General features: G+C 36.0%; 3 protein-coding genes across 3 annotated transcripts; 1 reads left to right on the top strand and 2 right to left on the bottom strand.

Moving 5' to 3' along the window:
• Positions 1–22,097: 22,097 nt before the first annotated feature.
• Positions 22,098–36,241, bottom strand: LOC106661580 (laccase-5-like). The gene is made up of 11 exons (XM_014385092.2): positions 36,159–36,241; positions 32,360–32,534; positions 32,181–32,301; positions 28,918–29,128; positions 28,649–28,863; positions 28,373–28,589; positions 28,120–28,313; positions 24,673–24,859; positions 24,396–24,605; positions 23,353–23,565; positions 22,098–22,324 (listed from the first exon to the last, which is right to left on the bottom strand). The coding sequence occupies exons 1-11, from the start codon at positions 36,208–36,210 to the stop codon at positions 22,179–22,181; spliced, it is 1,941 nt and encodes a 646-aa protein (XP_014240578.1). The 5' UTR covers positions 36,211–36,241; the 3' UTR covers positions 22,098–22,178.
• A 3,572-nt stretch (positions 36,242–39,813) lies between these two features.
• Positions 39,814–58,616, bottom strand: LOC106661581 (laccase-4-like). The gene is made up of 11 exons (XM_014385093.2): positions 58,219–58,616; positions 53,448–53,625; positions 53,264–53,384; positions 52,995–53,205; positions 51,537–51,751; positions 51,266–51,479; positions 49,987–50,162; positions 40,613–40,796; positions 40,335–40,547; positions 40,044–40,268; positions 39,814–39,953 (listed from the first exon to the last, which is right to left on the bottom strand). Exons 1-11 carry the CDS (start codon positions 58,271–58,273, stop codon positions 39,814–39,816), a joined length of 1,932 nt encoding a protein of 643 aa, XP_014240579.1. The 5' UTR covers positions 58,274–58,616.
• On the top strand, positions 44,597–45,389 carry LOC106661582 (zinc finger HIT domain-containing protein 1). Its single transcript, XM_014385095.2, has one exon. The coding sequence runs from the start codon at positions 44,654–44,656 to the stop codon at positions 45,128–45,130; it is 477 nt and encodes a 158-aa protein (XP_014240581.1). The 5' UTR covers positions 44,597–44,653; the 3' UTR covers positions 45,131–45,389.
• Positions 58,617–61,930: the final 3,314 nt, after the last annotated feature.

Consider the following 61,930-nt stretch of genomic DNA (forward strand, 5'->3'; position numbering starts at 1 on the left):
AGCGTACATCAAATAAATCACAATGAAAAGTTAGGTAGTAATAAAATAAACTGAGTCGCATATTTTCATCGCTTTTCGAAAAAATATGGAATCATGATCATGTAATCTCATACGATGGATATTTAAACCTCCTAATTCTGTCCCTAACAGAGCCTAGCCTAAATTTTAACACTAGACATATAATCAAACCTAGCCCGCCCCTATACCTAATCCGAATTCTAACCAACCGTCACTTAGCCGTAACATAACCTCACCCGTTTTTCTTTAATCATTTGTAAGTGGATCTCAGATGTGGAACAACCTTACATTTACATTTTGGACCAAATGCGAGCTTAAGTAAACAAGCATTATGCAAGCAGACAGGTGGCCGCCAAATGAGAAACTATTGATCACCAAATAACAGCAAATATTTGTCAGGCTTTTAGAAACATTAACTACCTGTGGCGAGTGTATTTTAAAATTCTTATTCATTTAATATAAATTCCAATAATATGTTGGATGGATATTATAACACGACTATACGTCCCTTCTCGTCTTATTAGTTATTATTCTTTCCTTTTTCCATCAACAGGGGCGTCGTAGTACGGACATTACGACCCGCCGCCTACATGTATTTAAAATGAACATTTGTAATAACTACAATTAAAATTTGTGTTTGTAGTCTTAAAAGAGAGCAGAATAAAAAGACTTACAAAAAACTCCTATCCCTAATCCTAACTCGCCCTTATCATATATTACTAACTTTAACTCCAAACGTAAACTAACCTCAACCGTCTAACCCTATTTTTCACCGTAACCCGTCTAATTGATAAAACGAAATCGATGACACAAAAAGTGGTTTTTGTATCCAGCTCAAAAACATGTCTACATTAAAACAGATTTTTCTTACAGCTTTAAATTAGAATTAATTGTATACGATCATGACTATATTAAAGATTTTATTATATTAGAACTAAGACTATATTAGAACGAAATTTAATATAAATATAGTTGAGCTGATTTAAACGAAGATTAAATTTGTAATTCTTTAAACCAATAATCATATAAAGAAATTCATTTCAATATAATAAAACTCATGAATAAAACTATCATTGTATGGTGTTAATCAGTTAATAATTTTTAAAATACTTTATAAGCCTATATAAATATATTATTAAGCCAACCGACTTTTTTCTCACGTTTGACTATTATGAGTTTTTCCAGCTTGGTATTACAGTTAATTGTATTCGATATTCAATTAATTAACTTTATTTAATGTTGAATGTTAGTAATTAATTAAAAGATAATTAATAATTTTCTGAACTTTAGTTGATTAAAAAACAATTTAACAAAAAGAATGGCATTAATCCGCAGCTTGTTCTATTATTTTTGTTAATACATTTTTAGTTTGAAAAAAATTAACACATTTCATTTTAATGTTAAAACTATCATAATAAGATTTAAATAAATTAATTATTAATATATAAAAATCCACTTAAAATAATATATAAATCCAGTTATGACGCTTAAATATCATATTGTGTTGTGTCCAAGACCGAAAATTGATCATTAGTGGTGTTGAATCTGTAGCTGGTTTTTTTTTTTTTTAATATAAATTGGTATACCAATTTTGTTGATTGATTATTTTTAAAACAAATATGTCACACTTTCCACGACGACCTCTAAAACGCCCTTGAAGGAAATGAAGGTATCGTTTTGTATCGAACGTATTCTCTTTTTTCCCCCTTTGCTTCTCCCCTTTTACTTTTTAAACGTTCTACATTATCAAGAGGAACCTTGGCCATGGACTTTGGGGGTTACTTTCACCGACGAAAAAGAATTTAAATAATCGCCTTAATCTTGTTAACCTCTTAGATATTAAGCCGGCACGTACGACAGCCACTCGTAACAGAGCCGGAACCATTCATTTCGTGAATTAACGCTCAATATTGGACGAAAGAAAAAAAAATAAAGGGTATTAGCTTGCCATTACCACGAAGGATTGATTTATACACTGCCCTAATTAAGGATATTTCGAAAGATAAAATCGTTTATCGCCTATACAATTTCTTAATCTTGTGAAATAAGATAAACTACAGCCTACTAAGTTTTCTCTTCTAGTGTTGTATTTGTACAGTTCAGTTTGTCTGAAATTATTTTACTAGAATAAAAATTTATAGACAGCAGTTTTGTCAAAATTAACAATAATAGGTAGCACACATTCGCTGTTGCCTTTATAAACGCTGACCCCATTATGCAAGCATATAGTTGTAATATTAGCATAGTAATTAATTTTTATTTATTAGATTCTCTTTAGATTTATATGTTATGCTTGTGTTTTTATTAAAATTTAAATTAAAATCTTGTAAAGTTAAAGTTAAGGTGCGACTACTGTTTGATGATCTGTAAATCTGAACCATTTGCGACAATTATCCTCCTAAATGGTGTTGATATTTCTGGTTCCGGTTCAAGTTCACCGACGGTGATGGTGTCAGGCTTAATTGGCATCTTGTCATCATACCGAAAGAGATTTATCAAAGACTTAAAGATCTAGGTCGAAATAAATCCAGTTTATACGTGAGAAAATTCTTTACATTGAGATTTCTTCATTCCGTTCTGCCTGAAAGTGTTCGAATGTCTGCAGTTAGATCCTGTTGAACGATCCTAGTTACAAAAACGTGGGAGGTTCGAATCGGCTTTTCGCAAAAAAAGGTCTTGTCGGAAGTATTTAGTCAGCTTCAAAGTGAATATTACATTCAAAGTAATTTATGACTGTATCTTTTTTTTCTCTTACAATTAATGATCAATTTGTGGCCCGATAACTGACATAACAACTTGTTCTGTGTTTACTCTCTATTAACAAGAGGGGTATTAGTTCTCTACGGATAATGGCCGCTTTGTCCTTTTTCTAAAGGAGTGTCTTTTGATATGCAACCTTGGAGTATTGATTTAATTGCCTATCTATGGTTAAACATTTGTGAAGGGAGGATAACAGACTTTCTATGATGATTTAAATTAATAGAATTTGTCATTTATATTCATACATATTACTATTAGCATACAAAGATTTGATGAATCACCAAATTCGCTTGAAATTGAACATATAATACCACTTTTTTTCTTTCTTGGGTCTTTAATTATATGAGGTCCTGGTAGTAAATGTGAAGTCTTTCTTATCCTTCGAAGAACAACTAGTAAAGTGACTTTTCTCCACAGGCTCGCAGTCACATCGCCTATCAGCAGAGTCACTCCTAATCTGATCATAATGACGTCTCTATTTATCTCTCTCCGTCCTGCGAAAAATAGGCAAAAATTCCTTACGAAAAAGATATCCTGGCGATGAAACATTTTACGCCGAGTGCCAAATAGGTTGAAGATGTAAGAAGGATTCTGAGCATAGGTTTTGAAAGAAATTCTAAAAACTCAAAAAGATCCCATTTGTCAGCCATGTCCGGGTTGGAAGAGAGCGAGGAAAAAGGTAAATCGCCTCAAACTGCGTATTTTGAAGCTGTTAAAAGCGAATCGAACCGATTCAACTTAAATACTATAATTCAGGAATAATCTCCAACAGAATATTTCAAGGTGCAATGTCAAAAGGAGAAAGCGATGACATTAACTTCAATTCAATCCCGCGTAAATAACGTCAAATAATTAAACTCCTGTAAAACTTATAGAGTAATAAAACTTTACAAGACTCATTCCGGTCGAAACATAAGCTCAGATATGCTACAGGCTGAAGGACTACTGGAGTAACATAACGGAACTGGCCTTTAAACGTTTTAATTACGTTTAATAGTAGGTTTTGCTGTGCGATAATTCCTCCTTGGCAGCTTAATTGGATTAATTTGTAGAAAATTGGAATATCAGAAAAACAACTGCAAAACGAATGTACGATTTAGCCTGCGATGATAAGTAGTAATTCATTTTAGAGATGATACAGTGTAATTAATAAATCTACGAATCTAAACGAACCGATAAATCTTGGGGACTGAAACCATATATCATATTCGCTATACACGGCAAAATTAGACGTAAGATATTCTATTGGTCATTAATTTGGCCAACAAAAACAAGCTACTCAAATATTAGGCAGTCTGTAAAGTTTGGGCTTCTGTGCCATTAGCAAACCTGCTACCTACTATTAAACATACCTCAATTCAAAACATTGAGGTCCAAACAAGGAGAAGCTAAGAAAAGCTCATACATATAACATACAACAAATAAAATCACTCACCCATAATTATTAATACTTCTATAAATTTGTAACAGACTATAAAAGAGAACAATAACAGAAGAAGATCACATATAAAATCAAAGTTAATATGATAAACACATGGTTTCAAAACCAGTGAAGTAACCGGGCCAAGTATATACGGTGCAAGCCAAAAATAAGAACAATCAAACATACTTCGGGATACTTCCGCAGCAAACCTCGGTCCTTCAAGCTGAAATACGTACGAAAATCGTTTAAAAAAATGTACACTGACAAAACAAAATCCTATAAGGTCATACAACCCAGAAGCCATAAAAGCACTACCATATAAAAAATTCACATTCCAAATAACCATGGAACACCCAAGATCAACCTCGCAAAACACAATCTGAATAGCCAGGATAAAAATAATTTCTTAGTAACGAATAAACATAAAAATAGGCAAAAATCTGCAAGACCATATAAAACCCAAGACTGATAATTCGGATAACAAGAACCCAACTCCTTCTTTTCAAAATGAGCTCTCAAAAAACAAACGGAGAAGTGGACGAACTGCAGAGCTGCCATATACGATAAACTCATGGATAAAGAACCTTCACTAAAACTGGCTAACATATTACTGCAATTAGACAGAGTAACATTCAGGGTAGTAATACATCTGTAATATCGGTTACTCGAATCTGAGAAAACACTTAAATAACATAGACATATTCAATTATCACCCCCAAATGTAGGTTATTCTATGAAGAGGAAAAAACTTCCACATACATCATTTTCTACTGTATGAATCAATTGAACTGAACTAAGGAAATAGAAAATATATAATAACCTGGCTGCAGTGAGTGCATGGGGAATACCGACCCCGATTATCCTCTCATCATCATCATCATCTTACCTATTATTCCCCTCTAAAATGTATTAATATTTCGTTCTTTAACATTTTCTCTTTTGTAAAGTATGCCAGTTTGTAAAATATCGTTGATGAACAGATTTGAGCGGAGTTTCAGGGGCCAGAGAGAGAAGAACTAATTGAAGGAGATAGCATAAAACAAGAAGTACTCAATGAAAATGATGATCAACATCAAATGATGATACTGGCAATTCCTAATGATGAAGTTATGAAGAATCTCGGGGCCCCTTGTAACTTCAAGCTCAACTAGTTCATACTCTGTAAAAGACGATAGACACTAATTTTGGGGAAGGATGAAGACGACTTAGCTAGAGGGGAAGTTGTTTGATTGTTTACGGTTTTGCTATTGAGAAGATTGTACTTCACACAATGAAGAAATCAGAAGGAGACTGGTCCAAATCTCGACATTAAAAAGCTACACTGTACCCACTGGTACTCAGAGATAAAACTCACTAATCGGTTTTATAAAACTTTGTCGAGCTGATCTTTTTTTTGAAAATTCAGTCATTCGATCCTATCAATTCTGGTTGGGGGAACATCACTCAAAAATTCAGCATCGTAACATCCCTTTAGCGGAAGGATTGCTGCTCGGGTGATTTATTGCTAGTTAGGCAAGCCGAGTGTGGCACTCGGGTTGTTTAATAAACTCCAGGGATCTATCTCTTGTAACTTCATCTGAAAATTCTTCTCCTCCATTATCTACTATACGGGAGTACTCACATACCACCATACGTGCAGCCAATCCAGACCTGATACAGACATCATAAACCTCCAGGTTTGAAAGAACAGTTCAAGAAACCTTGAAAGAAGAAAGAGTTAGCATCACCAAAAGACTTACTTTGGAACCCTCACATTCGACTCCAAAGAAAAGAATTGAACACATTATATTAACTACACAAACTTCCTGATGGCAGATCACAGCTCTCACTGCAAAACAAACGCCTCGTCTATAAATCTACAGCTACGACCAATCTGGACCTGCAGAACGATCAAGCATTCCACCATTAAAGAATCCAATCACTCCAGTCGAAAATCCTTCCAACTATTACCCTAGCCCTCTACTTCGGATCGAACCTTACTATCCACACAGATCTCCAGACCTCGAACTGCTTTTTTGTAAACCTACACACGTGTCTACATACTACAAATTGCTTTGTTTGAGCTAAGTCAACGTTTGAGCAACGTCAGTGGCACAAGCAATTTTAATAAAATACACTAAACCTTCTGTACCGTTATGCAATGCGGGTTGCATATACAAAAAATAGAAGGGGCTTTTGACCAAAGACAGCCTATACGTCCGGCTTGTAGAAAAGGTTGGCTCAACGTGCTCAACTTATGTCCTACTTTGGTTCCATATAGAGAGCGTGTAGGAAAGTTTTCCGATATGAGAACTGCGTTTAAGCATGGCAACGAGTATCCCCTGTTCCTTCACTGAGGAACATGGCTACTTATTGTTTATAGTATTGATAGAGATTTTATTGAAAGAGATATATATTGAGATTGAAATTATTAATTTAATTAATAATTATTATTCCAGCGTGGAGTGTACTATTGAACACACGATCGATACTCGATTAGGTTAGCCATGTAGTATTTGTAGGAATATCGTGTACTCCATCATCCTGCTTCAGTGAATTTATGTAACTATTATGTTTCCCACTGGGGTCGCAGTGTCGTTTAACATTGCGGTTCTTTAGCGTGCGCACCTGGCACATAGGTCGACTAACCTCCGCGCACGGAAAATCTGCTTCTTGTCTTCCGTGAGGTTCGGTGTAGAAGCCCACATCATCCTGCAGCTTGCTGCCGACTTCTTCCGCTTGCCCCTTCCGAGGGGGTGGGTTAACATTGTGCACTCAAGCATGTGCCGCGCGTAAATGGATACCCAAAAGGGGTCGAAATGCATCGACCTAGTATCCCACGCACTCCATAGATAGAGAAGACAACTCTCTCGGGTGTAGGGATTCCGCCAGCGTCGAAACCTCCGGATGCGCTCCGGCCGCGGTTTCGATTTTAGTGGAATTTATCCACTCCCTAGAGGATATAATGCTTTCGATAAAGACAGCCGCAACCGAAAAACATCCCCCCATGACACCATTCCTCACGCATTGGAGGGATTCCGTCAGCGTAGTTTTAGCTCCTCGATGGCTGTTCGCTTCGGCAGTCCGATCGCTCCGATTCCAGCGAGGTGGGTGACTGGATGGATAAAACCTTGAACTGTCAAAAACCTAAGTCGGTGAAATCATAAGCTCAATTCTGTAAGGTATATGTGCAGAATTGAGCTTTTATAAAACAGATTTTAGGCTAAATCCATAAAAGTTAAATATTTATTTATACATTTAGCAAAGTGATATTTACAGAAAAATTTTCTTTCAACTAACCGAATTTATAATCGATATAAACTGTTTAGATGGTGAATAAAATTAATCTAAATTTCATAACAGTTAAGGCTGGAGAGAGAGCGGCATTCTTTTTCAATGACATTTCTTAGAATTCTGACCATTACTAAATCGTTTTGTTTCCTCACCTAATTTCCCGTCATTGACCAACAGTTTCTTTAATATGAAAATTAATTAATTAGGTTTTGTAATACTAAATACTAAGTCTACTGGTCTTACTAGTCATACTAACTATTCATTTTGTTCTAAGAAGATTGTAGAATAAATCAGTTTACAAATTTTTATCCAAATCTAACCAGTTCAATGCGAAAATGCCAGTTTGGAGTGGATAATTTACTCGCCAGGTGGAATTATAAAAATGAACGAAATGTAATCTGGCATCGCGAAAATTCCTTACATTTCGCCCGAATTGGGCCAAAAAGCGTTTAGCTGTTAACCCGACCAAGGCTTTGGCCTTCTATCAATCCTCTCCCTCATTACAATTCCGACAAAAAAAATCTTTAGACCTATTTAAGCCGATTGCTTTTCGGGTGTTCCGAAATGTTCTGAAAGGACTCACGCCCACAAATATCTCGCTAAGAATGGACGTGTTGACTATTTTATTGCTAGCCTTAATTAAACCGTTTCAAATAAAAAAAGAACTGTTGTGAAATCAGAATTTATGGAAAATGAAAGTCGCGCTGCCTTCAAAAAGTTTTTTTAGGAAAATATAAAAATCAAGTTGTGAAATTTATACGTTGACCGGATTTGCCTATACGAATAACAAACAAATTACATCGAAGTTTAAACAAAAGAAAGAAAATTGCATTATGAAAGTCACATCAGTGTTGACGTTAATGCGGTTATCGCGAGGCTTACTTTCCAAGAGATATTTTTGTCTTCCACTTTAAAAACGGCGTGTAAATTCTTGTAAACTGTCGTTTTTGAGGATGGCTAACGTTTTACTGCTTTCTAGACTGTTAAACGTGCAAATAGCACTCACCGGAAATTTCCCTTTCTTTGAAAACGCCGTCAACGCGTTTGAAGCCGTATCCGATTCAACTGACACGCTTCTCGCGGTTCATTTTATCGTTATATTCGAGTCTTTAAGTTTAAATCAACAACAACAACAAAAAAATACCCTGCTGGTCAACATGTCAAATATCGAACGTCATTGATTACAACAAAATTCCAACTCTAACCCTAAATAATAGCCGTTATGATATAATCTTATGATATCGTAAATCCGAAAGCAACGAATAAAATTTGTCTAAACATTGTCTTTGATTTTTTGTTTATATCTATCGCATTTATTTCAGTTTGAAAGATAGTTCCATCATAATATGAGACTAGTATTGGAGCGGTCTTGCAAATGAACCTTAAAAGCTGAGAAGAAAAGCATTTTTTTAATATGAGTTTCTGTCTTTATTGTTCATGTACTTCAAGCTTATAACACATATATCAGACGATTTTTTTACGCAGGATAATAAAATAATACGTAAGATTGAGTAAATGAGGTTAGATATAAAAAAAAGTTTCGAAAACGAAAAGGTGTTTTTCGGTCAGTAAAGTAGGCTTATTGTTACTGAAAAAACAAAACAGATTTTCGTTTTTAGCACCGTTTAAACCCCTTAAAAAGAAATATTTATAGAAAAAAATACATTTTTGGATTGGAACAGCCGAAGAAAAAAACATTTTTTTCTCTGACGCCGGCTGTCCCAATTAAAAATTTAAAACTTCTTTAGATTTTATCCAATGAAAACTGTATGTTGTTTCCTCGTTAAGCCGTTATCAACAAATTTTGGCGTTTACACCATTATACGCGAAAAAATTGACAATCTACTCAACAAAATCTCCAAAAACAATTTATTGTATATAACTGGTTCTGATGTATTTGCGGATATCACGTTTGTATCACTACGTGTCGGTCATTGATGATGATGATGATAATGAGAAGATACTAGGAATCGGGGATTGGGTATACCCCAAGCGCAGCAGTGTTTTGGCTTATTGTACTTTTCCTAGTTTGTTAGTTCAGTTCAATTGACTTCATAAGTGTGTGGTAATTAGTGACCGTTAATCGATAGTTATTCAGAAATTGTGAGAGGCGGTCTTGTGTGATGTAGGTTTCAGAAAAAGATTTTCTTTATCGTGCACTCTCAACACGACACGCAAGAATGGCACAATTACACAGAAGACAAACATTTTGAGCCCTGAAGATGATCTCAATAAAGATCGAAACATTGGCACTATAAAGAAAAATTTTCTGAAACCTACATCACACCAGACCGCATCTCACAATTTCTGAATAATGACTTCATAAGTTTTATGTGATAAGTGAGAAAAATTAAATCAACTATATGTTTTATGTAAAATAACAATTCCACTGCTAGATAATAACTATAAAGTACATTCGTAAAGACAGAAATCCATATAAAAAATAAATATTTAAATTACTACAATTAATTAAGGTTTTTAGTTGAGATAAAAAAGTCAATGGCACGAGCGGGATTCGAATTTTTTATTTCAACTAAAAACCTTAATTAATTGTAATATATTAATTGGTCAAGCGGACCAGGAAATTAGTGAATTTATTTAAATTATTTAAAATCCACAAAAAATTCTCAAATATTACACATATTTTATATATCTAGTTACAATGTATCTACGGAACCCATGTTTGTGCCATTAGTCTAAGTTATAAACCTATAAGCTCAAAGTACTCCTGAATATTGGAGGTGCTTCGGTAGGATTTGGGTTGGGAGATAAAATTGCAATATTGTCAACGTGGATTGTAAGGGCTGTATAAATAGTATATAGCTATATAATTACAAAAATTAATAATCAAAAGAGTACAGTCCTAAGTACTTAACTTGTGAACTAGTTTGAATGTTGGTAGTTTTTTGCTGATGACGTGCAGTTCTGTGAAAGTGGTTTATTTAAACGTGAACTTTCTTTTCGGTGTATTTGCCATATTTCAGTTTTATTTTTCACATTTAGCTCAATTCTTTCATCTGTGGAAGATGCCGTTAGATTTGTGAGGTGGCTTGAGTATGAGATACAATTGCGGTATCGGTAGGTCGGCAGTATAAATATTGAATAAGATAGGCTTAATGATGCTCCTTGTGGGACGCCGGGTGGATTAGTCCTGTCATTTGAGAACACATTGCCGCACCTTACATTAAAGCAATAATCAGTTTAGGATTAGCTGCTAATAAGAAATGGGTAAAAACTGGGAGGCAGTTTCTGTCAGAAGCTAGAGCCACATCTGACATCACAGTGCTGAAATCGAATTGAAGAGAGAGAATGGTTTTATGTAAAATTAGTATGGGTTTAGGCGTTTTAAAAGTTTTTAGAAAATTGTACAATATAAGACTTCAAAGAAGACCGATATATCTGTAGAAGATTACGTGGGAGGTTTACAGGTTTTGAGTATAGAAAGTGATTATAGAATATTTTCTTTGTAGATGAAAATGAGAAGTTAGGAGGACTGAATTGTAAATGATAATACAAAAAAGCTACAAAAGGTTACAGAGTATGTGAGGGTTTGGGGCGTCGGTGGCCGCAACAGTTTAGGCGTTGACACGGCGCTCATCACTGTAAGGTAAAGGTCCCGGGTTCGAATCCAGCGGCCCTGCATTCGTACCCAACATACTTACAACCGGTTTTATTTTAAGAAACACGCACCCTGAGGGTTTATTTTACCTCTGCTGTTGCGAACAATCGTTAAAAAGAACGAAAAAAGCGTATGCGGGGATTATAAAATTGGGTCCGAGGATTTACTCCTTGAGGATTAGCGAATATAGGACTTTACTTAACGTCGAAAAATGCACACGAGCACTCTCTTTTCGCCAAAGCAAACGAAAATGTGTCAACAAGTCTGAAGCTGAATCGTAGAAGTACTCAGTCAGAAATAAAATTGATGAGAGGGAAGGTTTTTATGCATATCTAGACTAGGTATAAGGCATTAAAAAAAAGTATTTCGTAAGGCTTTACTGGAGAAGTCGGAGGTCGAATTATTTATTCTACAATCTTAAATAAGAAAAAATACTTTAAACATTACCTCCAATTTTTTAGCCTAAAATTATTGAAGTTTCCACGTTTGCCTGAAAAATTGTCATGTTAGACAATTTTGACAATCTTTTGATTAAAACTATCAAATTCAGTATTCCCTATTAGCAATCAAAATCAAACCAAATTTGTTTTTTTCTATTTTTGTTGTCAAAAGCTCTCAATTATTAGAATATTCTCAATTCTAACGAGTTTACAATAATTCTTTGTACAAGTCGAGTATGAAAGGCATACCACGTGCTGTTTGTTTTAATTAAACAATAGTATAATCTTTATTTCACTTTTTTTCGTTTTTTTTTATGAGTGTTCGCAACAGCAGAGGTTATATCAACCCTCGGGGTGCCGGTGCCCATTTGTAAGTATGTTGGGTTCGAATGCAGAGCCGCTGGATTCGAACCCGGGACCTTTACCTTGCATTGATGAGCGCCGTGTCAACGCCTAAGCCGTTGCGGCCACCGACGCCCCCATTATTTCATTGTTATTTATAAACATGTGGTATTACTCCCACAACAGAACGAGATTTATTATATGTTGTTGCTTACTCGTGCATACTCCAGAAAAGTTTTCTTTACCAACTTACTTCTCAATGATTTACAAAAAGTTATCTCGTTTATACGTTTTCGTTAATATTAAGATAGATATATACAATATGTTGTACAATATGTGATATATATTATGTACAATATTTTGTATAATATGTAGGTACATAATGTGTTGTTTTTTATTAGAAGATGCTTATGTTTCGGATCTGTTTGTAGTAAGCTACAACTCGTGGAACTAATGGAGCAGATGTCGAAGGTTAGGATTTTACCCATGGAGATTTCTCTGGACAGTGTTCCAGAGCACGTTTCGCCCGGGCAAAGTGAAAATAAACCTTGGCCCGAAGTACTAACCGTTTTTATTCATAACCAATCATCAGTTGTGCTGGTGAATGGCCATTGTACTGAATGCGTCTTTATCGGGCCTGTCATGCTCATAGGTGCCAATGAGCAATCTGAACTACACCGCGAAATAATACGGACATTGTTCGCACAGCCCTCGGCCTAATAAAGGCAGATTTTTCCCAGTTGAATTATAAATGAAGCAAGAAGGTCATTGTTAAGAGTTGCTACATATATATTTTTTTTTACCAAATCGAAAATAAATTCATGTATTCGTTTGAGACGAAAGGCCGTTTTAATTTGTATTTTTAAAAGTCACGGACGTTACATAAATAGGGGATTATGAAGAATAAAGCAATCTATGTTTGATTTCAATAACGTACTAAAGTGACCTTTGAATTCAATTCTAGTTAATAAACGCGCCGATACATAATTGCCAGCATTTATAAATAGCTAATAGAGAATAGCGATCTACTGGTCGTACCCAACTTATTCCCCAACAAAAACCTAAAATTTATACTAAAAAAATATCTCGTAGTTTGATAATTTCCTATCGGTTTACGGATTCTCGCGGTTCTCTTCAGATGCCCTTCGCCTTTTCACATCTTCAGTCTGTGTGTTTTCAATTTAATCGAGTCTCACCTTTCACAAATAGAAGCCAAAAGTCCTAACTTTGCTATTTTATTCATATACAAAAATTTCTTTACGTGTTAAAGGACTCAATCAAACAGTCGTTAAACGGTAATGTAATGTATTGTGAGATTTCCTTATGGGGTCTGCGGAGATAAACTTGTGGTTTGGTTATTCCTGATCATTTTTTTACGTATTTCAACTACAAGGTTATCTGAACCTCGGGGTTCCGGAAAGTATGTCTTTTTTTGGAAAGTATGTCGGGTTCGAATGCAGGGCCGCTGTATTCGAACCCAAGACCTTTACCTTACAGTGATGAGCGCCGGGGTCAACGCAACAGTTGCGACCACCGACGGCGCTCCCTTCTGATCATTTTGTTCTCAATGTTTTCGTCTCGAGACAGGTCAAAACAGCGGGAATACGTAGACAAAATGATCTAAAAGTATCATACTATAAAAGGTAATTCTTGGATTATTCGTTAACATTTAAAACAAATTGTAGTTCGTCCCTACCCAGAAACCAGAAGAAAATCCCGAAAAATGTTATTAGGGGTATTCACGATCTTTGTATTAACCCAGTTAAGTCTGTTAGGTCCTGTTAGATCGAGAAAAATTATGACGTAGACTTGTAAGAATCGGCTAGTTAACATTGCTCGATTTAACAGGACGGAGCCAATGTTAGGTGTTAGGTCGAAAAGGTAGTTACTTTGCTATCCGTTAGGGCATAGGTAACCAACATGGCAGCCATGAATTTAACAGCTGGCTTTCCTTTTTACGTAGTTTTATTCTTAAATACGCATTAATTAAATCTGACTAATACATTTCTTTTGTTAATTTCTGACCTGTCCTTATACTCTCAATCATAATAGATACATCCCATATCCTATAAAGCTGTAGGCTGTTAGAGTTCGGATACAAGTTAGGTATGTCGGCACGAATTGAAGCGTGTCATTTGTTTGTACATTTCGAGTGCATAGATAACATTTTGAATGAAAGAGTTGATTAATTTTCCTTTTTTATTAACTTCTGGCATCTTACAATTTTGCTTTAAAAAAAGCCTCCAAAGACTGTTATAGCTTTATTTTTGGTTCTACCAATCGCCGCGCGCAGCATTGCGGAAAAATTAACGTTTAAATTAAAAATAATTTAAAAGTTAATTATACGCAATGCTGCCCGTGGCGATTGGTAGAACCAAAAATACAGCTATAACAGTCCTTTGAGGCTTGTTGTTGGTTTTGGTTTTCTTTTGAGTTAAATCGTAAGATGCCAGAAGTTAGTACAATTACAAAATTAACGTTTAACATGCCAAGAAAATAAGGGGGTTTCACGATTTTACTGGTCATTTTTCTATTCGAGTTAACACAAGTTAACATCTTACAAACATCGTGAAACCCCAATTGTTTTTATCTTTGCTAGAAAACGCATGGCTTTCGTGAAAACCAGTATAATATCGTCCTAACTTTAATAAAGTGTTCCTTCACCTATCCTACTACTTTTCTATTAATGCACGTACGAAATAATAATTGAGCTCTAATGTTTATTCAATTCACTAGTTTTTGTGGTCCGCTTGACGAATCTAATGTTTATGGAAAATATTCTCATTCTAAATAAATATTCATATTCTGTTAATAAAACGATTACCTTTGATAAATAATATCGTCCTAATCAAAAAAGGGATCCTTCACGGACTTCTCACGTTAAGCAAAATGTATGGAATTTCTCACGACACCCAAGTCCCAAAACTGCGGCCTTTTTTACAATATTTTGTAAAATTAAGATAAATGTGTGATGCATTATCCACTGCTCATGTTTACCAAAATATGTGAAGTTTCTCATGGCACAACTCTGAGTCCTACTACCTTTTCAAATAACGCTAAGTAATGCTATAATGTGCTCTAATTTAGCAAATAATATAATACATAAATAATACTTATTATTAATAATAGATAGGTACTAAATATCCAATATTTCTGTTTGCAAAAGAATTATCTTTGATAGGCCTACTATCTTCGCTGGTCTGTCATTAGACTAACAGACAGGCCGAAAATACTCAAAAACAACCAAACTGCAGTTCCTCACACTAAAGAAGAAATTGTACAAAACTATAGTCCTTATTGGTTGAGTCCTTCAAGGTATGACCCTGAGTCCCATTATCTTTTCTATTAATGCATCATTATTACTAAATATTTACATATTCTATTTAAAAAATTCCTTTAACCAAACAAAAGGTTTATCCTCCTCCGATCCCAGAAGCAAATATCACAATAGATAGAGATTCTTGCAGTTGGAAGACAGGCAAGTCAAAACTAGTTATTTGCCTTGTGATACAAATCAAATTTTGAACACGTAAAGAAACTTGTTGACATGAATAAAGTTGCCAAGTTGGGAAGTAATTTTTTACAAATAGTACTTGTACAAAAGTTACTTTGGGTGGAAATCAGTAATAAGTGTGCAAAATGAGCAACGTATTCTACATACGTACATTATTATTGGGTTTTTCTGGTGTCTTCAATTCTGCATATTTGTACATACATTGGCAATACATAATGTACTTATAATTTGGAAGCAAAAAGCATGTTGTTATTTCACTTCTTGACAATACCAGACTTAAAAGATCAATCAAGTAGAGCTTTATTGTTCGACGTCGCAGAATCATTACTGGATAGGGTAATTCACGATATAATTGATACCTCAGGCTACGATTGGGGCATTAAATGCCAATTCAAGCCACAATCATTAGACGATTTGCGTCCGGTACATCACTCCAAGATGAGATTCTCATGATAGGTCACGGATTCCAATCATTCAGTACAAATTTTTTCAAAACCGGAGAGCTACATCAGTATTGGTTAACGGTAATGTTTGATATTTGCTTAAAATTGTATAATCGGTTCGGAAAAAGTATAAGCTTTGAATATAGTGGAATGAAAAGGTTCTGAACTTTAAACTTTTTCCTGATGGCAGGATCACGGAGAAAAGGTCCAACAAGTGAAATAAAACGTCCTATTATGTGCTGATGGAAAAATAATGCTGCAACAGCACAATGCTCGGTATGGCGTTTGGCAAAAGCAATTTCTTCCGAAACTCGAGGACCGTTTTGCCCCTCCCTTCTTATATCCCTCCACAATGATGTTTATCCATCAATGGTAATTTTTAGCAATATACTTTTAAAACTAGAATTGGAGAAATTTTTCCCTAAAATCTAAAATGATGTAACCAAATAAGGATGAAAATGACCAAATTACTTCTTTCAATTAAATTATCTTTTTTATGTAAGATTTTGGTCGAAATGAAAAAATTAGTGCCACGAGCAGGATTCGATCCCACGACCTTCGGCTAAATAGGGCGCTGCTCTACCCGATTTATCGTAACTTGCCATTTTTCAAATGTCGTGAAATCAGGATTGGATCCTCAGCGACTTATGAAGTGCCACGGAAATCTTTTAATGAAATGATACTTCTTTTACTTATTAAATATCGATCCATTTATGTTTTAGTGGTCAATTAACCAAGTTACTTCTTTCAATTAATTATTCTTTTTATGTAAGGAACAGGATAGGTTTGGGGAAGGGTTACGTATGGGTATAGTCAGGGATTGGTTAGATGAGGTTAAGGACAATGTTTTAGTTGGGGGATTGGTTAGGTAAGGTTAATAATAATAATAATAATAAGTTTATTGCACACAAGAAGAAAAAAGAAAAATTACATATAATTCAAACAAGAAAATAAACTTAATACGGCAAGGTAACCGTCTGCCGGGGGGTAAGGTTAGGTTATGTATAGGTTGTTTGAATTACGGACGTGAAAGGTTATGTGAGGAAAGGTTATGTTTAGGCTGTAAGAGCTAGGGACGTGTTAGTTTAAGAGAGAAGGGCTTATGTTTGGGTTAGAGTTAGTGACGGGTTAGGTAAAGTTAGGTTATGTATAGGTAGTTTGAATTACGGACGTGATAGGTTATATGAGGAAAGGTTATGTTTAAGCTGTAAGAGCTGGGGACGTGTTAGTTTAAGAGAGAAGGGCTTATGTTTGGGTTAGAGTTAGTGGCGGGTTAGGTAAAGTTGGGAAGGGTTATGTTTGAGTTAAGAATGGGTAGGTTATATTTGGGTTAGAGCTAAGGTCAGTTAGGCTATGCTAGATAAGTTTAGGAACCGGCTAGGTTACATACCCAAGTGTCGGCGAAACGCGGGTTTTTAAGCACAAAATCAATAATTAACTGTTGACTAACTAATTAACTCCATTATATTTAGTGGTCTATTGACCAACCCACTTCTTTCAATTAATTAATCTTTTTTATGTAAGGTTTTGGTCGAAATGAAAAAGTTAGCGCCAAGAGCGGGATTCGAACCCACGACCTTCTGCTAAATCCGCCGCTGCTCTACCACTTGAGCTATCGTGACATCGATCCAGTCGGACACTAACTTCCCATCTCAACCCCACCTTTTGAATTTTCCCTCCTTTTTGCAATTTTGCGCTGTTGGTGAAGTTATACTTCGTTTTACTTATTAAATCCATTATATTTAGTGGTCTATTGACCAAATTGCTTCTTTCAATTAATTTATCTTTTTTATATAAGGTTTTGGTAGAAATGAAAAAGTTTGTGCCACGAGCGGGATTCGAAGTCATGATAGTTCGGGATGGATTTTTTTTTTAATATATCTACATAAATGTATCTTTATAGACAAATAATTTTCGTAACAACCTAGTGTATATAACGTATAATTACTTTAAATAATCGTTATAAATTGTATTCACTTAATGCATCGCTCTGTCTTCAGATATCAAACTGACCCTTATCAAATGTTTCAAATTGTTCAAAAATCATACGGTTTTAAAACTCGTTTATAAGTCTCGAAAACACATTGGCATTCATTGTTGTTGTTCTTTGATTGCCTTGTTTTGCAAAAATTGTTCCTCGTCTTTCGAAAAATAATCAACACTTTCATGAATAAATCCAATTAGCTTTAACCTATGATGAAAGATACAAGAGATACCAGCACTTCATTCACTTCATTAAAACGCGTTTCAAAGACACATTGTGCCTCGTGATTAAAACTTCGAAAAGACGCGAACACGCAACGTTTTTAAAGAAACAATCGGGGAAATAAATTCAATTCAAAAGCGGCTAAGGCAGAGTGGGTTGTGCAAGCGGTTTTAGGAAAGAACGCCCGTCTGATTTCTTTTCCGTCCTTGTCACAAGGTCAGTAAGTGAATAAGATTTTTCTTAAAGCTTAGAATTAGAAGGATTAATAGCTGATTCCTTTTATTCTCAAAAAGGCAAGTGATTGGTAAGAAAATAAAAGGTGTTAAAGGACCGTCATCAACCGGTTTCAAACCACTGGAAAGTCACTATCTAATGAAATGGAGCAAGGAGGCCAAGAGATAATACACTATAAACATTTTATTGAGCCTAAGAGTATATCATTGCCTCGATTTTGCTCATGGTGTGATAAGTAACTGACTGTATAATGCTGCTATTTTCCTTCTCCTGCCGTATATTCAAAACGCTTATAAAAAATATATAGACAACTGGTATTTAACATACCACATTTTAAAAAAAACAGTTACGGTAAAATCATTTTAACCAAGGCGATAATAATTATTTCCAAATCCAGATTTCTACATGCCAAAAAAAATAGCACCAGCATATACACAAATCTATAAGACTTCAAGTATATATAAAACTCATTTGCAGATAAGTGATTTCACCTCATTAAAGTCTAAGAAACAAAATATTTCACCTAATATAACAAAACATGCTTATAAGCCCTACAGAGCAATGTATGCAAATTTGGCATATCTGACCAAGTTATCAGCCCGTTAGGTTTTTCTAATAGTGCCAGAAAAATGTTTTGAACACAAATAAGTTTTAATAAAGCACGTCATTCCGAATTCAGATAGAATGGGATATAGGAAAAATCTTATAGATAGGCAAGTGGTGAAAATCTTGAACATTGAACATGGTACAATTAATTAAGGTTTTTAGTTGAGATAAAAAAGTCACGAGCGGGATTCGAACCCACGATCTTCGGCTAGATACGCCGCTGCTCTACCACTTGAGCTATCGTGACTTCGATCCACTCGGACACTAACTTCCCATCTCAACCCCCATCTTTTGCATTTTACCTCCTTTTTGCTATTTTTCAAATTTCATTTAATCGGATTGGATTCTTGACGACAAATGAAATGGCCACGGAGAGCTTTAGTGAAGTATACTTCATTTTAAATCATTAAATTCACTAATTTCGTGGCCTGCTTGACCAATTAATATATTACAGTTAATTAAGGTTTTTAGTTGAGATAAAAATGGCAAAAAGGAGGGAAAATTCAAAAGATGGGGGTTGAGATTGGAACTTGGTGTCCGAGTGGATCGAGGTCACGATAGCTCAAGTGGTAGAGCAGCGGCGTACCTAGCAGAAAATCGTGGGTTCGAATCCCGCTCGTGCCATTGACTTTTTTATCTCAACTAAAAACCTTAATTAATTGTACCATGTTCAATGTTCAAGATTTTCACCACTTGCCTATCTATAAGATTTTCCCAATATCCCGTTCTATCTGAATTCGGAATGACATGCTTTCTTAAAAGTTATTTGTTTCCGAAGAAAACCAAAGATATATTAAACAAATTCCAGAAAATCCTAATTTCCCAAAGAAATATAATATACAACGGCCAAAGAAAAGCGGACCATTGAACACAGAAAAAAAAACTGCAAGTCACTAAAACGTATTAGACTAGGACGTGCATTTCGCAGGACTTAGAAACTTCAAAGTCTACGGTGAGGTCACAACAGAAACGTCAATTTTTTAAGTTTCTGCCGACATTTCGACGATTATCTCTTCATCATCCCTATATAAGTGGGAAATTGACGATATAATTGTCGAAAAATCGGCAAAAACTTAAAAAATTGCCTTTTCTATTGTGACCTCACCGAAGATCCTTCTGTTCAAGTTGTTCAACAAGCAGATCGATACATCATCTCACCTTTAATTTCAAAGTTTATTTTGGTTAATTTTAAAATTTTATGAAGAAAATTCATCATACTTTAGTGTGAGGAAACTGGAAAAATTCTTCAAGCCTACAAGAACAATTCAAGATCGGTCTTGAAACTACTAAATATCTAATTATTCAGAAATCGTGAGATGCGGTCTGGAGTGATGTAGGTTTCAGAAAAACATTTTCTTTATCGTGTCAACGTTTCAAATAAAAGCTGAATAAAACTTTTTTTAAAGTGGAATCTTGAGTTAGTAAATAATACAACAAATGATAGGAATCTTGGCAGTTTTCTGTTTTTGAAGAACAGAAAAAAAACAGTTTTTTATGTAAATTGTATATATACCTGTATAATAAAAACACTTATAAACAATAATAAATTATGAAACATCAGGAATGAGGTAAGCCATGGACTTCTGGCAACTTCGCAAGTACATTCAGTGGAAGAATGATAAAAAAAATCTTTCTCAACAGAAAGCAACTAAAAATCCTAAGTACGAATAAACTACAGCTTGAAAAAGGGGACAATGAACAGATCGCGTACGTCTTAAGAGGAAACAGACGGTAGAGTACATTTTCTATAAAGTTAATGACTATAGTACCTAGGAAAACTATTCGATTGGCACAACACAAATTGACACATTACATCCGTACTATACCCGTAAGAAAAATTCTACCTCCTTAAAATAACGAAAATCTTCCAGGAAAATCAGTAATAGAGTTCGGCAATACACACAAGTTTAATGCAAAAGGGCATAATCATTTCTACTTTTAATAAATAATTACACTAAAATAGGGCATATATTTAGATATTTATTTTCGGGTATTTAGAAAGTTGAAATAGAAGAATATTCAGTTAAAGCGCTTACCACTATTACAATTTTTGATGCTAATGTACCAATTAGTAATATGTATTTATTGGTTAATTTAATTTTTATTAATGGTGCTGTACTTCGTGTATAAAACTTAATATATAATAAGACATCCAGTTAACTAACAGTCCAGTGGTTGAGTTTTATTTTATGGAAAAAATGTCTTTTGATATGTCGAAAAATTCCAAGTTCTCCGTGGTTGAAAACCTTTATTCAATTTAGTAACTTACATGGTGTTTCGGGTTCCTGGCCAATCATCAGCAACTAAACATAGAGAAATCTCAAGGTATAATTCTCAATCTGAAGGCACACCCATCAGTAATTTCCAATTGTTTTTAAATAAAAGTATTTATACGTGGACTATGCCAATGATACATATATATTACAATTAATTAAGGTTTTTAGTTGCAATAAAAAAGTCAATGGCAGATGGGATATCCGAGCGGATCGACGATCACGATAGCTCAAGTGGTAGAGCAACGGCGTATCAAGCCGAAAATCGTGGGTTCGAATCCCGCTCGGGCCATTGACTTTTTTATCTCAACTAAAAACCTTAATTAATTGTAATATATTAATTGGTCAAGCGGACGACGAAATTAGTGAATTTAATGATACGTATATATTATTTTTCCACCCCCTTTTTTTGTTTAGGGGAATGTCGTCAACATGGTTTTAAAACCGTAATTGAAAAATGTTGAATTTCCCAACAACAAAAACCTATGAAAAAACGTCATTTTTTAAACTTATAACTTGACGCCTTCATACTCTTATTAACTTTTTTCTAGATAATGTGTTGGGAAGGTAAACTTCTTAAAACTGAAAATGGAATAATGATGACATAGAGTAAGTTTCGTTTTATAATGTACAGTTGAATTATTATTCAACCTATACCTATAAAATCAATCAATACCTATAAAAGATAGTGAAAGAAACTCCTCGAGAGCTCTATGGATTGAGAGGGATTCGATAACAAGAATCGGCATGTCTGTTGAAAAAATTCTACCGAATCAAAACTTAGAGATCAATTTGCCAATATGAACGTAAATAATAATAAAAATTGCAGTATTAAAAAAAAGATACTGCAAGTTTATTAGTCGGTAGGAATTAAATTTTGCAGAAACAACCATCCAGCCTATGAAAACGTGGTTTACAGCTAGTTTCGTAAAGTAAAAAAATTAAAAACAAAATAATAATGTATTTTTTATTATTATACAGTTTATTAATGTCAGTCACTTTTGGATAATCCATAAACAATTTTCTTTTACGCAGGCAATGGCGGTAGGAAGTCGCCGCATTTAGGAAATCCTTCCGGCACTGGTTGAAAATCCGAAGGCTCACCAACTTGCAAAATGCCGCTCATCCCGCTGTCCAGGTGAAAGAGAAAGTGACAATGGAAGAACCACAAACCTAAAATTTATTTAAATGTATTAACATTACTGTCAACGCAGACAAAACAACTGTCAATAATCCTGGAAAAACTTTGTTCTTTCATTCATGTGTGTATATATTAAAAAAGTAAAATGCAGTATATAAATTATAACCTTAATTTAGAGGCTTTATAGTTCAGGTCACTTTTAACTTTAAAAAGTATTTGTTTTGGAAGAGTTTAGTTTTTTTTTTAATATTAGCCAGAAAAGGTTAACAATGAACAAAATGTTTTTGGTGTGAGAAGTCTGCCAGATAGGACTAAAAGATGAGGAAGTGTGTAAAGGTAGGCTGTTTTAACATTTTAAAAAAGTCTTTTCAATTAATTAATCTTTAAATAAGGTATTGGTTGAGATAAAAATTCATTGTCACGAGCGGGATTCGAACCCACGACCTTCGGCTAAATACGCCGCTCCTCTACCACTTGAACTATCGTGACTTCGATCCACTCCATCCATTCCATCCACTCCCCATCTCAACCTACCCCATCCTGTGAGAATCCCATCCTGATTACACGACATTTGAAAAATGGCAAAAAGGAGGGAAAATTTAAATCGCTGTAGGTTGAGATGGGGATTTGGTGTCTGAGGGGATCGACGTCACTCTAGCTCAAGTGGTATAACAGCGGCGTATTTAGCCGAAGGTCATGGGTTCGAGACCCGCTCGTGACACTGACTTTTTTATCCCAACCAATAGTAAAGATTAATTAATTGAAAAAAATAAATTTGGTCAATCGGACCACGAAACCTAATGGATTTTAAAAAAACAATCATTATATATTTTAAAAAGAAAAATACGTCATATCAATTGAAAGAAAATTTTTGTATCTACATATATGCCATCGGTGTCTGTTTTTTGAGTAGATGCCTCGATTTCAAAACAACTAGTTTTGAGCTTGAAAAAATTTAAAAATGTTAAGTTCTGGCTTACGTCAATCGTCGATCGTTTTCGAATGTTTATCTCGGTGCGTTCATTCTTATCTGGAGTTTGTATAACTTTATCACTCTCACCTGGATTATCGGCTTTAAATCTGACTACAACGTAACCGTTGTGTGGCACGCCGACGGTGTCCTTTTGAATCGGTTTTGAATTGTGCCAGTCTCCTTTCATCAACCTTTTAACTAAGTTTTTCAATCCGTTCTCGACGTCGCCTTCCAACGAGCCCTCTTCCATGATGTAAAAATTGTAACCGTGTAAATGGAAAGGATGTGCAACTCCGGTTCCTTTGAAAAATTTAAAAAATATTCTGGATTTATACTATCAATTAATACGGAATAAATGTAATCTAAATCTTGGATTGGTTCATTAAATCAATGATTATTAAAAAGAACACCTTTAAAACATTTTCAAGTTTGTTTGGCTCTGATCATTATTATTCTATTGGAATGAGCCAATAACGAAAATGACAAAACGACTCGGAGGCCAACAGAATTTTTAGACTAAAAAATCAACTATCGCAGCTATTACTCTACTTTTTAAATTTTTTAAAATTAATTGCCATGGAAAAACAAGCCTGGCAATTAAAAAATTTTAAGAAAAATACACTTAAAACCTTGGGTTTTTTTACATCGTTAAAGATCGGCCATCGTCAAAAATTGCTACTGTGATCATTCTGTCCATTTTTACAGGCGAAAGTCATTATTAAATAATAAAAACATACATATTATTCAGAAATCGTGAGATGCGGTCTGGTGTGATGTAGGTTTCAGAAAAACATTTTCTTTGTCGTGCTACGTTTCGACCTTTATTGAGATCATCTTCAGGGGATTGAATATATTAAAAAAATATTTTGTTTGCATTGTATAAATTCACTTTTTTCCTCATCCTACATGTTTTTGGTAAATTTAAACAATGTTTGTAAATCCCTGAAGATGATCTCAATAAAGATCGAAACGTTGGCACGATAAAGAAAATCTTTTTCTGAAACCTACATCATACCAGACCGCATCATACGATTTTCTGAATAATCATCGACTAACGGTCACTAATCACCACACATTACGGCATATTCTATTTTAATAATTTGCTAGGTTGATTGAAAATAAAATATTACCAGTGAGAATTACATCGACGACTGAGTTCAGCTTGACTTTTAGAACGTTCAGACAGGTGCAGGGTTTCTGGATGTCTTTTGAATAGCATTCAGGGCGACAAAACGAACTATTGGGAACGTCTTCATACTGACTCATCAACGGTGAAGGTGGCAAGAAGTTCATCACGTTGTTTACTAGTGATTTAATCGGGCCTCCAGCCGGACTGACCACTGTAAATAAATAGTTTTAGGACCCAGAGTTATTTCAAGAGAGGTTTTTAAAATTTAAAAGAGTTACCGAAAAATGGTTGGAAGGTACCGTTCTCGAACAGGTCGCTGAATTCGTAACGGTAATTAGAAAACCGGACAAATAATATTTCGTCCGGTTTGCCCTTCAAATCTTCCGGTAAAGGAGTAAATGATTGAAGATGAGTGAGACAAACTTCGTTGGGATCATTGCATGACGAATTTTCTGGGTTCAGCGTCTGCAAACATAAAATTGCTCAAATAAAGTACATAAAACGTGCGCAAAAAGCCCCTTCTATTGTTTAAATAGATAACCCGCACTTCATAACAGTAAAGAGGGTTTAGTATATATAGTTTATTAAAATTACTTTTACCAATGACGTTTCCAACCTCAAAATTTCAAGCCATAAGACTTAAATAAAGCAACATGTAGTACTGTACGTACATAAAAAAGGTATTTCGATATTTGGAGGTTCGAAGCATTTTGTAACTGGATTCTTTAAAGGTTGGAACGCTTGTTCGTTCAGCAAATCCAGATTGGTTGTACTTGCGTTGGAAGCGTTTGGGTAGTTTACATAGTCTGTTCAGTCCTTTTTAAAAAGATGGTTCCTACTCACATTAAGTTGTTTCGCAACAATCCGGATTTCGAGCCCTTTAGCTCATCGTCAGATTGAAGGGTTTCCACAAACACGTCTCTCGNGCCCTGAAGATGATCTCAATAAAGATCGAAACGTTGGCACGATAAAGAAAATGTCTTTCTGAAACCTACATCACACCAGACCGCATCTCACGATTTCTGAATAATTACCTGAGACTTATGTTTTCCCAGGTTTTTCAAGATCTTGATACCGTTTTATCCTGTGTTACTAGTTTAGACGAAAATAAATTTACTGTCTGGCATTGCTATAGTTTGTCCACTTCTCTGTATGTTGCATCTGAAGTCGTTATCCCAATTATAAATTCTGGTCGTATAAAGGTTCTTGCAGATCCTCTTTTACTTTGTCTGCCGAATTAGCCCAAATTCCCCTATGACAATGTTAGATGATTTTTGGATTTGATTTTACATTTTCATTCATTCATTTTCATTTTGATTTCATTCTAATTCACGGACTAGTTTGGATATAATATCTCTACATACTTATGTTTTTAATGTTGATTTCATATCACAACTTATGAAAACAAGATTGTTATAGTATAACTATTACAACAATAAATTCTTGTAAAGTCATTTGGAAATGTTATTCTGGCTTTACGACCAGTAATTGATAACTCATATGTAAGCATATAATGCAGTTTACAATTAAGAAACCAATTCCTGCTTTCGTTTCAAAAGTGGTCAATATTTAGTCGTAAACGGGATCGCGGTATCCAAGATTGTTAAGGAATTCGAAAGCAGATAGGATGTTTAGAAGTTTTGCAAATAGCCGGCGAAACCACGATACTGCTAACAGACTGAGAATCAACATTTTCCCGTTGTAAAGTAAAAATTATTTAGTACTTACAACACAACCGTGGAGAAAGTAACCTAGAACCGGGAAATGAGTTTATTACCTATTATTTGTAGTACTAAAATGGAGAAACAATAGTTCTTACCGGGTTTAGATTATTAACAAAAACTCAAACAGCTCTACTGTCCTGAAATTTCCGCGTTACTTTATTGTGTTATGAATAATTGTAGCTAATTATTCAGCCTGATTGTGTGATTTCCTCTTGTGGCATTCCAGTATTCCATCTCTGTACGACACAAAGTTAGTGAATATATGGCAATCTTCAACTTTCTTTCCTTTTAAATTCCTTGTTTCGGTTGGGTTTGGCCATTCTCATTTAGTTAGCCAAAAGTAGATTGCATTTTCCTGCTTCAGTTTATATCTTTCCACAATTTTTCTTATTTTAATTTCTATTGGAATTTATCCTGAAATGCATGATGTTACATATGATATTGTTTTGTATCCTTTAATGACTCTCAGTAGCATTAAGCTCTTCTTAATAACAGCACATGTTTATATTATTTTTGAAGTGTTGTGAACCATACTGGCACTGCATAAATAAGCAGCTGAAAGGTCCTTTATAGACTGTGTTTAGCCTAGCAGCTTGAGAAAAAATATGTACCTTTTTTTTGCACATATCTTGTATGTGTGCTTTCCATGTTAAACGTTCGTCAAAGCATATCTGGGGTATTTTAAGTGTACGATGAAAGCCAGAAACACACTTACCCGATGCTACGCCATGCGACGCTACCCGACGCCTTGCCACGTTTTGGTGGGGTGTCACATCTATCCGACGCAAGTACACGTCGCGTACAGTCCATAGCGTTTATCACAATAATCATTATCATAATCGCAACGCATCATTTGTTCTTAATGCACTATTTTGAGCAAAACCTTGTAACAAATTGTTAGTTAAATTTTATGAGCACAACCATCTAATAAATTGTTTGTTAAACTTAATTGTTTTAAATAAAGTTATTCTGGTGTTTTGATAAATTTTCTTCCTAACCATCATAATTTAACAATGTTTATAAAAACGTATGCATTTTTTATCTCGTTTAATTTGGTTTACATTAAAATAACGTTGTAATTAATATAACGACAAAATTACATGTACTTAGTTTGAAATAAACTACAAAAAATATGAGTGTCCTGTTCTGATGCTACCCGACATTAGAAAATGGTGTAATTTTACGAGTAAAACTATGAAATAAATTGTTAATTAAATTTTATGAGCAAAACCGTGTAATAAATTGTTACAATTTTAGTATATGTACCGCCGAAGCGAGTACAATAAATTGTTAGTTAAATTCATTATATCAAAAAATCGTATTCCGGTGTTTTGATTAATTTTCTACCAAACCATTAAAATTAATTTTTTAAATAAAAACTAATTAATTTTTAATCACAGTTAATTTGGTTAATTAAAATAAGTATGTTGTAATTAATATAACGACAATAATACATGTAGTTTGAATAAAAATATGAGTGTCCGGTTCTTTTGTCTTCGACTGTACTCGATGCGACCCGACGAAAATCTGGACAGAGGGGATCTCAGAGCGTCGGGTAGGTTAGCGTGGCATAGCATCGGGTAGATGTGCACGGGGGTAATGCAACCTTATGGAAAATCGGAGTTTGGATTTGCGTCGGGTAGCATCGGGTAGCGTAGCATCGGGTAAGTATTTCTGGCTTTACAGTTGTATACATATAATGTTAAACTCCTTTAGCATTTATCTTTTGAAGATACTCCAAAATTTCGTTCAATTTCAAAAACACCGAAACCACGGGTGTTTCATATGACTTCTGATGTTGCGAACTCCCTAAAAAAAGTAATGGTCTATCAGACGCGTTTCGTCTTGTTGCCATCTTCATTACAGGGCATGTGTGATATATATTTTGTCGGGTCTTTTTAGTAACTTTTTATAAATTCGTGAAACTCACTTTCTGTACTTAGGCAGACCAAAATGATCAGAAATTACTAAACACAGTGTATTTAGTTTAAAATTCCTTACTATTCCTTCTGGAACGTCTGCTGTTCCAGGATAGGGGGTGGAGGGTTTGCCATTATGCCCTTCGTACTTGAGCAGAGCAAATTGTTGTGCATTGTAACAACTAGTGGAGCTGTTTTTGCCTCCGAGACCTCTCACCATGATCCAATACGTATCAACTGATTGATTGGCTTCTAGAATAACGTCAAACCTATCGCCTGGAAAGATTGACTTTTTATACTTTTATGCAGTAAGGATAATTAAATGAAAACTATACCTGAATTTAGTACGATTTTGTCCACTAGTGTCGGTTCAACGGGTCCCGCTCCATCACCGAAAACGACAGAAACGCGATGATCCAAAAATGTTACTGCCGCGAGACAAGCCAGGCAGGTGCCGCCGATGAGTCGGAACCTGTATCTTTTTCCCTTTTTGACTGTAAATTCCGTTAAAGGTAAAGAACCCTGGTCAATGTTTACACTTTGACCTGTTGGCTAAAATAACAAAAAGTAAACATTTTGCTTCGAGTCAGATCACGCCTGGTTAAACTTACTGCAAAAATTCCCCTTCCGTTGACCAAATAAGATTTGGGAAGGCTGCGTTCGTTCGTTATCCCTGGTAAAAATTGTCCGGAATCCAGATGCATCCAGTCGCTCACCATCACTGTATGAGAAGGAAGGTCGAAATCGTAAAGGTGTGAGATGTGCTCATCCTCTTTTTTCTCTCTCACAATCAAAGTGCCCGACAGGCCGTCTACCTTCTGCAAACCTGAATCGACCAACGTTTAACATGCCAGTTTATAGAAATCGAGGTTTTTTTTACCCGAATGGGAATGGTAGAAAAACGTCCCTTCCTCAGAAGCGTTGTAAATATATCTAAAAGTAGTTCCTGGATGGATAGGGCATTGAGTGACTTTGGGAACTCCGTCATAATATGGTGAGTTTTTATGACGAATCCCGTGCCAATGGATGCTGGTTGAATCGGATGGGAGATGGTTGTGTACGTCTACTACAATGACGTCCCCTTTACAAACCTAAGAAAACATATAATTTAATTAAACATTCTGCAGACGTAATTCGTATAGACTATGCCCATATAAACTCAAGTTCTAAGACCCAAATTTATGTTTTTTTGAATAGTTAAAAAAATACATTTAATGAAGAATATAGGAACAGCCAAATAAAACAACTGAGTAGGAAAATGCTTAGTTAATAATACAATAGATTTAAATTATACAGGGTGCAGCATAAACTACACCAACTTTTCTTATCTTTTTTAAACGTTCAAAATATAACCCTAAATAATAAAAAAATCCTAAGTTTTTTAGAAAATATTTAGAGAAAATACTCCAAAAATGATCTTGCTATCAAACGTCCCACAGAAAGAACATTGTTGTTTTTTACGCATTTATATCATTTATAATTCAACTCAAGTAATCTCTTACTTTCCTCTACAATGGAAATATTCCATAATTACTTCCATACCTAAACTTTACAACCTTCCCAGCAACGAATTGTCCTCCAAGCCTATCTACCTTATCCGCGTATTGTCCAAAATCCACGAAAAACTCCTTTCTTCCTTCCTTTCCTTATTTATCCGTGCTCATCAATTGGACTCGTAATAGTCTTTCCGCGATTCGGCAATGATTCAGTATTATTGACGGTTGTTTGTGTTTTTCAAAGACAAGCCCCAAGCTTTTGACAGGGTCTTGGAACTTACAATTTCCTTAGTTGCTCAGTTGCATGGAACTGATCCGTTCCGTTTTCCTAAAGATTCACTTTAATCTTTCAATCCATCCTAACCCTACGGCTCAAGTTTTCTCTACTACGTCCCATCCAAAGAACTCTGTGTCGCATCCAACGACGATAACCCTGATACCTCGCCATTCCGATAACCGACTTAGTGCCTGCATTGGCTAGTTCCTTACGACACGTGTCTACCGAGAGCAGTAGCGATGGACGTAGTATTACGGTTCTGACTGAGTGTACATAACATAAAAAACAGTGTGGTGATTAGTGACCGTTAGTCGATGATTATTCGGAAATCGTGAGATGCGGTCTGCTGTGATGTAGGTTTCAGAAAAACAATTTTTTTTATCGTACCAACGTTTCGATCTTTATTGAGATCATCTTCAGGGCTCAAAGTGTTTGTTTTCTGCGTAAGTGTGCTATTCTTGCGTGTCGTGTGATGTGAGGGCACTCTCAACACGACACCCAAGAATGGCACAATTACACAGAAAACAAACACTTTGAGCTCTGAAGATGATCTCAATAAAGATCGAAACGTAGCACGATAAAGAAAATGTTTTTCTGAAACCTACATCACACCAGACCGCATCTCACGATTTCCGAATAATCAATAAAAAAACAGTTTGTAATGACATAATGTGAATATTCATGTGCAAGATTTTTTAAATACATACAGGGTTTGACATAACAATAACGGCTGTACATTATCCTATACAAACATTCTTCTTTAGGCACCTCACTGTAAAGACGATCGAAATATGAACATAACAGAGTATAAAATTGACGGAATGCTACTGTTAAAAAGTTTTTTTATTATTGAATGTGATGATGTCAAGAAAAATATCAAATTTTACCCAAAACAACATGTTGTTGTTGTTAGTTGCGAAGTCGTGTCCGACCCATCGCGACCCCATGTACAATGCTCCTCCAGGCCTTCCTGTCCTCCACCATCTTCCGGAGTCCGTTTAAGCTCACACCGACTGCTTCAGTGACTCCGTCCATCCACCTCATTCTCTGTCGCCCCGTTCTTCTTTTGCCCTCAATCTTACCCAGCATTAGGCTCTTCTCCAGTGAGTCATTACTTCTCATTTGGTGGCCAAAGTATTTAAGTTTCATTTTCAGGATTTGGCCTTCTAGAGAGCAGTCAGGGTTGATCTCCTCCTAATTATTTATAACTCTAACAAAACTGTACTGTAATTTTATGAAAAACTAAGAATTTTCTTTAAAAAAAGATTTTATTGACAGTTTATCACTTTGTTATTTTCTAAAAGACTATGCTACCACTAAATCTTACACACTAAATTTTTTACACTAAATTCGACAGAATTTGCTTTAAAAATGTTGATCTATAAATCTTTTTATCTATAAAAGACTTGCTTCATATACGCTATCAGTTTTGTCTGGATTAATATATCAATAGGGGCGTCGGTGGCCGCAACGGTTTAGGCGTTGACACGGCGCTCATCACTGTAAGGTGAAGGTCCCGGGTTCGAATCCAGCGGCCCTGCATTCGAACCCGACATACTTACAAATGGGCTCTTTTCCAAAAACACCGACACCCTGAGGGTTTATATGACCTCTGCTGTTGCAAACCCTCGTAAAAAAATTAAATAAATAATTAATATATCAATGTTGATTAACAATTTGTACCCCAAATTATGTAGGGTGGAGCATGTTCACAAAAAAAAGCGGCTGAACAGTAAAGGCCACAGTTTACTTTTACCAAAAATATAGCCAATTAAACTAACAACAAAAATCTTAAACGTAGTCCAGAAGGCGTGTTAAAAAGTTTATATCTAGCGTTTTCAAATCCGCATATAATATCAGTTGAAACTGTTGACCTAGGGTCAGGAAATGTCAGAACTTGTGGAACATAATTGATCGTTATTACATGAATAATGGCTCTGTCTAGGTTTGTGAACATTTTCAATCGAAACAGAAATGACATGAATTTTGCTTTTTCTCGTTTAAAATATCGCTTCATTGAAAACTAACCACATACATGCATGATCTCACTCACACACCTATATCGCTATTTCTCGAGAGGATAAGATCTCTATGTATTTATTTTCTCTTTGCTGCGTCGTTTTTGTATTTCCTTAACAATAAAGGTTAATTATTGATCTACCTACCTTTGTATATCTATTACGCAAGCGATTGAACAATCTGTGTTTAAATATCAGATCACGGTTAAATTACGTTGAATGTTTGCAAGGCGAAGGACAGTTGTACTTTCCTTTGCCTGTTTGATCGTGTATTATCTCTGGGATTTCAACATTTTACACAAAATAAAATTAAATTGCACTTAATGCATTTTCGATTAAAATTGATACTAACCTGAATCGAAGGACCTGGAAAGATCCTATTGTAGGTCACAATTCCCCTGGGCACACCATCGACTGTGACGCACTGCGGCGCGAAGCAATCTTCCCGGTTGAAAGGGCAATCTTTGCAAGCACTGAAAACAGAATAAATCCTCCGTAAAACTATTTCGAGACCTGTTTCGAAGTACTCACAGTCCCATCGAGCTGTACATTTCCGTGAAAAATTCGTAATAGCAGATCTTGCTGGCTCCGGTGCATTGCCTTGTGCAGAGGGACGAATTTGTCGAGAGGTACGTCTCGTCGTACGCTCCCGAAAGGACATCACTCGGCTGCAAGTACTGTCTGAGCGAATCGTCTTTGCACGATCCTACAAGAAAAAAAAATAATACGTAGATCAAAACACATGGCATCAGTAAGCAAAAAAGACTCATTTATATTTTTTTTAAATATTATTAATGGTTAACCTAACTCAGATAGATTGAAGCTTAAATAGGTATGTGTACAACATAAACCAGCGTGAATAGATGCACCCTAGAAAGTGATCAGTGTCCGAGTTATCTAGTCGTAGAACACCATTATTTAACTAAAAAGTTATTGGTTTTTTCGTTTTTTTATTCTGGGGCAATATGTCAGAAAAATTGACCAAATAACAAACCGACCAAGAAAATAATTGAGGCAAAAATGAGTTTGTGCAGTTTATTCTACTTATTTTAAGTGTAGTAATGCAATTGATGAACGTAGGGTCCTGAACCTAGCTCGATGGTAGAAGAAGGAATCAAACGAAGAAAAGGTATTGATAGATACGATGTACGACGATCGCTTTATTGCTCTTGCATTACGGAACCGTCATTTAACGTCTTCCTAGATAGGTATGTCAACTCAAAACCGGAGGGTGACTGTTACTGGGAAAATCTTGGAGATCATCGCCCGTGGACGATCACATTAATGCAGTTTCACGACAGTGAAATATCGGGACATTTGGGAACGTATAAGACGTTGCAGCGCATCAGGGAAGGGCATTATTGGCCAGGTATGGCCGCTGAAGTGGTATATTTTGTGGCCCAGTGCTAGACGTGCAACGGTCACAGACCTTCGCAATGAGCTCTGGCCGGCATGATGGGAAACGGACAAGTGTTACAAGTGTGCGTTGGCAGGTAGTGACCACAGATACAATGGGACCCTTACCACTCTCCAAGAAGCAGAACCGGTACCTCTTAGTGGTAAGCGACTGACTACTTTACAAAATACTCTGCCTGCTGCCATAATGTAAGGGTGAGATCTATCTAAAACAGTCATCAGAAGGCTTCGTGAGAATAGACTAGTCTCTGGACCTCCAGCATGTCTACTATCTGGACAGATATCGAGTTGAAAGGCACTATTCCTAAATCAACATCTCGCTTGGAGACTTGAACACTGGAAGGCTGTGCTCTTCACAGATATGTGCTGGTTGGTTAGTGGAAATCGGATGACCGGGCCCTTTTGGAGAAAAGAAGTGGATTTTCAGAAAACAATGCAGCTTATCGGTGAGGTTAATTTTGATATGAGTTTATACCACGTCTTGGTACCAGCAACAGATTTACCTGACGATATGAGTGAAAATGAAAAAAACTCCTTTATCTACTTCAGCAATGTATAAATCAGCAAGGCATGAATATAGCCGATCAATGTTGAGCACTATTCAACGTATTTTGCATCACTGCAAAATACACTTTCTTATCCACCTGCTAGTGTTTATGCTTTACATAAAGATTGGATACGCACTGCTTACGACGTTGTGTGTTTGATCCAGTTTAACCAGAAGTTCGTAATTGGATCACCAGTATTGTTGCTGAGTTGGTTAGAAATTATGATATTGATGGAATTCAGTTTGATGATTATTTCTATTATGAAATACCTTCCTCTAAACTTAATGATGATGCAACATTTCAAAAATGTGGTCAGGGTTTTCTGGATAAAGCTAGCTGGCGAAGAAATAATACTTTGTTGTTGATTCGAGAGGTTTCTTCAACATTCTTGTCGTATTGCATTCTTGTCGAAGGGCCCTATCATAGAAATATTATCGAACTTTCTGGCCACACTGAATGTAATCGAGTGGTAAACTTTGAAGGCACACAAGAACGCTTTACTTCATGTGCCATAGTAACAGCCTATTCCAAACAGTCAGTTTTGGTTTGGGGTGGAATCAACAGAACTCATACAGAATAGATCTTGACTACACAAGGTACATTGATGGAGTTCTTCTGGAAGCTGTGGTCCCATTCGCTCCATTTATCCCGAGGACGGGAAAACGTCGTGTCAGTGCATGTGACTCGAGTTGTCACCCATTACTTGAAGGACATAGAGATTACCACAAGGATGTTCGACGTCTCCAACAAGCGTTGAACAGCTTCAAAACGCTCTGTTGAAGAATAGTATTATCTTTCACAAGAAGAAATCCGATCTGTTATTTACTCGATGCCTAGTTGACTTCAAGCCCTCCGCGAGGCCAGAGGATATTATATTAATACGCGTTATTAACAGCAAATGTAGGTATTAAATTGTAAGTTAAATTTTAATTTTCACTAAATGAATTTGCTTCCAAATCAACATAAATAAATAAGTGTGTGGTGTTTAGTGACCGTTAGTTAATGATTATTCGGAGATCTTGAGATGCGGTCGATGTGACATAGGTTTTATAAAAACGTTTTGGGCACTCTCAACACGGCACACAAGAATGACACAATTATGCAGAGAATGACACAAACACTTTGAGCCCTGAAGATGATCTCAATAAAGATCGAAACGTTGGCACGATAAAGAAAATGTTTTTCTAAAACCTACATCACACCAGACCGCATCCCACGATCTCCGAATAATCATTAGCTAAAGGTCACTAAACGCCACACGAGAAGAACGAAGAACATGGGATTCTATAAACAGATTTGAACTACATATGGACACCAAGCAAAGAGTATTCTGAAGAACATCGCCAACAATGAGAAGAAACTTGCATCGGCTATCAATCAGAGAACTTTTTTGTTGAAATGCAGAAAACACAAGGTAATTCCTACTCACATCAAAAACAACTTTAACTTCACATTGGTGTCCGAGTGGATCGAGGTCACGATAGCTCAAGTGGTAGAGCAGCGGTGTATCAAGCCGAAGATCGTGGGTTCGAATCCCGCTCGGGCCATTGACTTTTTTATCTCAACTAAAAACTTTAAATGATTGTAACATATTAATTGGTCAAGCGGACCATGAAATTAGTGAATTTAATGATTAAAAATGACGTAAACTTCACTAAAGCTCTCCGTGGCCATATCATTTGTCGTCGAGAATCCAACCCGATTACACGACATTTGAAAAATGGCAAAAAGGAGGGAAAATTCAAAAGGTGCGATTGAGAATAGAAGTTGGTGTCCGAGTGGATCGAGGTCACGATAGCTCAAGTGGTAGAGCAGCGGCTTATCAAGCCGAAGATCGTGGGTTCGAATCCCCCTCGTGCCATTGACTTTTTTATCTCAACTAAAAACCTTAATTAATTTTAACTTCACAAATGCCACACTAACGCAACCGAACACCAGAATTAACGATATACATAATGCCACAATACATTAAAAAAAAAAAACATTTTAAGGGCACTCTCAACACGACACACAAGAATGACACAATTACGCAGAAAATAAACACCTTGAGCCCTGAAGATGATCTCAATAAAGATCGAAACGTTGGCACGATAAAGAAAATGTTTTTCTATAACCTACGTCACACCGACCGCATCTCACGAATAATCAGAAACAATTTTTATAAAAACTCATGAAGTTGCTATTTTCCCAAACGCTAAAAAATAAACATATACACGTAATAAAATACGTAAAGGCACAAATTAAAGGTAGATATTAGATAAAAACTAATGCTATACGCAAATACGATATCTAAAAACGAAAGTATATAATAAACTAAGATTGAAAATGCTCTTTTGAAATAAAGAGTCAGATGAATGTACCCTTACCTGCGTTCAGGAGTGCCAAAAAGATAATCAGTGATAATAATTTCTTATCCATATGTACTCCTTCGTCCTTTGTTCCCGTGTATCTGAGATCAATGGGAAAGAAATCATCACTTTTATATTTAAGTCAATAGTCTTATCGAATTTTCTCGCGTGAATGTATGGCAAATAATTGTTATGCGAGTGTTCTTTACATTGAAATTATTGGGGCGTCATTAAGTAATTCGCCTCTTTGATGTGGCCCGGTTTGATTTCGTGAATGAACGAGGAAATGTCGGAAATATACCTGCATTTCTCCGTGACGGATTTTTCAACGAACAAGGCTTTGAATACCTTGAAGAAATACCGTTTCTTTTGATTTAATGATAGGAAATATCAATTGGAATGGTGACACTTGTTCAAAACATTGTTGATAAGTATGAAACAGCATGCCGAAGTGAATAGTTTGAAAATGCAATTGTGGTCTCTACACTATTGAACTATAGGAAATGTCAAAATAGCTACGATTATCCTGGTCTGCCTGTACTCACTGGTTTGGCATTTTCCCAACTTGAGTCTGTAGACAATTTCAGCCCTAATAGGCAGACCACTATGATCAACCCACATGTTCATCACCTCTCAAACCTCACCACAATATTTCACAAATGTCAGAAAGTTGCAACTCTGTTTTCTCGGTGATTAGTTAAACCATAGGAAATAGTCCAAATCAAGGCAGTATTGACATGTAATATTTTTTTTTCTCCACAACATGCCATCAAAGGATTATTACTACAGGAAACATCAAGAAACATTCCGCAACATTTACGATTGAAGTAAAGGAAATACCATAAATAACACTGATGAACAGATTTACTTTATTTTCTTCAAAATTAATTATCTTTCTCTATTAGTTACAGGTTATTTGCAGCTGACGTAGTCGAAAAAAGCAGTAAATAATGCTTTGTTTACTTCCTGATTTACTTTTGTACTGACAATCCAATTTGCACAAAAAGTATCATTATGCCCTTCCATTCTGCTTCGCTTAAAGGTCGCTTTCAGTTAATCATTTTCCTTCGTTGATTTCATTTGATATTATTATTATTTTTCAATTAATTAAGGTTTTAGTTGGGATAAAAAAGTCAGTGTCACGAGCGGGATTCGAACCCACGATCTTCGGCTAGATTCGCCGCTGCTCTACCACTTGGCATTTGAAAAATGGCAAAAAGGAGGGAAAATTCAAAAGGTGGGATTGAGATGGGAAGTTAGTGTGCGAGTGGATCGAGGTCACGATAGCTCAGGTGGTAGAACAGCGGCGTATCAAGCCGAAGATCGTGGGTTCGAATCCCGCTCGTGCCATTGACTTTTTTATCTCAACCAAAAACCTTAATTAATTGGTCAAGTGGACCAAGAAATTAGTGAATTTAATGATTTAAAATGAAATATACTTCACTAAAGCTCTCCATGGCCATTTCATTTGTCGTCCAGAATCCAATCCGATTACACGACATTTGAAAAATGGCAAAAAGGAGGGAAAATTCATAAGGTGGGTTTGAGATGGGAACTTACTGCCCGAGCGGATCGAAGTCACGATAGCTCAAGTGGTAGAGCAGCGACGTATGTATCTAGCCGTAGATCGTGGATTTGAATCCCGCTCGTGACACTGACTTTTTTATCTCAACTAAAAACCTTAATTAATTGGTCAAGCGGACCACGAAAACTAGTGAATTATTATTATTCTTGAACCTTTTTCAATGGCTCCAGTCATGCATTTGATGACACTGTCATTATCAGAGGAAGGATACAGCCAGCGCGAAGTCGCCAGGAGACTGAGTGTAAATCACTCTACAATAGGAAGGGTTCTTCGAGCTTTAGATAAGCAGGGCTACTCTCTAGAAGGCCAGGACAGGGTAGACCTAGGTCTACGGACGAGACAGACGATAGATTCTTCTGTCATCAGGCTCGACAGCGCAGAGTTACTGGAAACTTGATAAGACAAGTCCGAAATGTTTCGATTTTCTCCAGGACTGTAAGAAGAAGGCTTAATGAAAATAACCTCAGGGCCAGGCACCCGGCTCGTGGACCCCGTCTTACCATATCTCAGAAAATGGCCAGGCATGGGAGCATGTGAATTGGACATTGGAATGTTAGGGACGTCTTCTCATTACAGTTGTGGTAATAGTTGGCTTCAACCCTTCAGATTGGCTTAATGGCCTACTTATAGATAACTCAGGAGAATGTTACGCCCCATGCTGTATCATTACTCAGGTGGCATTCCACACCAAATGGGTTATTGTGCGAGGAAGATCTCTAACTTTACAGAAGTATTTCCAAAACATAAAGTCCAGATTTGGACACAATCGGACACATTTGGGCCGGACTTAAGCAACGAGTACGACGGCAAAACCCAGATCCTAACACCCTAGAAAAGTCCGTTCTTGATAAATAGGAAAGAATTTTTCAGGATTATTATCAGAAATTTTCTAAGGAAAGCAATGGCGTTTAACCGTCGTGATTCATAACAGGATGAAATATTCGATATTAAAGGGGACAATTTTTTTTTAACTTATTTTTTATATTATACATTTAATTGATATCAAGACCATAGTAGTTTATTTACCATACGTATCTCTTGCAATTCATTACTTCCACGAGTTCAATATTTTACACTGCTTGTTTAAGATTATTAAGGTTAGTGTACGGCTGGATTAAGAAATTGATTACAGCATTTGTTTGCCCTGCTGTTGAACTCATTCACCTCTAATCTTTATTTCAATTTATAATCTACCTGACTTTAAACTGAATTGAACATCAATAAAATGTCGTATTATATTCCAAATCAAACAAATGGAATTAATTAAAAAATCTTAAATATTTCTTTAATTTGACTTTTGCCGATAGAACATTGAAGAAACAAACTAGACATTTTGGCAAAACAATACGTTAATTTTTTTTATTCAGTTTAACAACTGACTTAAGAATAAATAATGCAAGTTACAAATAAATGATGAAAGGAAAAAAAAATTTTTTTTAATTCTCCATGTGGTCTATAGGGTGATGAACCTGAAGTTGGGGACCAGGGTCTACTGCTGAAGCTCGATCTTTCCTTTCTCGTACATATCTCATCTGTATATCCTATCCTACAATCGTCCTATGATCGTTTCTTCCATGTTCCTGCTGAACCTCAACCTCTCTGATCCACTCTCTCCTCTCTGATATTCCTCAAGGGAGCACCTGTTATTTTTCAGCATATACATGGCCTTCAACACAAACCCTTTGCTGAAGATACAGTAATCTTCTAGGCAAACTTCAATCCTGTCCTAGCAGTTCAATCTCTCCAAGACCACCTCGTTCCTAGAACCTCGGTTCCATAAATGGAGAATAAAAATAAATGAAACCAAATTCCAATCTTTTAACCTCACACCCAAAATACCTTTTCCCATATAACTGAATTAAATTCCACTTCCTGTGGCAGATCACTCCTCAAACCAGTATTAATTTATAATTTTATATTGTATAGATGGTCTGAATCAAAATTGACTTCCAAACTATTTATACAATATTAAGAAATTATTTTAAGGATTTATTGTAAAAAAAAATAGACAAGAAAGATTTTATATTTTTAATAAAATAAATAGATTGTTTTTAAATATAATTCATTATTAATTTATATATGATAATTTTATATATGTGGTTTGAAATTGGAACATTTTGGGATGTTGCTAGGAACAGATGGTATATCTTCAAGTTCTCCGACTTGTAGAGTTGCTGACATCCCCATGTCTAGATGAAATAAATAATGACAATGCATGAACCAAAAGCCTGTAAGAAATAATTATAGCAATGTTAGATTAATATTTTTCTTTTAAAATTATTTCAAACCTAATAGAACAGAATTGATCTTCAAATTACCTGGGTTGTCAGCAAAAAATCTAACAATTGCATATCCACTAGATGGTATGCCAACAGTGTCTTTTTGTATGGCATAGTCATTTTTAATTTCATCGTGATCAAGTCGGTGATTGAGCACCCTCATTTTTTCCTCAGTGGTTCCATTTAATATGCCTTCATCTAAGATGTAGAAATTATAACCGTGTAAATGAAATGGATGTTGCAACCCAGTTTCTGAGTAAGGTCCTGAAATATATATACATTACATTTTAATAGTTATCCCTATTTCCTGGTAAAAATAATTGTTCTTACCTGTATCAAGTATTATCATTGTCACTTCAGAGTGTAGTTTAATTTTAATAACCAATGAACAAGTACATGATTTCTGAATGCTGGGCTCAAAACACTCAGGCTTACAAAAAGCATCCTCAGGAACATCATTGTATTGGTACAACAGTGGTGAAGGAGGTAAAACATTAGACACATTGTTCATAAGAGCTTTAACGTGGATTGTCGGAGAAGGCACTGAAAAAAATTATATATATACGTATGTATCTTTATTACCAATCTTAATTTTTAGGCAGTTTTACCAAAATAATGCTGATACTTGTTTTTTTGGAACAAATCATCCAATTCGTAGAAATAAAACCCAAATCTTATGAACACTCTTTCTTTCAACTTAGGACTTTGGTAAGATACAGGGTTCGGGGATTGAAGATGATGCAAGCAAACTTCTTTTGAAGTGTTACAGAACGAATTGCTAGGGTTTAAAACCTAAAATTGCAAAAAAATATACATAATTTTTTTTAAATATTACCATCCCTAACCCCCCTTTTTTTATTATCACTATTGATGTTTATGACATTTTGAAGCCATCTCAAACATGTTAATCTTTGTACATATTTTGGGGTTAATTAAATTTTATTATATATTTTCTTCATTTTACATATTTTTATCACATATTTTACTACATTATGAGATTTTTAAAATTGATTTAACTATTTTAATTTGAGTTTTGAATGAAAGTATGGTACTAGAAGAAAAAAAGTTTTGTTTCAGAAAAGATTTAGGTTTCCAAGACTCCAGCTCCAAACAATGTTAAAATTAAACAGCAGTTAAAACAGCAACTGTTTCTAAAAGCACAATCACACAAAAATTTGTAAACGAACGATTGTGTCTTTCTCCTGCTGAGAAAGTAGCTTATTTGAGTTGCTTTATTTCTTGGTTTCTCAGAGTTGAAGTTGTAAAATTGGGCTTCTTTTTTCTGATGAATGGCAACAACATGCTGATGTTATATCAAAACTCGATGTTGATTCTGCTACATAAATTGAAAAACGCAAAACATCTAATATGGAAAAAAAGATACCTCATCCCTAATTTGACATTCGTTTCATCTAATACTATGTGTACTGCGGAAAAAAAAAAATAAATATAAAAAAAATAAGTGACAAGTGAAATTCCACTGAAATTCTTGGGGACTTGGGACCCCACTTTATCTTCTTTTCTTTCTGCTCTCTTTTCTATCATTATTTTGAATGTTTTTTAAAGTCCATTTGTTTTATCTTGTCTTGATGTCAATGATCTTGTTTTGGCGTGGCTAGCACTTGTTAGATGCTTTCTTTCCCTGACCGATGAATTCATAATTCCCGCCATATAGTTAAGGATGGTACCTTGATTGCAGCTGTAGGTTTGGTTTTACTAGCACCAATGATATTAAGACATGCTATTCTTTGGATTTTTTGTAGAATTTCCTCTGCTTTTCCTTGTTCTATTTTTGAACAATACAATACATCAATGATAGGTTATCATAGGTTTGACAATGTAAGTTATGGGCATAAGGCATTCCACGTTAACCTTTCGTCAAAAATTACTAGACAAGTAGCTTATTTGAATTGCTTTATTTCTTGCTTTCTCAGAGTTAAAGTTGTAAAATTGGGCTTCTTTTTTCTGATGAATGGCACAATTGTTTCCTTTGATGGGTTTATTTGAAATTTATTTAGACTCTTTTCCAGGGAGTGTTAAGTTTTAAGGGAGTGTTAAAGTGTGTTAAGTTTAAGGTTTCTTGCTATAGTTCGACCAGAGATGTCAAATTTGCCTCTCATTATTATGCCAATGCCACATACATATCCTCGTACATCGAGGTCATTTATGGTTATTCATATAGGAGGTCATACACTACCAGTGACCATAAGTACCTACTCCTCATAAGGGACAGTAGTTCTCCCGTAAATCTTTTCCCTCCACCTAAAATATCTGTCAAAGATACTGAGCCTCCCAGATGATTGACTGCCTAAAATAATCGCTCTACAGATAACTAGAAAGAATATCTCCTGGTATAATCAATGGGCTTTTCTAGCCCAGAAATACTCATGCCCCTGGCAAATTCCGGTGTTCAAGAGAATCTCTCGGACCTTTTAGTGCTTCCTTACAAAATAAACGAAGTTCATCAAGAAGAAGCTGTGAATAAGGCGAAAAGCACAGAGAGGTTCTACTTGTATAAGGGACTTTTCAATGAACACCTACTATCATATAAACCGAGCCTTTCCCAGGACCTTAATATTCACTATATCTCTTCTTTTAATTTTGTTTCCTACTGACCAAACAGAGGAGAGTCTTGTTGCTCGTTCCTACCATCCCACACATGGGGGGGAATTGTTATATTTGAAATTCAAACCCTGGGTTTTGATTGATCCTCACGAAACTTGTCCATTTTGTAACAGCCACGCCAGGAAAGATTCATATCACTTTTTGAGAGTCTCTCAGAATTGCGGCTATCTTACTTAGGAAAGACAGTCATCTCCAGAGTTGAAATACTGGAATATCCTTCTAACCAAGTATCCCCTTTACCGCTAATTTCCTTTGCTCGGCACGCCTGGAGAATGAGATATGCAGATATGCAATAACTGTCGTCCCTGTACATATACTTTTACTTTTACTGCTTTGTTTTTTAGTACTCTGTCAGTTCTCAAGAGGAAATTTGTTCTTATTTAATTCTTTTTGTTTTCTTCTTTTTTCTCATATTTCCATCTATTTTAATTCATACACCTGCTATATGTAAATTTTCTCTTCGAATTTCTTTTGTTTTCTATTTCTTTATTTGTAAGTTTTATTATGCAGTAAACTCAGCAGACGGCTTCTACTTTGTGTCAGTGTTTCTATTTTTTTTTGTATCAATTCTTTTTTTTTATATTTTTTTTAATACATTTATTAAGTATTTACAACTACAAGTGATGTATTAAGTAAATATGTTCATATATGTTTAATTATCATTTGAGGCTCTTGTAGGAGAAGTTGCCCAGTGGTAACACTCCTTCACACTGATATCTTGTCCAGTCTTCACACAATGAGAAGGTCTCGGGGCCACTTTCGCTTCAATCGTCTTGGAGGATTTTCAGGTAGGGTTGAAAGTGATAAATTTCGTATGAATACATTACTGTGTGTGTTCGTGATTGATGAAATTTTTTATATCGGGTTTTGATGAGTCCATAAACAAACGGGATGTGTAGGTCTTTATGGATAGTGTAATTTGAAACGTAAAAAGGACAGAGAATTTTAGATTGGATTGATTGGATACGCTGGGAATTGGAATCCTTGGTTGAGCCCCACACATCACAACCGTACACCCAGAGAGGTCTAATTATTGTCTTGTAAATTAAAAGTTTATTTTCAAGGTCTAATTTTGATCGTGAATCGAGTAGTCTTTTTAACAATTTATAGCGTCTTTTCAGTCTTGTATGGGGATTCCAAGTCAGTCATTTATCCATGAAAATTTCAAGATAACGCGCAAGGTAGGCAATGGAATTCCATTTATACTCACCGCAGGGCAGATATTTTTACGTAAGGTAATATTGATCTGTGTGCTTTTTGTTAGGTTTACCTTTATTCTCCACTTTGTGAACCGTATTGTTAATTCATTCAGGTGTTGTAAGTGTTGAGTGTTAATTGACGGGTCCGAATTGCGTGTAAGAATCGCTGTATCATCAGCAAATGTGTGTGTCGAAATGTTAACGTGTGTAGGAATATCTGCAGTGTATATGGAAAATAGAAAAGGGCCAATTATGCTTCCCTGAGGAACACCCGCCCTTATGCGTACATAAGGTGAGAATTCAGTTCCCTGACGGACTCGACAAAATCGATCCTTCAGATAAGATCTCAGTATAAGATAGTATGTATGAGGATGTTCCTCAGTTTCCAAAGCAAGCGCGAGTGCCAGACTTGATCGAAGGCCTGTTCTAAATCAAGAAAGACACAGAAGCAATGCTGTTTTTGTTCGAGGGAAGAGGCTATATTGTCAGAAACACGATGTAATTGCTGAGTTGTCGAGTGAAATGTGCGGAACCCAAACTGATGATCTGGAATGATATTAGAATTTTCAATTATTGGCAGTAATCGTCGGAGAAGTAGTTTTTCTAGTATTTTGGCAAGGATAGAAAGGAGACTAATGGGTCGATTCTTTCGACTTTTAATTCTAATAAAGTATTGTGTATTGTATTGTTGTGGCGCCAAGACTGGTGAGTCGTCTGCACAATCGATTCTGCAGAACCGACTTTCGATCCCTTTTTTCGATTTAAACTGTCGATGACATTTACTGTGAAGGTTTCTGTTTATTATTGTAGACCATCGTGAAGGAGATGGCATCACGTGGTGTTCAGAATCGCGAGTCTGGCCGGCTGAAAGACTCAAATCAGAAGAGGATTTTGGACGAGGCGACTCGTCAACGTCGCGCTAAGCAGGCCGTCGAAGCCTTGGACAGCGACAACTTTCACGAAGACCCCCACGGCGACTTGGTGGCGAACAAAAACGCGCCTAAGTTCCACGACACGCTTCGCGAATCGAGGAAGAGCCGCAGGTCCAAGAGTGCCGACTACTACAAATTTAAGTACCGCAAGTCCTTTAGCCAGATGGTCGAGTACGAAACCCTCGTACGTCCTGATGCTGTCAAGTTTACGGATGCTGTCGTCCCACCGTCAAATTTCCCGACGAGGAATTTCTGCTCTCCGTGCGGCTTTCCTAGCAATTACCACTGCATCACCTGCGGTTCTAAGTACTGCAGTGTCAACTGCCTCAGGGTGCACACTGAGACTAGGTGCCTTAAATGGACTGCATAACATGGACAGGTTAATTTCCACTTGTAAAAAAGCCCGTTTAAAGTTGAATCTAATTAAGGATACATTACTATATTATCCAATTACATTCACATATTGTCCCAACTTGGATGTCGCTTAGTAGATTCCTTATCAAGACAACCATAGAAAATGGACAGAAGTGCTCATTGTACATTTTTCATAATGTCTAGCATTTTAATTGACTGTAATATGTTTTACATTGTAAGTTTGGTACATTATTAAAGAAATTTATTTATTTTTATTGTTATTTTAACAATAGACCTTACAAAAAGTCCATACTAACAAGTGCAGGTAATAAAGACATCATTCATAAACATAAGAGATGTGAGGATTTGCTTTGAAGTTCAATAAACGAACAAGTTAAATAAGCTCTTTACTATTCAGATATGCCAAATCAATTAATATTTACTTAATAACATTGTTTGGAAAAATTATTTGAACAAACTGGGACTAGGTGCCTCAAGTGGATTGCAAAAGAGATTCGCAACAAATTATGTTGCACTTACATGAAATGCTGCTGCATGTTGAATCTAATCACAGATTCATTACTATACTACCCAATTATAGTTATATGTCATGATATGGCTGTCTGTTAGTGGATATCAAACTATGTGGTGCATAGTGGATGGAGCACATTTAGCATTTAATTCACTGCGATATATTTTATATTGTAACTTTGATACATTACAAAAGTCATTTTTTTATTGCTGTTTTAGCATTAAACGTTAACAAAAGTCCGTACTTACAACTGCAGGCAATGAAGACATGTCATCCCATAAACATAAGACATATTTTGAGGATTTGCTTTAAAGCAAGCTAATAAGCTCTTTACTATACAGATTTTTAAAATTAATTAATACTTAATTTATATTATATAAATATTGCACATGCTTGGGAAAGAAGTTGGAACCATTTGGGACTAGATGTCTCAAGTGGAGTGCATAACAGGTAGGCAACAAATTAAGTTGCTCTTGCATGAAATGCAACTCAATGTTGGATCTAATCACAGATGCATTACTACACTACCCATTATATTTATATATTGTCACGACAGATGTCTACTAGTAGATATTACACTGTGACAAGCATATAGCAGTGTGTCGAAATGCTCGTATCAATTTTATGACTGTAATATATTTTAAATTGTAAGTTAGATACATTATTAAAGACATTTATTTTATTGTTGCTTTAGTGTTAAACCATAAATGTTAAAAGTCCATACCAAAAGTGCAGGCAATGGAGGCTCATGTCACCCCTTAAACAAGAGGGATGTTATGGAAATTCAATAAAAAACAAGCTATGATGTTCTTTACTATTCAGATTTTCAAAATCAATCATTTCATGCTCACTGTCTTTCTTATTTTAATAACATTCACTCAAATAAGGTGTTATTGCACTCGATATTACTCCATCACCCTCTACACAGAAACAACTAATCTACTGAGGGTAAGTAGGGTATTCTATTCCACCATTGGCCCATTCACTACAATAAATACATTCACTCTCAATATACACAAAATGAGATACCTACCAAGTACTATATACAGTAAGAAAAACCCTCTGTTTTCTCCAAAAACCAGAACAACGAAACATTTGCTATAGTCTTTCAATTAATTAGGTTTTTTAGTTGAGAAAAAAAAGTCAGTGACACGAGCGGGATTCGACCCCACGATCTTCGGCTAGATGCGCCGCTGGCGCTGCTCTACCACCTGAGCTATCGTGACCTCGATCCACTCGGACACTAGTTCCCATCTCAACCCCACCTTTTGAATTTTCCCTCCTTTTTGGCATTTTTCAAATGTGTAACCTATTTGATCCTCGGCGACAAATGAAATGGCCACGGAGAGCTTTAGTGAAGGTATACTTCATTTAAACTTATTAAATTCACTAGTTTCGAGGTCTGCATGACCAATTAATATCTTTCAATTAATTAAGGTTTTTAGTTGAGATAAAAAAGTCAGCGACACGATCAGGATTCGAACTCACGATCTTCGGCTAGATCCGCCGCTGCTCTACCAATTCAGCTATCGTGACTTCGTACCACTCGGACACTAACTTCCCATCTCAACTCCACCTTTTGAATTTTCCCTCCCTTTTGCCATTTTTCAAGTTAGTGTCCGAGTCGTGTAATCGGATTGGATTTTCAGTAGAGTAGCGGCGTATTTAGCCGAAGGTCGTGGGTTCGAATCCCGCTCGTGACACTGAATTTTTTATCTCAACCCAGACCTTATTAGAAGAATAATTAATTGATTGAAAGAAGTAAATTAATCACTTAGTAGACTACGAAAACGTAAATGGGTTTTTTTTACAAGGGTTCGCAACAGCAGAGGGTCATATAAACCCTCAGGGATTCGACCCCACGATCTTCGGCTAGATACGCCGCTGCTCTACCACTTGAGCTATCGTAACCTCGTCCACTCGGACACCAACTTCCCATCTCAACCCCACCTTTTGAATTTTCCCTCCTTTTGTCATTATTCAAATGTCGAGTAATCTATTTGAGTGGGGTTGAGATGGGAAGTTGGTGTCCGAGTGGATCGAGGTCACGATAGCTCAAGTGGTAGAGCAGCGGCGCATCTAGCCGAAGATCGTGGATTCGAAACCCGCTCGTGACACTGACTTTTTATCTCAACTAAAAACCTTAATTAACTGAAAGATATTAATTGGTCAAGCGGACTACGAAACTAGTGAATTTGCTGTAGTGTTGAAACACAATTCTCACACCAGATGGCATTCCGACTTGCTCTCTATATAGAAATAAGGTATGCCCCTTCAATTAAGTTGGAATCATCTAGCACTTCTAATTCCCTAAATGCTAGAAACATCCAAGGGCATTGGTCCAAAAGTATCAACCTCGCATGGCCTATTCTTAATCGCATGAGGATGATCCCTCTTCTTCAATTCAGATCCTCAGACCTATCGACCACGTTCTTGACCATGCGATACACATATCTCAAGTGTAATTTTGTATCGAACTTAATTCGGTGTTTAGGCTGGGAGGTTGTGGGTTCACGTCCCTCTCGTGATAGTAATTTTTCAACTCAAACACTTTACGTAAAAAATATAAATGAACTTAAACATATTAAAGATGGCGCTCATCACTGTAAGATAAAAAAGGTCCCGGGTTCGAATCCAGCGGTCTTGCATTCGAAAATGACATACTTACAAATGGGATTTTTTCAAAAATACCGGCACCCCAAGAGTTCAAATAACCATGCAATTGAAATACCCTCGTAAAAAAGAAAACAATGGTACATAATCCATCACTTATAGCAGATTTACATGCCGATTATTTTTCTAGTATCTATCTTGCAATGTTCTTGTATATCAATTCCCACTTATCCATTAATTCGTGAAAACTTATTTTCAATTTCACTTCGAAAATATTTTTGTGTGGTGATTAGTGACCGTTAGTCGATGATTATTCAGAAATCGTGAGATGCGGTCTGGTGTGATCTAGGTTTCAGAAAAACATTTTCTTTATCGTGCCAACGTTTCATTCTTTATTGAGATCGTGGGCACTCTCGACACGACATGCAAGAATGGCACAATTACACAGAAGACAAACACTTTGAGCCCTGAAGATGATCTCAATAAAGATCGAAACGTTGGCACAATAAAAAAAAAATTTCTGACACTACATCACACCAGACCGCATCTCACGATTTCTGAATAATCGTTGAAAATATTATTGATCAGTTAACTAGAGTTAAATGCCAAAAGGTCCTGGCCCTGACAAAACAGCTCCTCTTGAAATAAAATATGCATTGGCGGCAATATTGACAAAATTGTTTAATTATTCACTTGCTCTAGGACTTTTTCTAATTTGTTAAATTCAGTTTTTCTAAACCCATTTTCAAATCTGACGCTAAATTAGATGGTAAAACTATAGACAAATACATCAGCTAAAGCGTTGAATATCTCATTTTAAACAAGCTTTAACCTTGCTTAAAAGTTTAATAAGTTCTACATCGACCCTCTCGTTGTACTCTTATTGGTGAAATACCAAGAGATGGAGCATCTTGGCAAAACAGTCTGTGAACCTGGACACGTAGGTCTGGAGGGTAATGAAAGGCGGACGAGGCGGCTAAGGCCGGGACTCCCCAACCACGGGACTTACCACCACGATCCATCCCCCTGACGTTACAAAAACATCTTTAAAAGAAAGTGGCAGCATTGGAGGCACCATCGAAAGTGTTTTTTTACGCCTCCTTAGGTTCATGGAGACTGAAGTATTTGGTTATGATCTTCTCCATGAACTGCCTGGACTTTTGTGGTTTATTTTTGCAGTAAGAATGAACAGAATAACTAAAGTTGTTCAATGTGCAAGTATATGTTTAAAAAATAATCTTTATTTCATGTGCCTATTGTCTTTAATCGCCAAACTGACTACATTTATGAAAAATGTAAATATGAAAATGATTTTTCCGTCTCGAATAGATAAATTGTCTAAACAACTCAACACATTAAAATGAGAGTATATGTAAATGAATTAACTCTGATAAAAAAAAGAAAAAAATATTATTTTTAAATTTCCTTCCTAGCTGATACTACTGCTATTTTAATAACTATCATCTTTTAAAAAATAGCTATCAGTTACTTTAAAAAATAGACTGGTTGGGTAGTAAGTCTGTAAAATTACAGAATTAAACGAGGAACAAAATGCTTAGCATTTTCTCCTGCATTACCAAACATGTAAAATATGGTAAAAACTGTTTCTTACAGTTATTTATGTTTATTTATGTATTCCCACCCACATGATAATTCTTAAAATCCGAAATACTATAAATATATGAATATGAGCGGGATTAGCACAGGAATTTTGTTTTTTTACTTACAATTCCTTTAGGTACAGAACTAAACCCTGGAAATCGTGCTGACGGCTTTCCTCTATGACCGTTATACCTCAAGATGGCAAATTGCTGAGCATTTTCACATGCCCCATAGCCCCTGGCTAATATCCAATAAGAGTCAACTTCCTGATCGGCATTCAAGATCACATCAAATCTATCTCCTAAAAATAAAATTGGGTTTTAGGGCACATTTCAGCAATGATTCAAAAGTCCAATTTAAGTTTTAGCATTATTGAAAATGAAAATAAATTTTGTATGTGTGCGCGCTTTACAGCCTAAAACATTATACTACTTGCTTTAATTGGGCAAACTTATTTGTGAACAGGAGTATGAATTAAACAGCTAGTAAAAAACTGTGTAAAACTTAAAAGATATTTTGAAAAAGTTTTTGAAGTTGAATAGTATACTTAACCTGATACCGTTCATTGATTATTGCTTTTGAAAAGTCAGACTTTTTTTCACAACACACCAAGAATACGAGAGTCAGAGTTGATCAAACTGTTGCAGAAAGACATTTTTAATAAAGAAAAAGGTGGAGTTTCGAATAATAATTTAAATTTGAATTATCCAATAAAGCTGTCATTTTTGGCTTCCGGACTGCAGAAGGTAGAGGTGGCTTGTGTTCATGCGAGAAGTCAAAAAAATGTTTGTCCTCCAAAATTTCCACTCGCATTTTGTGTTTCAAACCTTTCTGAACAAATTTGCTTCCGTGTCTGTCTTTGTCTATGGTAACCGTCAATACTCCGAAACCATAAGACCAATTTTTATGAAATTTTCAGGGATCATGCGGGTTGCTTTCTAGATGATCCCCTATCAATTTTATTCCAAACGAATACGCCCATACGATTATTCTTTTAAAAAGTCTTTTTAAAATATTCAATTATTTGAATACATCAAAAGCAGACCTTTTGAAATAAAAAATGTTTCAAATAACATAATTGTTAAGGATTCTGAAGAATCAAAAGCAAAAATCAGAAGCAAAAAGGAGGGAAAACTCATAAGGTGGGGTTGAGATAGGAAGTTGATGCCCGAGTGGATCGAGGTCAAGATAGCTCAAGTGGTAGAGCAACGGCGTATCTAGCCGAAGATCGTGGGTTCGAATACCGCTCGAGCCATTAACTTTTTTTCATCTCAACTAAAAACCTTAATTAATTGTAATGTATTAATTGGTCAAGCGGACCACGAAATTAGTGAATTCTGAAGAATCTTTTCTGTGGGTGCGATACTTTTCTCAACAGGGCTTTTATTTTTGGTCATGCCTTACCTGAGTTCAATTCTACAGTATCAACAGTAGTAGGGATGACTGGCCCACCTCCGTCTGCATAAATTGTTGTTAACCTGTGTCCGAAAAACTTGACTTGGACCGTACAAGAGAGGCAGGTGCTTCCTATCAATCTGAACCTGTACCGTTTTCCTTTACTTACTCTGAATTCGGAAACCGGCGTCTTCACATATCGTGATTGTTTCACATCTGGAGGCTGCAACGAGATAAAATTCTGATTGGGAACACACTTGTTACAGTTTACAGGACTTACAACAAATATCCCTCTTCCGTTGATAAGGTATGAGTTTGGAGATAATTCGGTATCATTCAGCCCAGGAAGATGTTGTTTGGCATCTTTGTGGATCCAGTCATTCACCAAGATGACATGTGAAGGCAAGTCGTAGTCATATAGATAGCCAAAAGCCTCGTGCTTCTTTTGATCTCTTACAATTAGTGAGCCAAATAGACCGTTTACCTTCTGAAGCCCTAGAAAAAATATAAATATGCAACAAATAATGCAACAAAGAGTTATTCAATATTAATCAACTGCACAAGAGAAAAAAACTGTTTTATGAAGAATGTAATTTATGGCACATTTTCAACATTTATAATCAAACAACGAACTTTCCAACTCTTTAAAACTTATTTATTACACAACAATCTGTGCAATAAGTTGATTAATTTCAATCACTCGCAATCACTGAAATCTTGTTGCATGTAGAGATTAGAATGAAATTGGAGGTTAATATGGCATTTCTGTAACTGGCTCTTGCAATTTATTTTATAAAGTACTTTTAGGTCGTCGTTTATGGTTTGGTAGGAATAATGGAACAATGGATCTAAGGATTCGTAATTGTAGGGTCTGGATTCTGTTAAGACTGGAAGGTTTGGTTGCATTCCATAGTTCTATGCCATAAGTCTGTACTGGTTTAGGTTTGAGTTGTATATGAATATTTTGTTGTCGAGAGAGTTTAGTTCTGTTGTCTACCAAGTCTTGTAAGTAATTGGCATCATTGGTACATTCTTTCAGGTTAGTCGTTTGTCTAAATACAGCCAAAGATAGCTGATAATTTGTTCAGTAGGAAAGAGGGTGAAATTGTTTGGTGAGCTTTAATATAAAGCATATGTTCGTAAAGAGGTGTCGGGATGAAAAGGGATATAGCAGAATATACTGAGTAATATGACTGCCGAGGATGTTTCTGTAGGGATGTCCACGTCTGCATTTTAAAGCACCTGCCAGCCATGTAGGACTTAAGGATGAGGAAAAGTGTTATGATGTGAGTGTGAGTATGCCCAGGTGACATACTTGATCAAAAGCCTGTTCGTCATCGAGAGGACCCCGAGATCCTTTTCTATGGATGTGATTATGTCTGTAACACGATTGCTACGTTAATCTTTAGATTTAGATTTAGACTGCTTGTTGTCTTCAATCTGCAAGTTAATGCATTCATCATAAATCAGCCTCAGTCTGACGAAGCAAATCTCTGTGGGTTAATGGGACTTATATTTGTGCAGGAAATTCAATTCATTAGTGATAACTCGATCGATATGGACGTATGATAGTATGAAAGTTGTAACTCTCATACATTACTTTTTTAGGAGGATTGGAGTGAAAAGTTTTTCCTGTCTGCATTAAACTGCAGGAAATGATGCGTTTACCAAGGCTGGGTGTTTTACAGCCAATACCCGATATTGAACGATAATCGAGTTTCTTTACGTAACTATTCACCTGAATGCGAATGATAAAAGTATGTCCCTGCTTGTGTAGTATTGAAGTAGTAGCGATAGTCATTTCGTGCTGGAATTGGGCACTGAGTAATTTTTGGCACTCCATCCGAAAAAGGTGTACCCAACTGTCGAATCCCGTGCCAGTGGATAGAGGTCCCGGCGGCTAGAAGGTTGTTGTGCACGTCAACCACCACCATGTCCCCTTCGCACACCTTAAAAAAAAAAAATAGACATAATAAAAATATAAAAACAGAATAACCCATTCTTTACCTGGATTGATGGCCCGGGTAAACGCCTGTTGTAGGTCAATATTCCTCGTTGGGATCCATCGGCTGTCACGCACTGTGGATTGGCGCAGGCGGTGAAATTGGACGGACAATTTTCACATGCTCTTAATCAAAAATATATATTATTAATATATTTGAAACTATATTACTAAAAAAGAAAGACGTACGATCCCATCGACGTGTAAAGTTCGACAGTTAGTTCGTAGTAGCAAATTTTAGGCTTCCCGTCGCATTCTCTTGTACACAGGTTTTCATCGGTATTTTCCAATCTGTCATAAAAACCATCTAAAACGTCGTCTGGTTGTTTGTACTGTTTCAGTTCGGAAGTTGATAACGAGCTAACCACTAAAATGAAATTTTTAATAGTTAATGTAAAAACATTTTATACAAAATAGAAAAATTGCTTATATTGTAATATGTGAATAGTTTTTATGAAATAATATCCTTTATAAACCTTTAAACTATAAAAATTCAACATTTAGAATAGTAATCCATTTACGTTTTCGTAGTCTACTAAGTGAGTAAGATACTTCTTTCAATCAATTAATTATTCTTTCTCAGGTCTGGGTTGAGATAAAAAATTCAGTGTCACGAGCGGGATTCGAACCCACGACCTTCGGCTAAATACGCTGCTACTCAACTGAGAATCCAATCCGATTACACGACTCGGACACTAACTGACACTAACGTGAAAAAATTCAAAAGGTGGGGTTGAGATGGGAAGTTAGTGTCCGAGTGGATCGAGGTCGCGATAGCTCAAGTGGTAGAGCAGCGGCGTATCTAGCCGAAGATCGTGGGTTCGAATCCCGATCGTATCGCTGACTTTTTTCTCAACTAAAAACCTTAATTAATTAAAAGATATTAATTGGTCAAGCAGACCACGAAACTAGTGAATTTAATAAGTTTAAATGAAGTACACCTTCACTAAAGCTCTCCGTGGCCATTTCATTTGTCGCCGAGGATCAAACAGATTACACGACATTTGAAAAATGGCAAAAAGAGGGAAAATTCTAACGGTTGTAGCTTGAGTTGGAGAGTTGGTGTCCGAGAAGTCACGATAGCTCAAGTGGTAGAGTGCGGTGTATTTAGCCGAAGGTCGTGGGTTCGAATCCCGCTCGTGATACTGACCTTTTTATTTCAACCAAGGCCTTAGAAAGAATAATTAATTGATTGAAATTAGAATAGTGAAAAATGGAATCGCCTATTTTGGGTTCTTCCTTTCTGCAGTTGAAGACGGGCAAAATTCACCGTATACCGCGACGGCTGTTAGTAATATAAAATTGAAGAAATTGACCAGCCAATAAAATTACCTATTTATATAAATTAGTCGCCTTTAAGTTATTTTAACGATTTAATTAATTATGAGATTTCCTTTTGGGGCTTACGAAATGATCAACCTGTAGTTAAGTCATTTCGGCTCATTTCGGTTTGTTTATCCTACTGTTTTGGTCTGTTTTCGTCTTCTTGCTTCCTCACAGACCAAAATATCAAGGGTAATCTAAAATAATCGGAAACGACCGAATTACCCATCCAATTAATGTTAAAGTTTAAACCTATTTTCTAGCATAACATCAAAACTAAATTAACAAAAACTGAAAACCGATTTTCTTTCATTTCCTTAGACTCTGGGGATCCTTTAGACCCTTTATCAACACAAAATTACTTATTGGAAATATTAATGGGTCTAAAAATGTTTCCTAATTAAGGTATCTGGTTTGAGAAATTATTGGGTATGTAGTCCATAGGATAGATAGACTATATACGTAGACCACATAGCCAATAATTTCTTAAACCAGAGTATAACCAAAGTTGGCCGATATCGAAATAACCTACTAATTAATTGTAACGTCGTTTAATATTGGCGGGTGTACGTCCTCATGTTCTCGCTTTGTCGGCCCTCGGAAGCGTTCCGGTTTAGCACGAACTTCCCTGGTCGTCCCTTGGCGTGACGGCTGCGGTCTTTGTCCATTTCCATGATAAAAGGATAATAATGTAGGTTAGTCACGGTTGAGTAAATCCAGAAGGACAACAAGAAAACGCCGAATTGGTTAGGAAAATATGTTCAATTTTTTTCGTATTTTGTCATATACAATTAAAGAAAGGATTTTATACAACATCGAAGTGTACGGACTTGGGTTCACCGATTTTAATGAAGCTTTTTGTGGGATACTAGTTGGAAAAATAACTGTGTCCGAGCGTTGCCCTAGGAGTTATTAAAAATTCAAGTAATTGAAATATATTTTTTAAATTGTGGGTTTATATCATTGTGGGCATGTATTATAGATATAATTAATTGGAATAACTAATTTGATCAATTAGACCACTAAACATAAATGGATTATTATAGATATTAGTAGAATAATTTTTTAGGATAATAAAACAATATGTAAGATATTCAGATAAAAAATTATGCTTCCAGTTAAATAGATCAAAAATAAATTAAAACATTTTTGTCGGAAAAAAAATTACGATTCGTATTAAGCACCCTTCAACTCTTAAGTAAGAATTTTCATCGCGTTAAAAAGAGATCAATTTTCTCCCAGGATTTTTTTTTCACGAAAACATTGTTACAATCGTTTTAAAGCTTAATTTCTCATCTATCATCTCAGTAATGTACAGATTTTGTGCCATTATAAGTAAGAAAAAAACTAATTTATTACTGAGGCCTAAGTTACACTATTTCGTGTGTTTAGTGGCCCTTAGTTAACGATTATTGGAGATCGTGAGATGCCGTCTGGTGTGAAGTAGGTTTTAGAAAGACGTTTTCTTTATCGTGCCAACGTTTCTAAATTCACTAATTTCGTGGTCCGCTTGACCAATTAATACATTACAATTAATTAAGGTTTTTAGTTGAGATAAAAAGTCAGTGACACGAGCGGGATTCGAACCCACGATCTTCGGCTAGATACGCCTCTGCTCTACCACTTGAGCTATCGTGACCTCGATCCCCACTCGGACATCAACTTCCTATCTCAACTCCACCTCATGAATTTTCCCTCCTTTTTGCCATTTTTCACTAAACCTCTCCGTGGCCATTTCAATTGTCGTCGAGAATCCAATCCGATTACGCGACATTTGCAAAATGGCAAAAAGGAGGGGGAAAAAAAGGTGAAGTTTAGATGTGAAGTTAATGTCCGAGTGGATCGAGGTCACGATAGCTCAAGTGGTAGAGCAGCGGCGTATCTAGCCGAAGATCGTGGATTCGAATCCCGCTCGTGCCATTAACTTTTTTTCATCACAACTAAAAACCTTAATTAATTGTTTCTATCTTTATTGAGATCATCTTTAGGGCTCAGTGATTGTTTTCTGCGTAGAAGTGTCATTCTTGTGTGTCGTGACTACTATGCTTTCGGGAATCCGATTGATCGTACTTCAAAAAATTATAATACGCTTAGAAACATTTTCCGAAAGGGCAGGCGTCTTTAAGGCGAGAAAGTACAGTAAAATGTGCATATGCCATCTAAGGAGGTCAATGCTGCATTATTAGCCAGAGCAATTCCAAGACCGCCATTAATGCAACTTAAACACCAAAGTGCGCTTTTTAAAATTTAAAAATATTCTCGGGTGTCATTCAACAATTATTACATATGTAAATCCATTTTTCCAGTAGTGATTTTCCTTACAATAGAGTTTTCAACATAAATTGAGTAAAAATAATATTGTTGGCACTTCTTAGATAATTTTTTTATGATGTAGTATTATTGTTGTATTAATTATTCATTAATTTCATGATTTGTTCTCTTGTTAATAGGAGTTACTAGAAAAAATGTTAAAGGAAGAAGTGCGAGAGTTCCTAACTATAAATACAAAGTATAAATCAAGTAATTAAATTATTATCAGCATCTTATTCCACATAACAATATTTATATATATTTTTTAAATAATATTCTTAGATGGGAGAAATTGAAATAAAAACTTGATGATAAAATCGAATGACAGGTTTATGTCAGAAGGAGGAAACTGTTTGACCAAACTAGCGTTGATAAACTGATATTAATGTTTATCATTTTAATAAAATGTTATTTGTAAAAAATTTGCATTGTTCATAATTTCTTTCAATTAATTAATCTTTTTATGTAAGGTATTGGTTGAAATGGAAAAGTTAGTGCCACGAGCGGGATTCGAACCCAAGACCTTCGGCTCAATACGCCGCTGCTCTAACCACTTGAGCTATCATGGCCTAAAGTGGTTACAGCAGCGGCGTATTTAGCCGAAGGTCGTGGGTTCGAATCCCGCTCGTGGCATTAACTTTTTCATTTCAACCAATACCTTACATAAAAAGATTAATTAATTGAAAGAAGTTATTTGGTCAATCGGACCACGAAATATAATGGATTGTTTATAATATTATATAGTTATAATTGATATCAGATTTAAATAAAATTTATTAATATAATTTTGCATTAAAATATCAAGGATAAGCCAATTTGAAAGAAAAAGAAACAATTACTTTCGTCAAGGTTTCGAGAAATATATCTCTTTCATCAATTCTTTGAAATTATTATTGACAATAAATATGAACAACTTACTTTACTGAAATTTATGATCGCGAGGTCTTAAGCATATTTTTGACAGTGAGTGAATTATCAATAATAGTTTCAAAGTCCTGATGAAGGGGATATATTTCTCAAAAGCTTGACGAAAGAACTGAGTATTTTATTTTTCCTTCATATAGGGCCTGTCCCTGATTTTATATTAAAAAATTATAATTTATGTGTTTTTTTGTAAATAACGGATATTTTTAAGACTAATTTGTCTTTTTTAATTTTTCGGTTTTTGAAATAGAAACCAAAAAATTATAATATTTCATTTTTGGTTGAACAACCGGCATTTTTTCTTTTCAAGGCGGTTTAAAAATCGCATCCAACTGTTCACATTAAATCTACTACAGAGCTATAAAATTTATTATTAATAATTATTTATAGTGTCGAAAAATACCTGAAATTAGAAGTAGCAGGGCGTTGAAGACGATAAGATTCCGTCCTGCGCCCATTATTCTCTGCGGAAAAGCCACTGAAACCGAGCACCTCGGAGTTTTAAATACGTTTTATCAAATTTTCCCTTTCTTACCGTTTAAACAATAGTAGATTGTACTGGGAATATTTCAAACGAAAAGGCAAAAGGCGACTCCACGAAAACCATTTGGTGGAACTAACTCAGGCGCAAAACGCACAACACGAGTCACGACCAACTAGGACATTTCTGTTTGGAATTTTCGAAAAGAAAGGAGAGAAAGGAATATCGATTTATAAGTATTGTAAAGGGAGTTTTCCTACTACAAACCGCCCCGAAAGATCTGACATTCACTTTTGACTCTTATGTGAAGAAGTACTATTCTTGTTTATTAGTACATTAATCTAAAAAGACAAAAATAGTTGTTAGTTTTTCATAACGATGACCATTACATTCCTGAGGTATCAAATCAAAAGCTATATTACTTTTTTTGCAAACAAAATCTTTTATTATCTTGAAGTACCCACTATTAACCCCTTTATTTTTTTATGTTTTGTAATAGCACTATACAAAATACTTGAAAGTGCACATATAAAAAATATAGATAAAGTATAAATATGCTTATTTGGCACAGAATTAGTCCTCAAACTTCTCTCTAACAAATTTCATAATTAATTAATAGATCTAATAAGTAATTTTCTGCCTAAGAAGAAATTGTGTGTCTAAATAAAGTTTAAATCTTCACTAAGGAACCATAGCCTGGGATCCCCCAAGGGCCGTTGTTGGGTCCGGCCTTATTAACATCTTTATAACCTGTGTGTAAATTGAAGTCAAAATCGAAGTTGGCTCAATTTACCGATAACAGTACATAACCAGTGCATGAACAAACTGTTACAAATACTTTTTTTTCAATATGAAAATTAGACCTAACAACAATAAAACTAAGTCAATTATATTTAGTAATCGTAAGCCTACATGAAGAACTTTTCCTGAATAAATAACTCACCTATACAAAGGGCGAAGGTTAAGTACCTTGGAATACATTTCTGTCTCCAAATTCAATATTTTGGATAACTTGATGAAAAAATATTCTAGAGCCGCAGTAGCCAATAAAGAACTTCGCACCAAGTCTTGAAAAAGCGTTCTAATCTGGAGACCAATATAATATATAAACTGCTCAAAAATGAATAGAGATATTGCCAATTTTGTAGTATTTACTTTCCCTAGCATTTTATTTTATTACAAATTGTATTAACATTTATTAGATTATTATTATTACGCTTTTTATTGAAGGAAAGTTTAATTAAGGGATTTTTTTTGAAAATAGAAGGTTTTAATTCCATAATTTTGTTTTTTGGGCACAATAATTTTTTTTACACAATTAATACTATGTAAAATATCCTCCATTAGCTAAAACTAATTTAATTTAATTTGCATCTGTTCGGCAAACTATTAATAAGGGTGTTGACTCCAAATTCTCCGGTCAACTGGCTTCCGATGGTAATCAAAAAGCCTTCTCTGTAACGCATCCCACAATGGGATTGAGGCCTGGAGACAAAGGGAGAAGAGGCAGATGGGAAAGTCCCAGGTTTTCTAAGCATTCTAAGAACAACTCTGCCTCTATGAGGTCAGGCATTGTCATCCAGAAATCGAAAATTCCTTCCAACGAGATCCGTGGTTTGAGGGATGTATTCCTCGGTAATTTCTTAGACATAATGGAGTGCGGTGAGGTTACCTTCAATAATATGGCGTCCAGTTCGTCCTCCAATGTAAAATCCCAGCGCAAACCATTACACCGCCTCTTCCAAACTGCACTGAAGGGACCCACCCAGGGAGTTGTGGCCCACTCAATGTGGAACTACAGCGACGACGGGTGGGAGAGTGTGGTTGAGGCTCGAGACCCCGAACGGTCCACCTCGAGTCCTCATCCACGTCCCTTTCTCAATCCAGGTTCCGTCACTCTTTTCTGTGACCCCTCCCAACCCTTGGTTACAAGGGGGATGTCCGGGCTCAAAATAAAGGTGTAGCCTAGAGGGCGTGGCAACCTCTCTAAAGCACAAGCTGTACTCGTGTCGACCTCGGGTCGGCATGGGCGGCGGGTGCCTTATCAGAGGCACACGAGGGTTAGGGTACCAGGTCCTGTCTGCTTAGACGGGGGAGGGTGCATAACTACTACGTACTACGGGGTAACAGAAATGTTCCTAGATTCAGCTCTTGTTACACTGGGAATGGACTCGTAGTGGTTCGTGGTGACGCCCCTGGCGGGAACTTTGAGAAGATGCTGTCTTCTATCTGTGACCTTAGCACGAAACTTGCGTATGACCCCCGTTATACACCCTGCCTCATGGGATACGGCGGATCGGACGGCAGCATATAGGCGTTAAGGACGCGATGATTGTGCTGGATAGTCTCTCGCATGCGTGAGTACTGACGGATGGGAACGGGTCGTGAATCGGTTGCTCCTACTCGAGTATGCTTTGCGCGTAGGTGTAGGCTGAGCTCGATAGGAGGCTTTACCGTAGGCGGTACTCCTCTAGGGGGTGGTAGAAACTTTAATTTAAACGAAACCGCGGCCGGAGCGGATCCGGAAGTTTCGACGCTAGAGAAGCCCCAATATTCTGGGAGATATTGGGAGAGCTTTCTCTATCTAGGGAGCGTGCGGGAGACCGAGCTGATGTATTTAGGCTTAGGTAGCCCTATGCGCGCGGCATACGGTTCGATGCTTAATCGGGACCCGACCTCTAGGAATGGTCAAGCGGGGAACGAGGTTGTCTTTGCCCTTCGGGGCTGAGCTGCCTCTACACCAATGCTGCGGCAGTAACACCAAATCAAAACGTCCGATAAGGCCGAATAGGCTAGATGCGGACGTTAAAGTTCCTAAGAGTACTTTTTAGGATGACCGTGTAACCCCTTTGGGTATTTGCTTGACCTCAAAAGGTGTACCAAAAATTTATGGTCCGGCTCTTTCGCCAGTTTTAAATTTAAAAAAAATAACAAAACAAAATCACAACTCAAAATGTATTTACAAATAAAATTTCAACTTCAAATTTTAAAGAAACAAAATACGTTTTCTGGGACAAATAAAAAAACCTTGAATAACTAAGGGGGTGCCTTGACTCACCTTGAAAGAAAATTTCTAATTAAAATCGTCTGGACAGCACCAAAGACAGGGCAGGAGTGAGTTCCCCCGCTCTGATCATAAGAGACGGAAAAGATAATCCGCCCCCGCCCCTGCCCATCGGTACTGGCGATTAGAGGCGTGACAACCGAGTATGCGGGAACCTCATGCACTGAAGGGAGCACGAACTGGGGCATAGTACGCATCCCTTGTTCTCAGTAGATTGTTCGGCGCTGCTATCACTATGCAGACAGAAACGCGACTCATCGGTAAACTTAACAGCATTCCAATTGGCGTTCTCTTCTAGGCGCTCGCTTCACCTGTGTTGCTGGTGGCGGGCTGTTGCTACGGGGTATACGATACGTCTTAAAGGGGTATACAATGAAAGGCCAACTTCCCACAAACGATTACGAATCCTTTGTGTTGATAAAGGACTTGCCAAAACATCATGTACTTCAAGTAGGATCTTTCGGGCACAATGGAAGGGTTCGTCTTGCATCAATGACAATATTTCTGTCCTCCTTTAGCGTCGTAATGCGCTGAGATCCACTACCAGGCTTCCTATCCTCTTCCAGTCTT

The sequence above is a fragment of the Cimex lectularius genome, unplaced genomic scaffold (genome assembly GCF_000648675.2).
Source record: "Cimex lectularius strain Harlan isolate CLEC.00 unplaced genomic scaffold, Clec_2.1 scaffold255, whole genome shotgun sequence".
In the NCBI taxonomy this organism is placed as follows: domain Eukaryota; kingdom Metazoa; phylum Arthropoda; class Insecta; order Hemiptera; family Cimicidae; genus Cimex; species Cimex lectularius.

Excerpts from the sequence above, each read along its gene's own strand:
- LOC106661581 (XM_014385093.2), bottom strand. The coding sequence starts at position 58,273 with ATGGGCGCAGGACGGAATCTTATCGTCTTCAACGCCCTGCTACTTCTA. Across the intron at positions 53,206-53,263 it reads TACCCGGGCCATCAATCCAG|GTGTGCGAAGGGGACATGGT; the intron begins GTAAAGAATGGG and ends TTTTTTTTTAAG. Across the intron at positions 40,797-49,986 it reads GTTCTGTACCTAAAGGAATT|GTTTTAAACCCTAGCAATTC; the intron begins GTAAGTAAAAAA and ends TTGCAATTTTAG.
- LOC106661582 (XM_014385095.2), top strand. The coding sequence starts at position 44,654 with ATGGCATCACGTGGTGTTCAGAATCGCGAGTCTGGCCGGCTGAAAGAC.
- LOC106661580 (XM_014385092.2), bottom strand. The coding sequence starts at position 36,210 with ATGGATAAGAAATTATTATCACTGATTATCTTTTTGGCACTCCTGAAC. Across the intron at positions 28,314-28,372 it reads CAAAATCGTACTAAATTCAG|GCGATAGGTTTGACGTTATT; the intron begins GTATAGTTTTCA and ends CAATCTTTCCAG. Across the intron at positions 24,860-28,119 it reads CAGACGTTCCAGAAGGAATA|ACGCTGAACCCAGAAAATTC; the intron begins GTAAGGAATTTT and ends TTATGTTTGCAG.